The following is a 60,948-nucleotide window of genomic DNA, read 5'->3' on the forward strand; positions in this document are numbered from 1 at the left end:
AGGTAAGCATACTTAGAAGTGTAGGTGTAAGTAGACTGCATTACTAATAGAGTAGAGGGAAGTCTTCAAGATGGTAGAAAATTACTCTTGGGGAATGTGGAGCTGTTTTTTGTCAGTAGTTTAAAAGATGAGAGAAGGAGTGCAGGAAAGAAAACTCTTCATTATTCTACCAGGCTCATTCAACAAGAGGCAATTTCATCTGTCATGTCCAATGTATCAGCTGCAGGCTGAACACATCATAGATGTTATTATTTAATCAAGTGCTAGTAAAGAGTGAGGGAGAGAGAGAGAGAGCGAGAGAGAGAGAAAGAGAGAGAGAGAGAGAGAGGAGGAAGTAAGATATGTAATTGAAAAAAAAAGAATAGAATATTTGCGCAACGTAGTCCACTGTGCATTTCACTACTTTCAGACATTTCTTCTTTGACGTCTTGGCCCTGGAGTAAACTACAGAAACATGCTTTCTGAAGGCCGACCGCTTCTTTGCTCTTTTATCAGCTGGTCAGTTTTCTTGCTGCAGGAGAAAAGCTCCCGAGCTGGTTGCTCACATTGTGGTTATATATATGTGGTTTAAATCCTAAGATATATATATATATATATATAGGATTTAAATTGAACTTAACTGCCCTATCCAATCAATATCTTTGGGATGAGTGGAGTGCCAGAATGTACCACCCTCACTTCTGTTTATGTGGCCTTCAGATTTTCCAACATGTAATCTGGTGAGTAGAAGTCGTTACTGCAAATTACTAACCATAGATTGCTACTTTTGATTTCAGAAGAAATGTTGGGTGAGCAGGTTTATAAAAACATTAGATTCCAGTCTCTGTGTGTGCGTGTGTGTGGTGGGGTTCTTGGTTAGTTGGGATAAGTCAGACAAAGTGCTGTAAGGCAAAAAATGAAATTCAACATCTGTCCAAACTCATCTAACATTTTAAGTTCAACAGATTCAGTAGAAGGGCACTGTGTGTCTGTGTTGACTGTCCACTCCCATGTCCATTTCTAAAGTTGACGTTTCTGCTGGGGACTTGATGCATCTTTACCATCTGACTCAGGCTGTAGCTGAACAGAAATGGAAAGGGAGTTGGATGGAAAGAAAAAGAGAGAGGGAGAAAGAAAAATGGGCAGATGGAGAGGAAGGGACAGACAAAAAAAAGATGAATATATGGAGGCAGAGGCATCTTTGACTGGGTCTGCTGGAGTATAAATAAAGGATAAAAATTTCATTTTTTTGGCTATGCTACAAGATGTTTAATAAGTAAACCACATAAATATCACACCGAGCTGCAGTCTCTGAAGACAAACAATGATTTTCTTTACTCTGTCAAACAAGGAGTAGACTCCTAGCTCCAGGAATCCAGCATCTGAACCCTTTCTCTTTGACTGTGTATGAAGTTGTTTTTGTGGAGGACACCAAGCACAAATGACAGAACGTTCATTCTGCATTTCAAAAACAGTTTTATGTCAACAATACATTGGTTACACTTTGTTCATTCCTTTAAGAACAACTAACAACACTGTTTTCAGCACTCACGCTGAAGCAGAACAACTTAAAGGGACACAAGCGACTGGTTTCAGAAACGGAAGATTTACAGGAATATTTACCTCACACAACGAATGAGGAGGTTAAACTGCAGATATCTCTGATGAAACTGATAATGTTATATTTGTAGCAGCTTATAAAAGTGACACATAAAAAATGTAAGCCGGTTGTCAAAGGCTGGCCTGAAACCTTAGCAAACGTGTAAACTTAAACATTGCTGCAGTAGAGAAGCAAGTTTGAAGTCTATTCTAGAAAAAAAATGTACCACTAGTTAGTTTTGTTTGTGCTTCTCTGTTCACATAAAACATAGCAAAACTGGTCTGTTATAGTACCTTCAAGCTTGTCTCTGGTTTTGTTTACAGAAATGAAGGGCTAGATTTACAAAAGGTTTCCTACGTAAAAACTTACGAAATTATCTTAAACTTAAAATAAGAATGTTCTTAAATGCAATTCTCCCAAGAAAATATTATTCTCTTATTGTAAATACTGTCTTAGGAAAGTCTTAATTATTTACTTAAGGGTCACTCTTCACTTTTTTTTCTTCTGTGGGCAATTTGAAATGAAGCTTTCTTGCTGCATTGTAGTTTATAAATGTCTGTCTTAGATACATTGTATTTTAATCCATGCAGCAGACTGCAAAATGAAAGAAAAACAGATAAAAAAATAAGCACTCAAAATATTTTAGTAAACAAATATTTGAAGTGAGAGAATTTGTGGATCCAACAGGTAAAAAACAAAAATTAAAGATTGACATTATTCTCCTTATGAAGAAACTAACAGTACTAACAACAATTTTAGAGGCTTACCCGAACTCATGCTCAACTCTAAGGCTTTCATTATTTTAAGGTTAAGAAAATAATTAAGAACATACATTTTTAAAGAGCATTGATTGTTTTTAGAATTGTTTTAATAGAAAATTAAAAGCTAAATAATTAGATCTTAGAATTTATCTTAACATTTATTTCTTAAGTTTGAAATTAAAAATAAAAATTATATTTAAGTATTTCTTTATTTAGACACTTTTGTGAATACAGCCCCAGAGTATCTTGGATATCTCCTAAACTCAACAACAGAACTCCAGCTTATTTTTAAAACCTTTGGAACCCCCAGAGATCTGCAGTCTCAGAACATTTTCCTATGTTCTACCATCAGGCACCTTTGTACAATATGTTCAGTATCCTTGATTCTTTGTTCAGGATTATTTAAAAAAATGCAGAACAGTTACTGCTTTGGAATCTTACATGAGCACGAGCAGTTCCAGGCATCCTTTCTTTTTTTTTCAATATTTGCTTCATATTATCACCTGAAAATCATAGGCTGTTTAAGGCATTTAGAAGCCCATGTTTTCACCATACCCAGCTTAAGGTCAGGAACTATGGGTCCAACAGATGTTCTTTTAAAAGATAAATACTCTGGAAGAAAGATCTCAACAAAATATCATTTGAGGTCTATTTTTCTTCCATCTGACCAGTGCTGTCAGTCAACCCACCTCCCCCCTCCCCTCCCCTACTCCTTCTCATCTTCCCTCCGAAAGGCAGCCCTATTACTCTTCATTTGGAGATGGAAGGAAGGTAAATAGGCCCTAAATGGAAGCAGAACACTTTGGCAAGGACTGGAGATCCTCTGAGGCTACAGAGAGTGGTTCAAACACAGCAAGCAGTCCATGACTCGTTTCGCCAACCCCCAGGTGATCCGTCCTTCTAACGCCTCCTTCTTAGTCCCTCGCTTTGCTACTCCATCTGTCAATTGTTCTTGTTCTATTATATACTCTCCTAGCTGTCTATCAAATCCTAGCTATTAATTTTGGTCTCGTTCTTTCCTTGCACGCCCACCCTCCCACCCTCCCCGGGCTCAATTGACTGAAATTAAATGGATCTGCAGTCTCCTCTTCTTTATTTTCCATGCGGCTCAGAAAGCAATATTTTCTCTCTGCATGTAATTGGTGCAATCAGGATATTTAAGGCTTCCCCTCCACTCTTTCTGTACATAAAGAGCAGACCTTGATACATTATTTCCACTGTGCTTGTGTGAGATGTGGTAGAATGATGTGAATATAAGCTGTTGATTCTCAAAGTTTTCATATCTGTCTTTCATGAATTGCCTAGCATTGGATTTACATAGGCACACTCTCCATGAAGACCCAGATCAGCCACTAGGCTATTTGGCCATAGATTGTTTCCTCAGCCATTAGGGTTCAGCTGACAGTGCTGGTAGTCTGTAATGGACATATAAACAATTCCAGGCTTTGATCCCTTCTCTATATTTGTTTCATAGTATGTACTGAAAAAGACACAGTTACATGACGGAACTGGAATCTGAACCAGGACAGATCAAAATCAGGAATCATAAAGATTAGATGCATGAATGACTTAAAAATCTATCTGGGAAATAATCTAGATCAAGAAGGATCCAGATTAGACATGGAGTTTATCAGGATAAGACCAGGGAATTATCAAGATAAATCCCAAGAATGATAAGACTCTGACCTGGTGATGATTAATGTCAGCAACGGCAACAATTATACCAAGGAACATTCAAGAATAATTACAAAAAACAAAAAACAAAAAAAAAACCAACTAAATCTAGTCAGGAACAAACTAATAATAATCTCAGGAATTTTGGAATTCAGACCCCGGTACATCTCCATCATACTTCACTGCTTGATTGGATGTTTTGCAACAAAGTGGGGACTTTCAATATGCAGTAGTTTAATTGCTGTTTCAAGACATAAAAATGAAAATGCTCCCAGCTTAATCATGTTCAAAGGCACACTGATCTGCAGTCATACACATAATCAGCAAAGTTCATTTCAACCCAAAAGTCAGTTCCTGCTTTTTGCAGAATTGCTTTTTCACACACTTAATGAAAATTTCAGATTTCAAAGAGATGGATATAATTAACACAACACAGGGTCACATACAAAGTTCTGTACAAAAGCAAGACTCATAAGTATCTGGCAAACACATAAGAAAATACAGTGAACTTTTCTAAATGATTCTGTGGTGTGTCAAACACACCCAGAATCTATGACAGAATCCTTCAAATACACACTACACATTAATGACCATACACATGACTATGTACTTAAAGAATGTAGATGCTGGCTTGCTGCTGCTTGGCAAGTGATCACTAGAAATAAAAGGATGTATCTTGTACTCTACAGTATACAGTTTACAGAATATACTATTTTATAAACATCTCATGATTTTATACTCATCTCATGATGCAAAATATCAAATATAAACATCTCTCCCCTCAACACAAACATCTGTTTACTTTCCAAAGTTACATAAACATGCATACACACATTGATGATCGTTTACAGCTTAAAATTCAGTAATGTTGCATGAAAGCGATCACATTTTTGTCATTTAACTGTTTTAACATGTAGAAGCAATAAGACATAAGCGCATTTGATGAATCAGCTTCAGTGTTGGAAATCTAACTTATTTACCACTGCCTCATTTGAGGATGCATGCCATTATCAGTGCAGATATTGTAGTACTGAGCCAATGAAAAAATGGAACTCTGAGGCTATACTTGACACTAGCTGTACTTTTAAGCGTAACCTGAGATCAAGCAATGTGTGCACTTGTTTCTCCATTGTCTAAAATTCTGTACTGTTCAAATTACAATGAGAAAAAATGGTTTTAAAGACCATGTATGCCAACACCAAATGGTGGTGAGTTAAAAGTAAGTATTTTAGAGTATCGCTCCATAGCCGTGAAGCTGAGCTGGCGAACAAGAACAGCGGAGAAAAAAGATGCACCTAGAATTGTTAAACACAATCACAGAAACCACACAGGCGTAGCAATTTACTGTTGTTTTTTTTTCTTCTTTTTTTTGTTTACAAATCAGAAAGCAGATAACGCTCTACTGCGCCATAACTCATTCAAAATAATGTATGCGAACAGAAAATGAACCAGTTCCCCGTTGGGTGAAAAAGTCCAGGCACAGCTCTGTCTTGTAACCGCTGGTGTTGTTGCTAGGTTACATGTATTTTGCTGAGTGATACCTGAAGAGCTTTGGTCAGAGTGCCATTATAGTGTATTATTGGCACTCCTGGAACGTCTGTCCACAATGGTATTACTAACAATAATATTATATCAATTTAACTGGAAGTTGCATTTGCTCATTATACAATAAGATTTGGGCACAAAATATGAATGAACATTCTGTGCTTTGGGTTCAAACAGAATATTCATAAGCTTTGGGAAAGGTAAAGACACGTCATTTGTCAGACTTGGGTCAGGTTTGGAATCAGAACTAATGACACAAAGTGCTAGACATTCACATTAGGATTCTCTTTTTAAATGTATTTATTTTGATTAAAAAATAATAATCCTTGCTGTCTTTGGGTGAGTTAGCCAATATAAAAGAATTGCCAGTTAGTGTTCTTCTTCTAGCATTTAGAACTTTCCTATAATATTGCCTTGGTAAAATTGGTTGGAATTGTTAGGGGAAAAACAGTGTTCAAAATGTCTTTGTTGTCAGTAGTGGACATCAGCGAAGGTAGAGGTCATCAAACATTAGCTGTAAAGTCCATGTCTGACCCACTGCACTGGCACAGAATCAAAGCTGCACTCGCATCTAATGATGAGCCATACCAGCTGGACACTTGGAGTCACTTTCACACACACACACACACACACACTTTCACACACATGCTCTTCGTCAATATATACACCAAGGCTACATGATAAATTGATCACTGTAATTTGCCATTGTCCAATAAGAAAGAAGTATCTCCAAATGGTAAGTTTAACAGAGTACATAATATGTTCCTAAGTTTTATTACTAGTAAATGTTTTGTAAATCTTTATTTTAGTCACTTTGTATGAAACTGTAAAATTTACACAAGACCAGCTGAATTGTTCAAATGATGAAAACTAAAGTCAGGGAAAAAGGTCTTCAATGGACAGTGACAGATAAATAGTGGTTAGATAGTGGTTTCTGGGATAAACACATCATTAAATGCTGCAATGACAGATTCTGACATGACTATATCCCAATGAAAGAATTTAAATATGATTTATATTGTAGTTCTATGTGAAGCATTTGTTGTCACTGTCATAACAAGCTTGCATCATTATAAAGGGCTTCTGAAGAACATAATTATAATATATAGGATATAATAGAATATAAACATATTTATTTGCTCTATAGGCTTAAGTACAAAACATTCTTTAAAACAGATATTCATGATTTTAATAAAACATTTTTACAATTTTTATAAAATTCTGAGGATGTTTCCTAACCATTTGCTGGCTCAAAACTGGTCTAATGTGTTCGCAAAGTCCTATTGTCTGTTTTGAATTACATAAGGTGGAATGCTTTTACATTCAGGAGATAATTTGTCTGAAGACAAACCAGAGAACAGTGCTTCCCTACGATCATAGATGCCCCTTTAAGAAAACATTACTGTTTCTCTGGCACATCTGTAATAAGCAGCTATATGTATTCGTTGTGTGAATTGTGGTTTTGTTATTTTTTGTTTTTGCTTAAAGTAGGGGAGAATATATACCTTTTTAAAATCTTTTTATTACTTCTCATAATGGTCCTGTGATATTTAACAGCTTTAGGTTAATATGAACCCAAACAAAGCTATGAATTTATACAGAATAAACAGCTCCTGGACACACACAGGACAGTGTCACAACTAGCATGACACATGACAATCTGAAAAGAATAGACCCTTCTAACAATAGGACATCCCATGGGTATTGTGTTCTTTCTCTAATTACAAATAAACTGAAACACACATGAGCTGAAGCTGCATGTGGAATAAAGCAACCATGAATTGAGATGTGAAGAATGTGTGTGCGTGTGTATGTCTGTGTGTGTGTGTGCGTGTGTGTGTGCATATGCCCAGCTGTTGTCCTGTCCACTGTGCTGTCCTCTCTTGGGTAATTATTCTGATTGGAGGGAGATGAAGCTGATTAGAGTATCCACTGTGCCACCACACACACACAGACACAAATCACCACCCTCCCAGCAACAGTTTATTATTTCAGACATGTGATAAGTTGGATTCCTCTCCCACTTAGTGAATGTTTCCAGGGAGTCTGACTCACCTGTCTTATTCCCCTTCTCATCTCCCCAAGATCAAACATTCTACCTCTTCCAATTCCACAGCAGGAGGCTCTACATGTTATAGGCTACATAGCCAAAAGGTTGTGGACACCTGCTCATCCAACATTTGTTCTAAAATGGAGGTTTTGCTAATTTGTCCCCATTTGCTGCAATAATAACTTCAAACTCTTTAATGAGGATTTGATTGCATTCAGCAGCATAAACATAACTGAGATCAGAACATTTGTTGTATGATTACTTCTGGCATGTTAACTCAAAACATGTCTCAAAGGTTTTGAGTGAATCTCCAATTCTATGTGTGTCTGCATGTCAGCCTATGCAGATTATACCAGATGTGTGTCCATGATGGTGGCACTTTAAAGTAGTTTACTCTTTAATTTTAAGGGGGTGGCAAAATGCTGGTGTCAGTGTGTATGACATTAAGGAGGTTAAAGCCAAAATGTGTAGGTGTATTTCATGAGATTAATGTGTATCATAACAAAGGCCGCCTGACAGATACAATTTCATATCTCAGGCTCCCAAAATGGCTAATATTTGGCCATACATTTATACTTTTAAAAACTTTTTAACTATTTGTGCGTTTTTGATGTAACTATGGCAACATTAAATGAATTATTGTACAAGCTGCAGAACAATACATATTCCCTGTAAATGATGCGTGAACTTATAAACTTATAACACAGAGGTGTGAATACATTTGTGTGTTTGTATGTGTGTAGGCATACGATGTGGGAGTGTTAAAATGCGTGTTTGTGGCAGGAATACCAGTTCAGAAGTGTATTAAATGTGTGTCTGATCTATTACTGGAACAGACACACACACACACACACACACACGTTAATTACAAGGCTGTCAAAAAAGATGAAAGATAAAAGCTTAAATCTAAACATTTATAATATTTATAATGAACGTTTTTGGAAATCCCCTGAGGCATGTCCCCGACTGTTTTGGAATTATTAGTAAACTGTGGGCCATCTCTGTGATTATCACAAAACTTTAATCTCTCTGTTCTGGGTACCTTTGAAGTTTAGGACACTAGTCTGGCAGCTCCAGAAATTGGTCAATCATATTTTTTATTTAAGCTCAAAAGAAACACCCCCCACCCCCACCCCCACCCCCGATAAGCAGTGGAGACATCAATGACAGCATGAGTCATTGGACAACAGTGGGATAAGGACCAAACAAATTAAGCTTCACAAACTGCAGAGACAAGGCTTTCAGCATTACTAGATTTTCCTATCTACTATCCTATCCATTTCACTCAAACAAAAACACACGGATATTGGATTGGAACTATATTCTGCTGTATTTACAATATTAAGTGTTGTCAAGTTGGTCCGCCACATGTATAGTGATTGTTGGTTTTTTTCTGCATATGACTTGCTTCACATTTAACTGTTCCAGGAAATTATAAGTTTGGGTTGATGACTGAAGCGGTTGATAGACTGTCTACTGGTGTCAGAATGACAGCTTTAAACAGGTTTTGAAAATGGGGAAAAAACACCAATCTAGAATTCTTCTTACTAGAATTCTAACCTCAAGGCAATTTGGTAAATATGGGTTGAAAAGCAGCAAGAGAAATATATATATATATATATATTTTGTTTTTTGTTTTTTTAATCTAATAGCCTTTATAAAATGAACCATAGAGTATCTCCCTTGGAAATCCCCATGCTTTCAAGAATAATTGCCTTTTTTACTAAAATCTAAAGACTGAAAACTGATCATAGTTCACATTTACTTTGAGAAAGCTATAACATTCTGAATCCATTAAAAGCCAAAGCACTGTGCCTATTATCCCAATCAATAGAGGTTTTAATGTAGCGGCCACTAACTCAGCAGTGAGGCAACATTAAATGGTGGAGGCTTTAATGGCTTTAATAGCATTCTTATGGTTCAGTCAATATCTTCCATGCTAAGGGTCAGCAATACAAGTCAAGGGCGCAGTGATGAGGAATCCAGTTTATTATAACTGCTGGAGTTTCATTTCATCCATAAGTAAATGTATTGCTCTTCTGGAATTTTATTTGGGAGGATTAAATAATGGTTTGTTGGGATTAAATAAACTTCAAGAATCCCAGAGCCCAATAATTGTGGACAATGAAAGCATCCTAATTTCAACCAGATTAAAACTTTTAAAGGTTTGATTTGAATCCTGGTTACCTAGCTCAAGAGTTGGAAGGCATTAAGCCAGCCAATTTCTAATCATCCCCTTTAACATTAAGTTATTTAGAATATATGTCCATAATTAAGTTCTTGTTTTTCACCGAAGTTTCAGCAAAACTTCGTCAATCATATGATTGACATATCATTTGACCGAAAAATCTGGTCTCTGATGTTTCAACTCAGGGGGCAAAATAGAGTACAACTCAGTATCTCAAAAAATGCAAGGTTCTTATTCTTGCAGGAAATATAAACTGAAAAAAAGCCCTGAAAACTAACTATCACTTATTGCAAAGGGGTTATTTATTTTACCATACGCAGGTACACCACTGTCTACATACTGTTCATGTCATTTGAAGATGAAATTATGTATGAACTATAATTGTATCTTTACATAATTGGCAATGTCAAGATTTCTGAGAAACTCAGCCAGTTCTTTTTTTGTATTTCAAAACCAATGCATTTCATTTCTTTACTAGACATTGGCATTACCGAAAGAATATTAAACATTATAGTAAATAAACTTTTATTTGGGGAACTTGGAATTAATAAAAAAAAGTAATTATTATTAATAATAATAATAATAATAATAATAATAATAATAAAGAAAGAAAGAAATAAACCACAAATAAACAGCTAGGGTCTTCCGTGGGTGGCTTGAATTTATCCATCAGCTTTTCGGGGATTTTTAAGACTTAGTAGGCCTCTATTTTGGACATTGTCCTAATCCTTGGAGATGTGTCTTTGCTGAAACTAGGGAAAGCAGCAGGTTCAGCAGATGACAAATAGACACCATGCTGCTCCTAGTTAGCAATGGGTTTTAAAGGCAAAGATATCCTGGAGTTACTAATAGCATGTCCACGTCTATCAGCAGAAAGTGTGCAAACCTGCTGAGTGTTCAGGCACATGAAAAACAATGAAGGTGTAGTGAATTAAAAAATTCTGCACATAACCTTAGTCTTGTGTTCATTTGGCATTCTTGTAGAAAATTTAGACACAAGGCCAGACCAGAGTTTTCTGGAAGGTCTAATTCCCCTGACCTTCAGCCTGGTTTCCTCACACAAGCTGTTTTTCAAAAAACTTGTCAAGGAACTAAATATAGCAAGGACCAAAGACCACACAGTGGTAGAGTGAGTTACTTGTCTTTTCCACTTGGCTGAAAGAACTGTGAACATTTATGTAAATCAAAGATTATTTCAAATTCATTTCACTTCACCGAAGCCAAGGAGACAACAAAAAAAATCATGACGGAGTGTTTGTGCATGAGTATTTTATGTTGTACCAACACAACGTCTGAAACATCTTGCTGATTGGGGCCCTGTTGGTTAAACAGTTGATTTTATTTTATTTAAACAAATTATATATTGGTATGGTACACTAAAATGTGCCATAAGTGCCTTCCCTGTGAACTGCCTTACAATCAAAAGTCACATTTTTGTAGCATTGGTTTAGCATACAAGTCAATTTCCAAAAAAGTTGCTTATGGTGATGCAAGTTTATTGTGACAGTGAATACTGCTTCACAGCCTTTACACATAACAATGAGAATGAGAATAAACCTCAATTTTGACTGCAAACTAGTACTTAGGAATAGAATGCAAGTGTTCTTTTTGTGGCTGTTTGGACAAACAGCATATATTGATGAAAGCCCTTGAGAAAACATTCTGTATATTGAATTCATGAAAGTTTAGAAAAGTTTCAACAGAACACAGAAAGCCGAAATATTATAAACTTTCTAATTATGATCTTGAATGGGGCGGCAAGGTGGCACAGCACGTAGTGTCGCTGTCATACAGCTCCAGCTCCTGACTGTCTGTGAGGAGTTTGGTGTGTTCTCCTAGTGTCCGTGTGGGTTTCCTCCGGGTGCTCCGGTTTCCTCCCACGGTCCAAAACACATGTTGGTAAGTGGATTGGCGACTCAAATGTGTTCATAGGTGTGAGTGTGTGCATAAATGTGTGAGGGTGTGTCATCCTGCGAAAGACTGGCGCACCGACCAGGGTGTGTCCCCGCCTTGCACCCAGTGATTCCGGGTAGGCACTGGACCCACCTCGACCCTGAACTGGATAAGCAGTTTTAGACAATGAATGAATGATCATGAATGTTACTGTGGCAATGTACACAGCTTTGAGACAGCAAAGATATATATTTTTTTACTTTTGACTTTGAATTTCACAGATCTTTAGGGTTTACTGGTGTTTTGATCGAGTTACTAACCCATATATAAATACACAACATAATGTTGCACTCAGGAAGAAACAGGATTATGCTGCCATACATGTACGAACCTACTGATAAGGAGCTTGAAGATAATTCACTCAGTGCAGGCCTCAGAATGACTGTGAGCTATGGAGTCAGTGTGGGCAGCAAAATGTGTGCCGGTTTTACTCAGTTTGAGGTTTGTGTTAGCAGTGGACTAGGCGCTGAGTTTACTCAGTGTGAGTCTTAAAGTGAGTGCTGGTTTTAGTCAGCGCGAGCCTTGTGTGAGCAGCACAGCAGGCACTGGTTTTGCTTAGCATGACCTTATGTGAGCTGCAGATTATGTGCTGGTTTTGCTAATTGTGAGCCTTTCCTTGATACATGCACTGGTTTTACTCTGTGCAGTCTTGTGTGAAGCTAAGTATAACTGCCAGCTCAAACGCGACTGCTCAGACATAAAGAGAGTGTGGAGTCATGTTAGCATTGTGCTTAGTCAGAGTAAAGCTTACTCTACCTATTTTAGGACAGCCCATTCTACGTTGAGAGTAGAGCAATACTGGTGAAATACATCACACATTTATTAGACTTGGGCCAGATATTCATAAGAAATTATTTGTTCATTTACACTGGGGCTATCATACCATCATCGCTCTCTCTCTTTCTCTGACTCTGCACTACAACTCCCAAGAATCCACAGAGGATCACATGGACATGGACCTGCTCTCCAACCAATGGCAAAAGGTGAGCGCTAGGTCCCTCTTCAGAGTACTGACTGGGATCACCTGTGACTGGGACCTCAATAAAGCACTCCTGTGCTTAGTATTGCCACTGTTTTCTATAACTTTTCTAAGTGTTATTTTATTGAGTTTTTCATGTATATTGACTGTTTGCTTTTGATTCATTGACTCTTCTTTTGTCTAGCTGGTTTTTTGACATCTTTACTCCTTTGTTTGTTTGTTTGTCTGCTTTTTTGTCTGTTTTTTATATTAAACAAAAATAGCTCTCTGCGATTGTCTGCTTTTTCTCATTCAGCTTTACAGAGTTTCTGAAAAGTTAAAGATTAATTTAGAAGTAAAATTTGGATTTAGGTTCCCAGGTGTTTTAAGCAAAATGCAGCAAATGTATTACAAATAAAATTGCTAGATGATTCTAAAAGTATGTTCCAATGAGGTCATTTCAGAATGAAATATATTCAGTCACTGTAGCGCTTAAAAATATGTACATTAGCTAGTTACAGAATTACCTGTTAACAACTTTCTGTACATAAGCTCTACTCATAGGGTTCCCTTTACCATAGAAAATAGCTACATAAATGGGGCCTCTATGATTGTGGGAAAACACAGTTCTATCTGGTTTGTTTATGTTTAGAAGCTCATCTTTTAAGTGCAACTGTATGTTTGGGGGGAAAAAAACTACTCTTGTTTGTACACGGCTGAAGTTGTCTTTATGTTTTCTTCACTGTTTAAACTACCACAGAAACTCATTTGAAATCAATGTTGTTCAGTTTTGCAGGACTTTTGGTCAGTTAGCCATCTTTTTGAAATTTTGAGAATTGTCCCACCTTATGTAATCCAAAACAGCAAACATAGAGGACATCCTAATCTCAGTTTGTGCTTTTGAATGTTTGGAATTCTCTATTTTTTTTTTTAATTACAGTTGCGATTTTTCTACCATACCAGGCTAAGACCATTTGTCATTTTATCCATTTACTAACATCAGGGCTTTGTAAACACATTAGATTGGTTTCTAGCACACAAACAGACTGAAGAGCAGTAAATGGTGAAAAAAACAGATCCTGATAAAGTCATGGTGGGAAAACCCTATACATGAACTGAAAGACATCTCTCTGTTCAGTGTTTTTGAGAAATGACAAGCAAATGGACCATCAGAACTGTTAAATCTGGTCAGATTTGCCCTGGCAAGGATGACTGAAATCAGTCTTGTGGAGATTTACAATGTATTCAATGTGTTCTCAGTCGAAGGTCTCAATCAAGCTGCATTACTGCAATGTCCAGAGATCATCACAGGGCATAGACACTTGGATTCTGCAGTCTACAGAAAGCTTCGCAGAGAAATGCATTCCCTCTGTCAGCCTTGGTGACCATTAAATTATTCAATAAAGGTTATCATGAATATAAAATGTTTTTTTTTTTTCTGTGTGCATGGAACTTTTCCCAAAACTGTGCTTATGCATACATATGCACACTTAAAGAATCCAATGAATATGTACCTAGAGAAGACCATACTGGCAACACACCGAGAAGTATATTTCAAATGTCTGAAACCATTTAAATGTTACAAGTAAACTGATACAAATGTTTAAAACCATATTAGATTACTAGGTTTAATTATTATACACTCTCAGAAAAAAAGGTACAGTAGAGGTACATTATTGATCACAGGTACAACACTGGTGTTAAAGTCCAGTTGTGTTTCCTAAATGTATATTACATTCTCTTCACCACTACGGGCTGCACCACCATGCCGCCTATGTATGAAATCAACACAACTTTAAAATCTATATTTATAATAGAATAAGGTACAATTATGTTCCCTAACTAAAGGTACTGCATATATACTTTTGAGGGTACCAGAACAGTGAGGGTACCAGAAAACTGTCAGTTTTTCTGACAGTGTATATATTTTCACTCTTGTCTGCTAATCTTAATCTCATTGTTTCCATAGTAAATTATGATTAATCAATGTTTTATCTGCTGAGATTTTCATGTCCATATAAAAAACAACATATTTGAATATAATTTAACTTGAATATATTTATGATCTTTAATAATTCAACATCAACCCAAATACCATAATACAATATGGCGTGATGCAATTTCTAATTTCATATCTATGCAAGCAGTGGTTGCATATATCAGCTCTGTGACAGGTGGAAACAATATTATCTTGTTTCAAGGGAATCTGCAAAATCTTTCAATATGCTATTGCTTTGGTTAATTGATAATCCATTGTTTTCCTGTGAACACCAGAACATAAGTTAACAAATTCCTTCAGTTCTGTTACCTACATCTTGCCCTGTTTCTCTCCTGTACTTGTGTTTTTTGGTATTATTTTGGTCCTTCCTTCCTTTACCCTTGTTATCTGAGGAAAATAAGAGTGTTCTTTTTCTATGGTTATCAACTGTTACATGACATTGCTTGCTCTCCTGCTGTGTATTTTAACCCTTTTGTCTTTGTCTGTATGCATGGTTCTATGTTCCTGCTCTTCAATTATTAATTCAATTCACAAAAACTATTTACACAAAAGGTTGGGAAGCTGTGCAAAATGTAAATAAAATCAATGCAATGATATGCAAACTATTTAAAACCAATATTTAACTGAAAACTGTACAAAAACAGCATTTCATGTCTTAAAACTAAATACACATTTTGTATTTGATGCCAGCAAAAAAATAAAATAGTAGAGTTGTGTAATGCAACAAAAATAAATTAGGTTAATTGGCAACAGGTCAGTGATACGTGGCTTTCAGAGAGGCCAGGTTTTTCAGTGTCAATAACAGTCAAATAGCAGAGATATCTTTATGCAAGGGAAAAGGCTTAAAAACCAGTATTAGCTGGCTGTGATCTACAGGAGCTCAAGTGGCAGTGAATTAACAACAGACAGAATTCTGTAGTGGAAATCATATCCCAATCAAACTCTCTGTGTTCATCACTGCATCCACAAATGCAAGTTAAAACTGTCATGCAAAGAAGAATCATATATAAACATGATCCTCAGAAAAAACTTCTCTGAGGCAAAGTGGAAGTGTCTTGTGGTCAACGAATCAAAATGTGCATTCTTTTTGGAAATCTTGGATGATGAATCCTCTCTTTTTTTGGTGGGGGGGGGGCATACAGGTTTTGGATCAATGTGCTGTCATCCAGACCATGTCTATTTCAGGGAAGGCCTTGCTTATTCCAGTAGGACAAGAACTATCAATATTCTGCACAAATTACAACACCATTGTCCTGTAATAAAGGGGAGGTGACACCCAATAAAAACATGTGGCACATTAAGAAATGAAAAATACTATAACAGAGACCCTGAGCTGTTGAGAATCTGAAATCCAACAGCAAGCAATGGGAAAAATTTATTCATTCATTATCTGTAACTGCTTATCCAATTCAGGGTCGCGGTGGGTCCAGAGCCTACCTGGAATAATTGGGCACAAGGCGGGAATACACCCTGGAGGGGGCGCCAGTCCTTCACAGGGCAACACGGACACATACACGGACACTTTTGATTCGCCAATCCACCTACCAACGTGTGTTTTTTGGACTGTGGGAGGAAACCAGAGCACCCGGAGGAAACCCACGCGGACACGGGGAGACCACACCAACTCCTCACAGACAGTCACCTGGAGCAGGAATCGAACCCACAACCTCCAGGTCCCTGAAGCTGTGTGACTGTGACACTACCTGCTACGCCACCGTGCCGCCCAATGGGACAAATTTCACTTTCAAAACTACAGCACTTGGTCTCCTCAGTTCCCAAACATTTACAGAATGTTGTTAAAAGAGGTGAAACAACAAAATGGAAAACTTTCCTCTGTACAAACATTTTTATAACATGGTTCAAGCATCAAATTAAAAATGGGCAAATATTTGAAAAACATAATAATACATTTTCAACATTTGAAAATGGTCTTGTTTTGCGTTTTCCATTAAATACAGTTTAAATGATTTGCATTCTGTTTTTCTTTTACATTTTGAACAGCATCCCACATTGCTTTTTATTTCTTTAGTCTTGTGTTTTAAACTGTTTAAGTTAATAAAGACAACTCACACTTGCATCCTGCCTCCTAGACTGTTATATTTTACATGCTACAGACATTATCAGCATTAGCAGTGTGTTTTGCTTGTAAATAATACTTCAAACTCATACATATTAAGTCTAAGTAGTAGCTCAAATAACAAAGTTGTGTTAGAAACATTAAAAGATTTAACTGCATTAGTAATTTATAGTGTTAATGTGATATTAATGGGTACTGTGCCCACTCATGTAATGTACTTGAGGTTTAGACACCACTTTCTCAGAATTTTCAGTCATCTACACATCTGTAAAAGCTGTACACTTAAGAAATATAGTACTTTCTTACACTTTTAAATATTAAAAAAAAAAAACTTGTAAAGTTGCACAAACCTGCCTACTTTTTATTATTGACAAATGATTGATTGTATAATTTAATGATGTGTTTCACATTCAAATACACATGGAAAGAAGCACAATTCATGACTTGGTCAGTATGTGTGAATAGTGTCCAATGTGCCAGCATGTCTCAAGTGGACCAGGACAGCTTGATCCCTTAGAACAGAAAACTGACACCACTGTCGCATACCGGCTGTCTGTAATCTAAAGTAACAGGTGCTGTACCCATCTCTTTTTAAAACCCCTCAGCCCTCCCTCAACATTTTATCCTTCACTGCCAACTCCACCCAACAACAACAACTAAACCTTCCCCACCATGGGGGGGGCAAAACAAACTCAGCAGGGGGTCAGCTGACTCCGGAGCTAAATTTAACAGTGTCTGAATGCTCGCTCTGAGAATGGGCGCATGGGGGCTACAGGGAGGTGGCAATGAGTTCAAAAAGCAAATTGAGTCAGAATGACAAACACAGCTATTCACAACATTTGAGGGACTGAAGTAGCAACAACAAAAGCCAAAGCCACAAGCCTTTGCCATTCTTATATATGAGCTGTTAGTGTTTCTCAGCCACTGAAGTTCATTATCGTAGTTTGGCACCAGAATCCTGCTAGGCATCCAAATGTTTCATCACTGACTATTTAGATTTCCAGGCACATCTTGAAAAGCCTTTGATAACTCCTCCTTTCTTGGCATCTGAATAGTCTGAATTTGTGGCAGTGGTACTGGGGATTTGGAGCAATGACTTCCTGAAAAATCCTTTCATATTGTTTTTTATTTTGTATGTCATTTTGAACCAAATTCTGAGAGGAATACCTTAATAAATATTGTGTTCAATTTCACTGATTTGCCACTGAAACTACCATGGAAATGATGTTAGAATCACAGATTCTAAACTTTTATACTACATCTGTGTTGTAATTGTGACATTTAATTGAGATATGAATCAGTTAAAAAGTGAGTTTGCTTTCATATTTTATGGAATGAAAAAAACATTTATACATACATTTGGAGTAGAGATTTGGACCTATAGGTACAAAAATATAAAAAAGAAACAACGTAAGTAATTATGTAACTTATTAAATGATTATATATGTTTTCTTTTTAGTAGATCAACAAAGTTAAAGTAACTGAATGTCACAGCTTTAAAGTTTAGATGCTTTTTTTGGTGAAATGTTCATGCAATGTTGTTTTCTAATGAAGAAAAAAAATACAAACTGACAGCTGATATGATCTCTGCTAAACGGTAGAGGAAACCTTTTGTGATACTGCCATTTGCCATGCTACAAAAGAAACACATTCACCCACATACACACATTTACACAGAGGGGAGAGGCTGTGTGTTTACATACGGCATGGTATACACATTCCTCACATGCAAATAAATGTAAACTGTACTACATTGTGGCAGGTCCCCCAAGTTTTGACCAAATCTGTATCTTTACAATACTCATATCACTGGCTCGTTTTTCAAGGTCTTGGGTCATATCTGGTACCATAGGGACTTCCATTGTCAGTCGTTTCAAGGCTGGACTGTGACTATGGTGAGGAAAAATTGGTCAGTCTTCTCGGGATATGTCTGAATAAGGCTTTCGGAGAATGGTGAAGGACACTAGCCTCATGAGAATGCAGTTGTGATCACACACTCTCAGACATACAAGCACAAATAATGGTCCTCGCCAGAGATTATACAATGATAACAAGTGCGTAGAGATGAAAAGATCCAAGAATTCTACCAATACATGTTGACATAGTACTCCATCTTCTGTTTCTCCAGCTTTATCTTCTAGGCAGGCAGGTGGTTACTGCAGTAGAAGCTTGAGGTCTCAGACACGGTCTTGGACATGCTTCTTGATGAGGAGCCATTGGATGTGAGCTCCACTGAGGGACTGTGAATGGGTGAGCTCCTCCTGGTGCTGGCCTTGGCACCATCCTCAGCAGGGGGCAAAATGGCCGAGACGGATGTCTCCATGCGGCTGGCTTTGTAGACGCTGGTCTGAGTCTGCAGGTAGCGAGTGGACTTCAGCTCCAGGCCTTCATATGAGTTGACAGTCACACAGGGGCACCAGCGAAAAGCTTGCTTGAACCCAGCACGAAATCTATGAAAAAGATTTATACATTTTTGAAGGAAAAAGTAACTTAACACTATGTGTAAGTATAGGTCAATACTTTTGTTATTTGTACAATCTGAAAATGCCAGCTGTCTTTCAGATTGTCTAAATTGGACCAACCACTTCTTTTCCCCAATCTCATGCTATTTACCAAGGCTCTTGGTATCAAATCATGGAGGGTGTGTTTCCAGCACTTTTTGTGATCTCCCTGTTCAAACACTCCCACTAATTCTGGCAATAAAGACAGGTTGAATCAGGTGTGTTTGAGCAAGGAAATCAACAAACTGAGCTGAATCTTGCCATACACCATTCATTCATTCATTCATTATCTGCAACCACCTATCCAGTTCAGGGTCCAGAGTCTACCTAGAATCATAGGGCACAAGGCCCCCCCGCCTAGGGGGCACCAGTCCTTCACAGGGCAACACACACACACACATTCACACCTATGGACACTTTTGAGTCGCCAATCCAATGTGTGTTTTTGGATTGTAGGAGGAAACCGGAGCACCCGGAGGAAACCCACACAGACACAGGGCGAACACACCAAACTCCTCACAGACAGTCACCCGGAGCAGGACTTGAACCCAAAACCTCCAGGTCCTTGGAGCTGTGTGATAGTGACTCTACCTGCTGCGCCACCGTGATGCCCTTGCCATACACCAGTGGTTCCCAAACTTTTTCTGCAGTGCCCCTTTTGTAGATGAGAACATTCTTGACCCAGCTCTACTCTGACACACACGTACAGACTTGCAATATATACAGAACTCCCTTACTGAATGTAACAAAATAAAGGACTAATCACATTTACCGTGGAATTATTACAAGTGACACAGATTATGTATCTCATATATTTGCCTTGCTTTGACATCCTGCAATGGCTCCATCTCCCCAACTGGGACCTGCCACCCACTTAAGGAACCACTGCCACACACCATATTATTGTCAGTAATTAACAACAACTCTAGGCTCCTGAGAGCTCCAAATGTGCTACACCCATTCAAGATCATCAAGCTTGCTTGCCCACTTTATTATCTCACATCACTAGCATAGCATAATGCAAGTTGTATGTTCTCCTTCAAGCATGATGAGCTCATGTGGCATAAACCTGTATTAAATATCTATATGGCTGATTCCAACAAGCATAGCCTTAGCACTTTCTATGGTAAAAATGATTAAAGATGTCTTTATAATAACTGCTGCTTATTGGAATAACGATAAAGTATAGTACGTTTATATATGTTATAAGATTATGTAGTTGGAATTGATCTTCATGAAGGAAGACCTAGATTAAAGACAAATGATGAATGACTGCTTTCAGATTCTGCTGGCATTTCACTTGCAATGCCAAAGAGTTTGGAATTGTGTGTGTGTGTGTGTTTTTTAATAATAATAATAATAATAATAATAATAATAATAATACATCTACAAATTAAAGGATTAAAAACAGATAGTGACCGTATTTTTTCTTGTCTAAAGATAGTTTTCCTGAGATATAAGTGATGATATGAAGGACAGATGTGCCTGATGAAAAGTGGAGGTGAGGAAAAAAGTGTGAAAGAGTGTGTGAGAGAGATGAGAGGCTGTTTGAGAGTTTTGGAGTGTGCAGGGAAAAAGAGCTGATGACAATGAGTGTTAAACCCTACATGAAAAGTGGAGGTAGAGAGAGAGAGAGATAGATAGGAAAAGGAAAAAAGGCAGAGAACACACTGTTTTCTGTCCTTTTTTTCTGCTGAGCAGGTTTTCTACAGCTACCTTTATTTCTGTGCTGCAGTAACAGACTCTTATCTTTTGGGAAGGCTTTACTATACCTGTTGGAACATGTCAGTGAGGATTTGATGGCAGCCACAAGAGCATTACTAAGGTCATGTAATGTTGCATGATTAGTTCTTGCACTCTAACTCATTCCAAATATATTCGCCACAGCGCCATTCCTCGGAAGAAAGCAGCTTGGCCCCACTGGCCAGCTGCTGGCTTGAGGGTTAGGTGTCTTGCTTAAGCAGTGGATGTTCCTGTTGGTTATGGGGAATGAGCCTGCAACCTTCCAGTCCTAATGTTTTTTACATTGAACTCCATTGAAAGTTAAAGGTTTTTTCCTTCTCCTATAAAGTTACTATTTAGGAGATTAATTGGACAGCAAAGATATGTTCTTCCTGAAGTACCATGTACTTGCAAACCATTTCAACTGGTAAAATACTTTACTAAGGGTGGTCTTTGACAGGTTATCTGTATTTGCTTGCAGTGTGTGCTTATACCTGTCATTGAGGCAGCAGTAGATGATGGGATTGTACATGGTGGAGCTCATGGCAAGCCACATGACGGCCAGGTACACTTGCTGGATGAAGGGCTTTTCAAAGAGCGTGGGGAAGAACTCATGGAGAAGAAAGTAGACGTGGTACGGCAGCCAGCAGAATGCAAATGTGCAGACCACCACAATCATCATCTTCACCACCTACACAACAGGGAAAAGAGGGTCAGAACCTCTGAGAGTCAGACTTCTGATGCTCACGATATAGTGCACTGTTATAGGAAAGTGAATTCTAGCTGGCAGTAAACGATCATTTGTGTTTACAGCTGTGCTTCCTTTGTGTTCCTGCCTTCTTGTTATCTTTCCCATGTGTTCCTTGTCTGTGGTCATATGTGTATATAACCCCTTGTTTAATGTGTTACTTTGTCTGGTCTTGTATGTGTCAATGTTTGTTTCTACCCACACTGGTTCATGGTTGTTTTCTATTTGTTTTTGTCCAGTTTTGTGAACTTTTAGTTTGTTTGTTTTGTGTCCTGCTCTTGTTTATTTTTTATTGTTTATTTGATTGTGTTGTTTCTGGTTTTATTTGTTTTAAATTAATTTATTTGTGCATATGTCCTCAACACTACAAAAAACTGAAATCCCAAAATAGTGGTGAAGGCTCTTTAGGGAAACAAAAGAGATTTATCATATTTATCCTTTTTTCTTGTCTGGTCTATCTAACTTAGCACCGGGCCTTTTTTCTCCTTTTGGAGTTTAAGAGATCATAATTATATCTCTCCTTGAACAGACAGTATGTTCCTTCTCCACCATCATCTGTTAGCCAATGAAATAGAATGGGGCCATTAGTGTCCTCCAACCATTTTGAGCTCCTATCGCATAGCATTAGCAGGGGTTTAAAAAGTGTTTATTGTCATCACATATCTCAAAAAAGCATTTGCCAGCCTTAATCCTCACTAGTTTGTTAGAATTCTCTGAGGATGTCTGATTTAACAGTGCATACCAAAAAAAAAAAAAAAAGTAAAAGAACACAGACTTCTATGCTTGATAGATGCTGAACTTCTGAATGAATTTATGTGAGTATATTACAAAGATTTTGACACACAAAAAGGGAGACTGCTCTCAAAGAAGAGATTTATCAAAGAGAGAGAGAGAGAAAGTGTTTCTTAGGAAATATTTCATCACTTGGAATTCCAGATTTTTATTTTTTAAATTCTGACCCTGACCCTGTGGGCCTGTCATTACAGTGTTTAAGGCTTAGACTGGGCCTGGAATGAGAATAATCAGTATCCCTGTGCATGGAATAAAATGGGTTAATCCAGAGACTACACTACAAATGATTATTCATCTCATGTGATTTGCACTTCATAGAAAACAAAATGTAAAAAATATTATATGGATTCTTTAAGAACACATTTTGTAATACAGTTATGTCACCAGAGGCCAGTTAATGAGACTGAGCCATTACTGTGTTTTAAGCAACCTCTATAAAAATCTTAAAAGAGCACAAGGGAAAAAAGGAAGCAAAGGAATAAACAGTCATTTTAGTTTGATGTGTAGCAAGAGAAGCAACGAGACATCCTTCTCAAAACCCCCCCAAAACCTACACCTCTCAGTACCCACCAGATCCAAACACACACACACACACACACACACACACACATAACATACCCAACACGCCGACCCCCAGACAACAACATTAAACCCCCTAAAATATACCCTAAAACAATCAAAATAGTGGTTTACCCCCAGTGCTCTCCAGCTCCCCCCTTACTTCACCACTGTACCTTTGATATTTCAATGTACATATATGAACCCAATCAATTCAGATTATTTTTTTTCCTATGTGATTACCATGAACAGTATCATGTTTGTGCATGTGTGTGCATGTACTACAGACCTTGCGTTTAGCGGCAAGCTGCTCCTGGTAGCGTCCAGACGAGTCTCCAGGGATTTCACCAGCCCAGAGATTGAGGCCCACAACAAGATATGCCCAACCCATCACCATCAGAGGCAGGAAATAGATCAGAATCACCACACATACATAGTAACTACAGAGAGAGAGAGAGAGAGAGAGAGAGAGAGAGAGAGAGAGAGAGAGAGAGAGAGAGAGAGTGAGAGAGAGAGAGTATATAAAACAAAGATTGGCGTATAAATATTTAGCCACTTCTTGTCTCTGTTTAAAGTAATCCTACCCTGAATTGAAGAAATGTATGTATGTAAGTGAAGCATAATTTATTATTTGAAAAATCCAATATTACAAAATAGGAAACCAGCTTTCAGAATCCATTAGGATGCCTAGATTTCCCTCACTTTGAATGATTGCAATACATCTGCTCTGCTTTTGTTTTGTTCCACACTTTTTCCAGTGGACAGCACGGTGGTGCAGCAGGTAGGTGTCGCAGTCACACAGCTCCAGGGACCTGGAGGCTGTGGGTTCGAGTCATGCTCCAGGTGACTGTCTGTGAGCAGTTTGGTGTGTTCTCCCGAGCTGGTTTGTTTTGTTACTCATTTACAGACACTGGGGCTTCGTAAAAACTTATTAGACCAGTTTCTAGCATGCAAACAGACTGGAAAGCTAGCAAATGGTGAGAAAAACCTCATTTGCATTTTATAAAAAGAAGTGTTTTTTTATTACAATCATGAACTTCGCCCTTTAACTGACTACTTAACACACTTTGGTTTCAGACTTTCTCCAATCTTTTACCCTCCCTCAAACAATATCCTTGTTCTTGAATGTATTTGCCTTCTGTAACTGACCAGCTAATTTGTTTGCTTGAATGAATCAGTGTCATTGTAAAGCCTCAGTGCTCTAGAAAATACTTTTGAAATGACCATCTTCTGCGATGGCTGAAAAGATCAGCTCTCTTGCCTTTATCTGAATAACCTGCTCTCACAGAGTTTCAATCACCTTGGAGTAGTTCACCTTTTTACAAACTCCAGGGTCAGATTAGCACCAAACAACTGTGATATATCTCACAGCTCTATCCCAGCTCTTATCAAATTTAATATTTTCATTTTTGTTTATTGTAATATAGAATTATGTAATACATATCATCGTCCATCTGTTAATGTCAGAATAACTTTAAAAGGGAATATTTTGTAATTTAGGAAATTTATCTCTAATATATTTTAAAGTTTTTATTCAGCTTTCATTTATCATGTAGTTGAATTTTGTACCTGTACAATTACAGACAGTAGTCCATCTTTTGTTCTGCATATTTTGTAACAACCCCTTTCACCCTGCTATTCTCTGATCACAGCCAAAAGGTGGTGCAGCAGGTAGTGTCGCAGTCACACAGCTCCAGGGACCTGGAGGTTGTGGGTTCGATTCCTGCTCTGTGAGGAGTTGGTGTGTTCTCCCCGTGTCCGCGTGGGTTTCTTCCAGGTGCTCCTGTTTCCTCCCACAATCCAAAAACACACGTTGGTAGGTGGATTGGCGACTCAAAAAGTGTCTGTAGGTGTGTGTGAGTCTGTGTTGCCCTGTGAAGGACTGGTGCCCCCTCCAGGGTGTATTCCTGCCTTGCGCCCAATGATTCCAGGCAGGCTCTGGACCCACCGAGACCCTGAATTGGATAAGCGCTTACAGATAATCAATGAATGGATCGATCACCATGCTGCAGTAACACTGAAGTGGTGATGGTGTGATAGTTTGTGTTTTGCTGACATGAATGGATCAGACACAGCAGTATTATTGGAGTTTTTAACCTCTCGGTGTCACTGCTGGACTGAGAATAGTCAACCAACCAAAAATATCCAGCCAGTTACAATATTAGAGTTAGAGGACAACCAACAAAGCTGCAGCAACAGATGCGCAACTGTCCCTGACTTTATATTTTCATCTTTCTTTATTTCCTTTCAAAACAGTTAATACATTTTTATAAATATATCAAAAGATGCAGAGAACCTAGAACCAGAACAAGACCTAGTGTTAAATGTGAATGTGAATCTGTGAGAATCAGAATCATGAGAAACAGAAAAGGCAACCAAAAAAACTTAACATTAGGGGAGTCTCTGCAGATATCATTCAAAAATCGGAAAGAACTTTCTGTATAAGAGCTGAAGTTGAGATAAAGTAAATACTATGTGTATTGTGTATATAAATGTGTATTAAATATATATGATTTTCCAAACTCATGACACTGAAACGAATGACTTCCAATTAATTCCTCTGGAAATTAAAATAATATGGGGGGTCTCTGAGTTCGGCAAATTACAACTGTAGATTATTTTATTTAATTGAAATTTTAACTAAATTCAAGTCATTATGAAATGTATGTACATGCTCTTCTACTCACACTGAGAAGCCTTGAGTCAATGTGACATCAATACATTTTCAATTTATCTTAAAAGTAAAGTTTCATTATTTCTTGCAATTAATCTAAAGGGACATCAATACAACTTCAATTTCAACAACATCTCCACATCTTCAGCTGAAACTCCAGTACTTTGCTGAGAACTGAGTCTGAAAGACTGGAAATTCATTCTTCCGTTACATTCCTGCCCATTAAAACCCACTAAACCCTCTTTGAAAACACTACTGTTGTTGTTAGTCTCTGTGGAGTGAATCCTGTCTGCTCTGCATTGATGGAGACCCCCACTGTCAAGTGAAGAGACTCCTCTCACAGCTGTCGAGACTCTAGGTCCAAACCAAGACCACACACTCAAAGGCCAAAACTCACACACTGATTAACCGACTACACTGGCCCTCTTTTCCAAAACAAACCCAGATCCTGTATTGCTGAGTCTGTGGAATCTACACCATGTAGATCTAGACAGAGATTGGGCTAAAAACTGAGACCATGCATAACTGGATTTTTTACTGAAGCGAATTTTCACAACTATGGCTGACTGGCAACATTACAACTGAGATAGGAAACAATATATACATCTGTCCAGTTTAAAGAATGTATCTCCATTTTTGTGGATTTTTAGTTTATATTTGTGGTTGTGGTGAAGTGACTGATCAATGAACCATTGAAATGATCAATGATCAAAGAAACAATGGAAATGCTCCAAAATTACTTGGAATAAAATCTTTTAATATTTATTTTGGGACGTACATGTCTTTAATTGGACAGTGACGATATGCATATGAAGCAAAGTAGCTGACCTGCCATAATTAGACCTACATGCTGCAGCAAGCCAGTGGGCAGGAAAATGTTGTTTGACACCAGTCCAGTTGTTGAACATTTTGTGTGGGTGAAGACTAATACATTAAAACAAATCATAATCTGTGGTGACTTATTATGTTTAACTAATTAATGGTGCGTGTATAAAAGCAATATCACACAAAAGGTCCTGCTGTTAAACTGAATATGCAGGCAGAGTGCCAAAGATAATCACAGTAGTGCTGATATTGGATGTAACAGCACTCTCTCTTATGTGACATTGCTTAATTATATTCATGAATATGTATGTATGTGTTGTCTTGTAATCTTTAAATGCTCAATGAAAAACTGCCCCTCAGGGACATAATAAGAAGAATTAATTCAATTCAGCTCAGTTCAGTAAAATTTCTCCCCATTTTATTCACTGATGACACATTTTTTCAAAACGTAACTGTGTAGTTAGATAGCTATCAAACAATGGCACTGTGCTGAAAAACGGGATTCAAACACCCAGATATGTGTTTGTGTCATGATCTGATATTCTAAATTCTCCACACCTGTGTCTATCTGGAATTAAACCCATGACCACAGGAAAGTCCTATGATGAGTAGGAAACCAGTGGGTGTCCAATAACAGGTACCATCCGTGGATTCCCTAGTGTGAAGTGGAAAATCTTCAAATGACTTCATGAAACCTCAGCTAATCTCAGTTTGCATGGTGACACAGGTGGTACACAGAGACATTAGGGGCTTATGTGTTCTGTGGAAACGGGAAAGAGATGGCACCCCATCGATATGTTACAAAGGAGCTCTACAGGGAAATGGCTCCCATTTTGTTTGGCCCCATCCAGCTGAGGACTTCCAGTTCATTTCCCCAGCAATTATCTATAATCAGAGACTGAGAACAACTGGGATCAGAAAGAAATCACCTGCTGAGCTGTTGATTAAAACATTGTTGATTAAAGCTAAAAATTGGCAAAACATTAAGCAATCATCTGTCCATCTCTAGGCCAATCACACTCCTGAACTCTCACGCACAAAGAAAACGTTGATAGATTTATCATGCGGGTTTCCAGACAGCCAGTCAAAACAAGCCCTGGGCTTCCAAAACCTGATCTCTTTCACTGGGCTTCTTTACCAAAATATGGCTCTGTAATCAAGGCTAATTGATCTCTCCTTTTACTGGAAGCCACAAGGGTAATTGCGACATGGAATTAAAAAGCCATATGTGCCCACAAATGGTTCAATTCATAGCGCTAGACAGACTCCTCCAGTTACTGAACATCCTGGCCGAGAGGAAGACACGATGAGAGGAAGAGTGGAAAGCCTCCCAGCGGTCAGTGGTGGAAGGCCATCAAATTTCCTGTCTAGTTTCCCCACTTGCAGACTAAACACCCGGCTGCTTTGTTTGAGAAAGCCAGAGCTCTCCAAGTTACTAACCCGCTGCTGTGTTTAGACAGCAGGACGGTGGAGAGCTTTTGCTCTCTTGTGATTGTCAAACACCAGTGAAAATTAATAAGAACAATTATTAGCTTTCAAAGAGGGATAATGCACACTTGCGCAGATAACGCCGGTTGTATAAACAAATACAGGTGACAGCTATGGTAACATTTAAAGTTACAGTACACAGAGACCAAAGACCACCTGGGGTTAGGTTTAGGATCAGACCAAAGCTTTTTGTAAGGCCTAATAATTATGGTCATCCATCTTTTCTTCAGATTACAAGGAGAAGGCCAGAGCTGCAGAAACAGAAATCCATAGTGATCCAGCTCCTCCCTTATTGTGTTTTCATTGGATTAGATTAAACTAGCTCCTCCCAGTACTAACTAACCCTTACCCTAACCTAACCTTCCATAAAGGAAAAAGTTGGACGTGGGCGGAGCTGGATGTGATCTGACTCCACCCAGTGGATTTCTGTCTCTGCAGTGAGGAGTACTTGATTACAAGGGCATCAATAAGGTGTTACTTCCCTCTTTGCAGCAGTTGTAACCTATACTCTTGTGGGAATGCTTAAGATTTAATATGTTGAATGAATGCTGTGAGCATGTGATGGGTGACAAGAGCATTAGTGAGTTGAGGGACTGATGCTGGATGATTTCTTCTGGATCATTTCAGCTCATCCCCAAGGTATTGGATGGTGTCTCACCACTTCAAGAAATGCAGTTCTAATATTCTGCATTCTGACACTGGACCTGCGTGGACATATTTTAATATGATTAAAGGTACAACATACAGGCACCAGGTATATGGTTAAAACACGCTGTTAAAATGTATGCTGTGATCCTGAATCCTTTTTTAGTGCCACTACAAACCCCTACAAACACAACAGTGGTATTATTACTTTGTGATTTATTGATTTGTTATTTAGAACTTGGGATGCCATCCAAAGGCACTTAAGCCCAAGGGTTTTATGGGACTTCTGTCCAATCTTCTTTAGTCGTTCTGGACACAGTCCCACAACCTTTTGTCTTAACGATGTAGGTTATTTAGTGTTATTCAGCCTAACATTTAAAACCTGTTAGCCAATGCTTTCTTTCTCCTGAGAATGTTATCTACCTCATACGGAGGGTAAAGGAAAATGTAGTTATGTGTGTGGAGAAATCATTCATTTGAATAATTTGAATTGATACAGTACAGTAGAGGGTAAGGTAACATACTCACAAAAGCCACAGCAGGGATTTTGCCCACAGGTTTTCTTCTATTTTGAACTATGCATGTTTTGCTGCTGTCACCTTCTCTTGAAAAAATTGCAATGTAGTTTTCCCTTAATCCAAAATGAATGATTTCAGTTTGGGCACTTGTTCTCCTCCTGCAGTAGTAACAGCCTCTACTCCCATGAGGAGTCTTTACTAGACATTGGAACATTGCTGTATGAATCTGATGGTAGCCACATCATCAGTGAGGTCAGGTACAGATGTTGGATGATTAGTTCTAGCACTCCAGATCAAAAGCATCGGATGGAGCTCTGTCAGTCCACAGAACAGTTCCACTAATCCACAAACTAATGCAGGGGACCTAGGCATTGAACATGGTGGCATTAGGCCTAAGTTCAGATACAGAAGAGCATCCTATTTTTATGGAGCTCATACACAGTGTGAATGCACAATTAACTGTCTGTGTCCAGACAATACATTATTATTGTTAAGGGGTGTGTCCACATGTGTGGAGACAGTGTAAATCTGTCATAATAAAGGTGACAAGGGTACTGCAACTTCTCTCATAATTATGTTATAGTGAGAGCTCTTTTCTTCAGATAATGAAATACATTTCTCCTGGTCTTTTATTACATTATGGGAACAAGACAAGGGCTGCACTCTCCAAATAACAGAACTCTTTTCATGAGATTTCAAGATATTTATGCTATTCTCATAAGTTTTGTTCTCCTGAGTAAAAGTTTTGTTTTATATGATGTAATTAATTTTCTCAAGAAAATTAAATAACATATTATGCTTTACATAGACATGACAGAACACTCAAGCAATGACATGGGTTATTGCTGGTAAAAGATATGAAGGGAATGGAAGTGTTCTACTACAGTCTTTTGCTAGGATTTACTGTGTTATGGCCATGAAATATTACAATATGGAATCCCTCATTAGCAGCAGTGCATTTGGTCATGCTGTTAATATAATGGAAATTTACACTGTTACTTCCTTCAATTATATAATTATTGTATCTTAATCCACTTGCATAAAAATGTCACCCATCAGATTAACAACACATAAAGCTCATTGTGGGGTGTTTCTGAGATAATCAAGCTGGACATTACAGATCTGAACAAATCCACAAATATTTATGTTCATCCTTCCACTGTGAGAAGGCAACACTAAATCTGAAAGGATATGGAACTCCCAACCCACTGTAATATGTAGTTAAACTGACTTTTCATTGAACACACACTATATATCTATATTACATATATATCAGTCCATTCAAAACAGTATTACAATATTATATATGTGCTCCATAACTAACTACACACACACCTCTAGTCTCTGTTCCATGTGAGCAGTAGTGTGTGGAAATCGAGTGTGTGAGAGAGAGAATAAGGAAGAAAAAGAAGAAAGGGAAGCATTAAATACAGAGAAAAGGGAGTACAAGAAAAGAAGAGGCAAAGAGCAGAAAATGATGAGAAAGAACAGTGAGTAGACATATGAAGAATTGAAAAGAAAGGTGTGAAACAGCAAGATAGGTGCACAAGAGCAGAGACCGAGAAATAGAGAGGAACAGAGGGGAGAATGAGAGAACACGTAAGTGATAGAGAAGGTGACAGTTACATGGAGTATAAAGACATATGATGAAGATGACAGACACAGAGAGAGAGAGAGAGAGAGAGAGAGAGAGAGAGAGAGAGAGAGAGAGAACAGGTAATAGAGAAGGGAAGAAAAAGACAGGGAACACAGAGAGACAGAAAGATAACAGAGAAAGTAGAAATGAGAGACAATGTGGAAAAGAGAGAGAGAATGCTCAAAGTACACTGAGATCTGCAAAGCTCTCAGTTCTTGCCTGCCATTGCAAGTGAGAGAGTGAGTAAGATTATAACAAACACATACACTTTTGTAATTCAATTTAATCTTACAGGTGTCCCTCTATTATTATTTTTTTTTTGAGGAAGACTGAATAACAAACCAGTATGTGTGCGTGTGTGTGTAGTGACTTCTCAGATTGAGACTGATATGAGGTCACATGCTTCAGTGAAATCGCACACACTGCCCACACTGACCCAAACAAAGAAAAACATGTCTGAACACTGTCTGGCTGAATTTACCGTGTCCATACCTTTGCTTAATAACATAATTTTATTCAAACTTCAAAGATTACAAAACTTCGGTCTTAGGTGTCTGTTTCATTTTGAGATTCTCAAAATTGAACGTCACTTTCAGTGATGCTGAGCAAATGTTCATTTTTTTATCAGTTTCCTTTCCTCAGTGCTACTCAATAACTTCACATCCTGAAGCAAGAGTGGGGCTTGATTTTCTCTTCTCTTTAAAAGGTGCTCTACTTCTTGTATGCTTGCTATGCTTTAATCTATCTCTGTAGGTCCCACCCTCCTCTCTCTCTCTCTTCCCCCATTTGATTGCTGGACACTGTGCCCTGTGCATAATACTGGCCAGCAATCAAAACTTATGAGCTCCAGTCCAGAAACACACACCCTGGGTTTGTGTGTGTGTGTCTGTGTGTCAGACAATGCAAGCTATTATGGGTATTTTTTATGATGATCTATTTATACCCATCATTCAGATTCATATTTGACCAAACCTGTATAAGCACCTGACCTGAGACCTGTAGTACCCACTGCACAGCTGCGCTTTAAATGATTCTCCAAACACACGTCATGCTTGGGAATAATTTAATGAATAATTCTTGTGCTTAGATCAGTTGTGCAGTTGCACTGAGGTCCAGCCATATCCGTGAGGCTACCATGACAACAGTAGATTAAGCTGTCTACAAGAATTTTTAAGTCCACCAGAGCTTCTATTAAAACCTGCAGTTTGTTACTTAGTTGTGTCTTCTATGCTTTCATAGGAGGATGCTAACTTCAATGAGACAATAATCCCAGCTATACTTCAGTGTAAACCAGGAAAATATCCATATATTATGCTCCTCTTTGTGAAAATACTAATGATCTGATGAGACCTGTCAGTTTTACCACGGTCACATAGCATTTGGTTTAAGTAATGTTTTGTTTTTGTCTCTGGATGATAGTGGAGAGTTGAAAACTGAGAGCATTATGGCAAATTTTGTGGGTTCGGGTCAGACTTTGAGCTATGTAACTGCCAGATATTTTCTTCTGTTCTTGTTTCTGTAAGATTTAAAACTTGGTGTTAATGGTTTTGGTCAGCCTTGTGACTGAATATTCTGCAGCTACTGTATTCAGATTTCAACCGAATTTGCAGGCCAGACTAAAGCTGTGTTTTTCATATCCACAAGGAACCCTGGGTCAGATACCCAGATGTGCCAGACTTTATCAGAAAAATAATAAATGTCTGAGTTGTTCTGACGTGATCAGGGTGATTGTGGCTGTGCTGCTGATTGTGGATGAGCTCTGCAGGTGGAATTGTGCTCTGGTTGACCGCAGGCAAGGCTTTCAGATTGTTCAGCACAGACTGTTCTGTTCTTCAGAGACATGGGGTATGAGTAACTTCTCCTGAGGCGTCGATAGCGCTTTGTTCTTTCCGCCTGAGGGTGAACAAACCTCTCTGAAAGGCTGTGGAGAGAGGCGCCACTTTGCTCTGTCTGCTGAACATGTGTACAACCATGTCGGGAAGGGAGTTAGAGCTCAGCGTGAGAAACTGTATGTGATTCACACTGAAGGCACATCCCAAATCTCCTGTAGGAATTACATACTAAACAGAGGTGAGCAAACAACTCTGTTGGGGAAGGTTAATAACAATTAACTTGGCAAAAAATCTCTGCAAATATTCACATCACTCCCTCTGGGTAGGTATGAAGGCTCTCCTTCTCTTCTCATCAGTCAGCATCCTGCTGGCGTAACTGTTATGGGTTAGTGTTCCCCTCCAAGAGTGTTGAGCTGCCCATTGGTGTTCTGATAGTGGCAGTTGGAAAAGAGGCAGAGATTTTTCACATGCCTAGGAGAATGCACGTGTTCCCATGTTGTTGGGAGTCTTATCTAGCAATGAAATGGGTCAGAGGTACACAATTACAGTCCTGAAGTGTCAATGTAAAAGAAATGTTGGTGTCTTACCAAATAGACTCACAATAGTTTCCACCCATTTGTTTATGGTCAGCTTGGTTGGGTACTATTGAACTGCTGGAGATCAGCCATACAAGTCAGTTCTCTAGAAGAAACTCTTCGATTTACCGAAAAAAAACCTTTCAGTGGGTGACTCTTTAAAGAAAAATCAATGAGTAGGAAGAACCAAGTAAAAACCAAGGGTGTCTCCACAAAATGTAATGTTTTTTCTACCAACATGTTTTCTACAGAACCCTGCAGAATATGCACAACCAAATAGGAACTTATATTTTGAAGTTTGAAACCTAGGAGGGTCCTGTGAGTGCAACATTCTGCTGTCTAACTCTCGAGGAATTCATGCAAATGAGTAAAGTCAGATCACAAACCCTAAAATTAAGCCTTAGAGTTAGTAGTAATTGAACACACACTGGGTGGGAGATATAACATTTTCATATGAGAATAATGTTCAATATGTTTAAAAATGTACAAAATATATACTATAAACTGTTCCGTTTACATACATCATTCAACAATAACATCATGACCACCTTCATGTTTCTACACTCACTGTACTTTGTTTCACCCTGTTCTTCAAAGGACACCCACAGGTTCACCACAGCGCAGGTATGATTTGGGTGGTGCATCATTCTCAGCTCTGCAGTGACAGACATCGCAGAGGTGTGTTAGTGGGTGTTGTGCTGTTACAAGTGAATCAGACACAGCAGTGCGGCTGGAGTTTTTAAAGCCCTCACACCGACCAATCCAGCCAACAACATCCTGTTTCCAGTGATGAAGGACTAGAATACAATCAACAAAAACAGTTGACAGATGAGCTATTGTCTCTGTCTTTACATCTACAAGGTGGACCAACAAGGTAGATGTATCTTACTGAGTGGACAGTGAGTGGGCATGAAGTTTAAAAACTCTACAAATTGCAATAGACCTACAAATTGCTCCTGTATGGTCAGTGGACCTCAGAGAATGGACAGTGAGTGTAGAAACAAGGAGGTGGTCATAATGTTTCTATACTCAATGGTTGATCGCTGTACATCTCTTTTTTTCTGATTTAGTGGCACTCCCCAAAACCCAAGAGAAGTTGAGGGTAATGTTTTTGTTTTCCTTTTTTTAATGTAAAAAAATAAAGGAACTCTTATTTTAACAGTTGCTATTAAAAATCAGAGAGTATTGAAGCCCACTCTCTAGCCCTACTTCCCATATCCCTAAGGGCAGAGATTTGGTTGGAGAGTTGGGAGGGAAGATAATGGCTGGTGAGGTCAGGGCAAGGGTCTCCAATTTTGGTGATGAACTGGAGAAGAGCTGTTTGGTGATTTCCCTGACTCATGGTGACTCACTGGGTAATGACCCATTGCAAAAGGTGTGCTAGAACAAACAAATCTCTAAACTGTGCTGGACTGAGGCCCTCTAGCCCCAGAATTAGTGACCCCTGAATTCGGGAGCATCTGAATCACAGGGACAAGACGACACCAGCTGAAAGACTACACTCTACAAAAGCACAGCAGTCGCCGTCTTTTCTGCTGGAGACAGAAGAAGACCTGAACAAAACATGCAGGTCATGGATAGAAAGTCTGAGTTGGATATCAACAAAACTCTCGCATTAACCAAGTAAACGAGGATTATTTTTGAAACCTGACAAGTTGGAAACCCTGTTAGAGCATCAGCACCTTTAGAAGATAATTATAAATAATTCAACATTTGGATGTTTTAAAACATGTTTTAATTTTGATTATTTAAACTTGAAAACAGACCAAATATGTAAATATAAAATTTAGGCTGGGTTGTTAATTACTGGGCTGACATTTATATTTCAGCCTTTTTTTTATTTTTTTAATTGGTGTGGACAGTATAGCTGGGATTTTCAAAAATATCCAGATTTGTGTGGACAAGGCCTGAGGAAAGAATCTGTTTCCTGGTTATTCATAGTGCCTCTTCAACTGCGCTCAAAATGCCTGATTAAATATTTTGTAGAATTTTTGTCAATAAAGGAGACACTACTGTCACACAAGGATTGGTGCATTATGTTTTTTAGCTGTTGTTGGCCACAGTCACACAAAATTTTCACTCTAACAGCATATTCTCAGATTGCTCTCTCCCAGGCATTCAGTGATGTTAAGATCTCACACTGGATAGAGTTCATTTTTCATTCATTTCCAGCAGTTTTTTTCTTTTTTTGTCCATTCCTTTCCTTTATCAGTAAGACTCCTTCATGTATATTCTGAAATATCTGTTGAGCTGGGACCAGTTTCACGTTTCTTCTGCAAACCATGCCCAGCAAACTATCTAGAAGGCTACTAGGATTCAAACAAAAAATGCTAACTGTATAGCTTACCTCAGAGAGGCCCATTTTCAAGGAACTGAAACGGCTATACTCCCATCTGCTAAATAATATTTATGGCAAATTTTGGCCTAATCTAATGGGTTATTAATTAATTGTATTAATTATAATTAATACAAAGAAAGAAGAAAAAATATTTTTAGAGGAAGGAGGAGATGGAAAGAGGAAATGCATGAATAAGAGGAAAGGGATCAAGAGGAGAATCATAAAAAGACGCTGTACCTACAGTGGTATGGACAGTGATTAGTCTCAAAATACTTGACAAATGCATAAATATTAATCCACAAATTAAACACAAGTGACAAATATGTTTCACTATTCACAAATAAATATATCCCAATCGGAGTCTTATAGTCTGCAGTTTGTACATACAGTTAAATTCATAAATACACATTTTTGGTTTTCACAGACATATCATCACTATGTGAAAATAAATACATTTATTTAAAATTACATTACATATATTTGTAAAGTCATAGTCCCTCGAATTTATAAATTGTAGAATCTGCATTTGTGGATCATGTCACTCACCTGTTGTCCATGACGTATTTTTGTTCATTTCTTTATCAGAGAGAACTTGGCATTGTTTAGTGTATGATACCACTACAATATGAATCCACTGTAAACAATGGTTAAACCATGCCATTTATTGACTTGATGCATTTATGTCTGCATCTGTCCTGATTTAAGTTAAATATCCAGTTTGTTGAAAAGAGTAAAAAGGAATAATATATAGGATAATCTTCTTTATCTTAATAAACTGGGATAATCAACTGTACAGAGAGGGCCATTTATATGGATACACCGTAATAAAATGGGAATGGTTGGTGATATTAACTTCCTGATTGTGGCACATTAGTATATGGGAGGGGGGAAACTTTTCAAGATGGGTGGTGACCATGGTGGCCATTTTGGATCCAACTTTTGTTTTTTCAATGTGTGTCATGCAACACATCAAACATATTGGGAATTTCACAAGAAAAACAATGGTGTGCTTGGTTTTAACGTAACTTTATTATTTCATGAGTTATTTACAAGTTTCTGACCACTTATAAAATGTGTTCAAAGTAGTGCCCATTGTGTTGATTTGTCAATGCTACCCTCTTCTCCCACTCTTCACACACTGATAGCAACACCGCAGGAGAAATGCTAGCACAGGCTTCCAGTATTCATAGTTTCAGGTGCCTTGGTCACCATGGTCACCACCCATCTTGAAAAGTTTTCCCCCTCCCATATACTAATGTGCCACAAACAGGAAGTTACCCTGTACTTTTAACCCAAACCGAATTTGGACACTAAAAGCTGTGTTGTGTATAAAGAATGGGCAACTACATAACAGCGTGTTGCGGGTAGGGTTTGCCATTTCTGAGGACAAACTTCATAGCAACAGAACAAAACAATGGACAGAGTATTTTGCAAAATCCATGTAAAGAAATCCCAGTTAAAATTTCTTACTGAACGTGAGCAAAGACTAGAGACAGACATGAGTAATTCAGCAAAAAGGGCAAAGTGGAAACGTGAAAAACAAACTGAGTTCATACCCAGCAAAACACTCCTTAGCCCAGAAGGGCTAAATCTAGAAGCATAGAGAGAACACTGAACTGAAGGTAAATAATGTGGCCAATTTTCATTTCATTAGAGTCCTAAAAGCTTTGTTTAACAACGCTGCGCCTCCTTCACCTACTGATATACAACTGATATAAGTTGAGAGCTGTAAGCACCTGCTTCAAGCGCCACAGTTTTCACCTATTGTCTATTAAAGCACATATTATATCGATCTTTCTTCATGTTGTTTCTTTCAAAATGCTTATTTCCCCAAAATTGTATATGTTCTCATAAATGTATAATTGTGTTTAAAGCGTTTTGTTTAGGCCTGGTTATTTGTATGTTTAGCAATTAATTTAGTATTCATTCATTGTCTGAAACCGCTTATCCGGAGGCTACACTCAATCACTGGGCACAAGGTGGGAACACACTCCGGAGGGGGCGCCAGTCCTTCACAGGGTGACACACACTCACACCTACGGACACTTTTTAGTCACCAATCCACATACCAACATGTGTTTTTGGACCGTGTGAGGAAACCGGAGCACACAGAGGAAACCCACGCAGACACAGGGAGAACACACCACACTCCTCACAGACAGTCACCCACAGTGGGACTTGAACCCTGGAGCTGTTTGACTGTGACACTACCTGCTGTGCCACCCACCGCAAGACATTCATAGGATTCATAGACGGTACTTGGGGGGCTTTGATTTGAAAATAAGTGGTACTTAGTTTAAAAACTTTAAGAACCACTGCCTTATAGGGATAAACAGAATAAGAACACAACAGAGTGTTATTTAGAAAAAATAAAAGTGATTAACGGACTTGATCCATACGAAAATAAAGTGCACAGATGATTTAAACGAGCTACCACAAGTTACATTCCCTGACTTGTTCCATGGTTCCACAATTTTATTTCAAAGCTGGAAAATCGAAAAAAAAAAAACACACTACATTTGCGATAGGTTTTCCACTCGAGACACAGCAACCTTTCACCATTTCACCGATGTTCATGCCGTTTTAGGCTGGATAACATAAACAACACTGCAATGTTTATGTATCCACTCTCCGCCGCTTGTCCTCTTTTCCCAAAATGCCAGAGAAGCCTTGTGTTGCTCACAGCGGTTGACGTCCCATGCCCATTTTTTATTGTTACTGATACGAGAAGCATTGTGTTCCGTATTTTTGAGGTTGGACTGTTAAGAGGGGTGATTTGTTTCAGACAGACAGAACCTGCTCTCCCTCAGCTGGAGGGAGGGACAGAAACGCCACGTAAACAGAAATGCGCTTCTCATTGGTGATTACTCTTATTTAGCCAATCAGCAGCCGGAGTTAGCGGTTATTTATTTACTGCGGCAGCCAATTGAGTCACAGTCCCGCCTACAAGTGTTTTTTTTTTGCAGCGGCCCTGAGAGCAACAGGTCAGTCCTGAAACACTGGTAAAGACAGCAGTGTTACATAGCGGTAGCTTGTTCGCCTACTGGCCACACTTGTGGATGAGGCAACATTTGGGATCAGGCTGCATTTGTGTGTGGATCGGGTGAAATGCGAAAGAAAGTCTCAAAATCCAAAAACCCGCCAGAGGAAATTAACAAAAATATGTCACCAAAACAGGCGAGTAATTTGATCCACAAATGCAGATGCCACAATTTATAAATTCGAGACTATGACTTTACAAATATATGCAATGTAAATTTAAACAAATGTATTTATTTTCACATTAAATGATAACATATCTGTAAAAACCAGAACCTGTATTGACCAATTTGGTCCAGACCGCGAGACACAGATTGGGATATAATTATTTGTGAATAATGACACATCTGTGACTTGTGTTTAATTAGTTGGTAAACATTTACGCATTTGTCAATATTTTGAGACTAATCTCTCTCCATAACATTGAGCCTGCTGAGCAGGACTAAATTCCATTAACTGTCCATACCAATGCTTGTCACAAATAATTTCTTTTAATCTCTCTTCGCAGCTCTACAATCTATGGCGGAGTTCTGACATCTCGATTTGATGGAGTGTGGGTGTTTTTTTTTTTTTGTTTTTTTTTTGCCTGAGGTGGGTTGCAGTGTGAGAAATAGCTCAACGGATCGTCATCCTTTTTTCAAGGTGAACTTTACATCCCACTGCTTCTCTGGAGAATGAGGAAGAACCATGATATTAACTTGTTTCATGTTTCTACTGAACCCAAACATATGGCCTTCCTCTGGGCCTCAGTGTGTTTCCTGATAACGGAGGCACCAACAACAATAAGAAAATTAACCCCCTGGCGAAATTTTTTTATTATTATTATTATTATTATCGTTACACTTATATAGCGCCTTTCTAGACACCCAAGGACGCTTTACAATCTACACTGCTCAGAACGCTCAATTCACACACACACACTGGCGAGAAGCGGCAGCCAAACGCGCACAGCGTACTCTCAACCAGAAACGACCGTCCACCTGGAGGACTGCATCGGGCACTAGGATTTCACCCAGGACAGAGTGCCAATCTATATCTGGGCACACACACATTCACACTCATTAACTCACAAACCAGGACAGTTATTACAGAAGCCAATTCACCTACCCTCCATGTTTTTGGACTGTGGGAGGAAACCGGAGCCCCCGGAGGAAACCCACGCAGACACGGGGAGAACATGGAAACTCCACCCAGATGGGACTTGAACCCAAGATCCCAGTGCTGGGAGGCGAACGTGCTAACCACCAAGCCATGAGATTGGGGAGCTACTCTTTTTTACTCACTTCTGTGTTATATTCTTTCTTTTATATTTGCATTACTATTATATATTTATATGTATATGTATATTTGTATATTTCGTTATAAATCTTTTTATAAATTGTTTTGTTTACAGTTGGTACATTTTTTTTGCACTAAAAAGGAGTAGCTCCCCAATCTCTTTGTACATTCTGTATAATGACAATAAAGATCATCATCATCACATATGTCTTCAAGACTAATACAGTGATTTAAAATATGTAGTTTAACTGAATCCCTGCTTTATGAAAAACAGCAGTATTTTGGGATTGTGCATGTGGGGCTACTCAGTGTTCTGCTTGAGAGAGCAGTAGTCTGGAAATAGGTCCAATGGTCCACTGCCACAAGCTATTGTGTTTAATTTATTAAGACCGGAACAACAGCAAAGCCTGCAAGCCATTACCCCAGACTCCTATATTAATTTAGAAAATACCAAAAAACAAAGAATTTCTCCCTTAAAGCAAATAAATTTGACTACTCATTACATTTGGTGTGTAAAACCCGCTTCCTTAGATTTGTACTGGAGCTAAGCAAATATTGAAGTTTACACAAATAATGGAAGCTTATATTCAGTAATAAATCATCACTGAATGGCTAATTAATTTCAGAAATGTTTATATTCTATAAAGACAAAGAATATACGTGTCTGTGGCTGCACTACACCAGTCTGCACAAAGCAAAAATAATATATTAATACATAGCAGAAAAAGTACACATACAAAAGCAAACAATGACATACAAGAACACACCTAACAACAAATACTAGATTCAAAAATATATGAGTAACCTGCGTTACAGCTACACCTTTATCAAATATAAATTTAAAATCTACATCTTCGTAATTGCTGGTGTACTGATAGTCCACTAGCAAAACACAAATTAAAAGCTCCTTCCAAAACTTTTGGGATGATTTGGAGTGCCAAAAAATAATTATCCCACATCAGAACCTGGCCTTACTAATAATCTCATGGCTGAATGCTACTAAACCTCACAGAAATGTTCCAACATTTAGAATAAAGGCTTTCCACATGAGATATGGTTAATGAATTTTTGAATGAGAGTTTGTTCAAAATCATCTGGTTATATAGTGTAGATTCTTAAGATGCCATACAAGTAACAGCTGCTGAAGATTAAATCAACTCACTGGCTACTGTATGTCCAATCTGGTTTTGTACTCATTGTGCTTCTCCAAACCCGTGTCCAAATAAACTGATCGAGTCAGATACGAAGAAAACTGATCTGAGCTTTTGACCACAGAACAAACTAAACCACAGAAAACAAACAGGAACTGATAGGGGTCTTTAAACCTTTATCCATTTAAACCTTCAGCTAAACAATTTGCCTGAAGGTAGATTGTATTTCCAAGACACAGATTAGCTCTCCTGCAGGGCTAACATTGTTAACTGAGAATTCTCCACTCGAGATATGTAGAGGATACATTTTCTAGTTCAGGATTAAGATGAATGGCCGGCTGTGCAAATGTAGTTGAAAAGGAAGGAACATGAATGAATAATCTCCAGTGATTTAATACTTTTTGAATTACAGTTCTGCAAAAATAAAGACACCATGCAGACCTATTGACAAAGCATTTGTCACACTTGTGTTACTGATATTTCAGAAATGAGGAGACAGTCATTCATGTCATTATACTTATTATTAGATGTCTGTGAGAGTATTTTAGACATGTGCATAATGCCTGGTGTTTCAAAAATGGCAACTGTATGTCTCATGTAACATTTCATATGGCCTTGCTTAATAAAGGTCACAAGTTTTTTTCATAGAGGCTACAATTTTTTACAAAATAAAGCCACAATTTCTACTCAGATAAACAGCAAAATCACTCTTACATTGTTTTGAAGTTCATGAAGGTGTACTCAGGCCAGTCAATGTAACAAACAATACGGCCGGGCAGCTGCTCTGTGTCGGAGTAGTAGTACTGTGGGAAGGCCAGCAGGAGCGCTAACACCCAGATCACACCAATGATCAGCTTGGTCTGAGTGGATGACAGACGCTGTTTCAGGGGATGGATGATGGCCATGTACCTGAGGGGGTGTCAGAAAATATATCAGTTATTATCACCAAACACTTTAAAAAGGAAGTGGAGACATGTCACTGGTTAAAACGGAATAAGAATTCCTGTAACACATAACATAGCGTATTATTATGTTATGTCTCTTTGAGCCATTTCGATTAGATATAGATTTGGATTTGTATGTCTCTATTTAAAGAGATCTAAGCCTGATCTTGTATGAATAGTTGCCTGGGAACTATTTTAAGATGGCTGCTGAGAGGGCATTTCCCATAAAGGTATCTAACCCTTTAGAGCTGAAACAGGTGATTTTGTAGAAATCAATGATTAATCCATATTTTACAAGAATATAACCCAAAAAGTCCCATTCATTACATTCAGCCCTCACTCTAAAGCAGTTCCCCTAAAACACAAATACACATGTGGCACAATGGTACAATGCCTCACCCCAACACAATCCACTTACTTCATGTTTCATTCACGTGTTAAAAAAAAAAAAAAAAAAAAAAAAACAGATTTAAAATTCAGATTTAAAATTCTTGGTTTTATGTCAAGAAACATATAATGAAAAAACATGGTTGTATCTACCTAAATATGACTTACTATATTATATTTACTACAACTGTAGATGGATTCTCAGACAGTCATTTCATTCAATAGACTGTATTTTTCTGCCAATGGAGAATCTCAATTTAGAGTGCTGTGAATGCAGTGTGTTTGGTTTAGGATTCATTTCTGCATAGGAAACTAACTTACAGACATGATTCTTTAGCTAACTAAAAATATCTTAAATACATATTTTCAAAGTGCTGCCATTAGACAGTTCATCACCCAAGGAGAAGAAAAATAACTGGCCATTCTGTTACATTGGTTAGCATGGCACTAAATGATTGACACAAATATAATCTGTTGTCTTTTAATAAAGGAAATATAAAAAGTTCATGATTGTGAATTTAAAAATGCAGGCCTATTTTATATATCCAAGGCCAATTTTTCCCCAAAATTTTTTGCTGCTCCGGATTTCATTCAAAGCCAGAGCCTACCAATGTATTTTTGGGAACATATTAACACTGTGTCATGCTTTTGTTGTAATATATTTATGGATTGTTTTGTCCAAGTTAATTAGGCATGTTACAACTTGTATGGCGTACTTTGGCTAGTTTTTAAAACCCAAACGGACTGATGGGATTAGCTTAGCCTATCTTGTATCCCATCCACCCATCTAAGGGTGTTTCTTGTTCCATCTGGTGCTTTCAATTCATTTCCTCAGATTTTAGTTGTAATGATGGTCCCATTACTGCAAAATGTAGTTTCAGGAATATATTAAAAAACAAAAAGTAAAATCAAAGCTGTCTCCCAGCAGTATAACTATTAAAAATCCATGGATAATCTTCATTAGGTTTTTCAGCCATATTACACCACTGTTGAACATTTTGGAGGTGTTGTGGGTTTAATTCAGTGAAACACAGATGAGCAGAGGTGCCTACCTGATGACCCCTGTGAAGAGCTAGTGATGCAGTGGGTGTTTTGAGCATGGATGTAGTGAATGGGTTGGGCACAATGGAGAAAAAGTTGGCCTCCCGAATTGTGACTCTATAATTTGCACTCTGGAGCCTTTCACTGTGTGAAGACAACTCAAAACAGGGTCTGAAAAGATGTGCCACGCTCAAGAGAAAAGGAAATAGACACAAATTTTGAATCACTTGGATGGCAACAAGCAGAAAATGCAACCAACATCCAATACTAAACTTTTAAAGTGTGGCAGCAGATTTCCTTAAATAAAAGGAAACAAGGCTCCAAAAATTGAAAGCTGTAAATTTAATTTTTAGTTAAATACATGTTTCCTAATACCTATTTTAAATGGACAATAAATAAATGTATGGTGGTCTCTGACTGTATATTTTTTTAACTAAAGGAAAAGATGCATATGTTTATTAATGGAACATTCATGCTGCATTTATGTCTAGTGTGATTTGTTATGAATAATTCATAAATCTGATCTGGTCCAATGTTCCCAGGAAAAAGACTCCAGAAATAATCAATGTGCATATTTATTTGCATGAACAAACATTTGCCAACATGAAAAGAAAGAATGATCAGTGATTGCATGATTTTTTTCACCTGCCAATAAACAACTAATTGAGCAGCTGTGAAAGGTTTTGTAGCAGTTTATCTGGAGTGAATTTAATTATTTTACCAAACAACTTCTTCTTGGAATCTGAAAAGCATGTTAGTGCCTCTCACTCCTGGTGGTGAACATGAATTAATGCTTCAGTCTCTCTTTTCATGAGAGAAAAATTGAGTAAATTATGGTTGTTTTTGACACATGGAGATGTGTAAATGAAGGCAGGTTGCTTTGTGAATTAATTAGGCAACATGTGGCTCACAACTTTATTTCTGAACCACACTCTTCACCTCAACAAACTACACAATTTTCTCTCAGGAATGCTTATAAAAGGGCATTCTCATCTTTCTTTTTTACGCCTTATTTTTTACTAGCAGGGAACAAATGTTGCAAACTTGTAGAATGTGACTAGGGGGCTCCACCTGGAACAAACTGTTGTTCAATGTTCTGTTTGGACAAGACTGTCAAATTCTGGGACCCTCATATCATACGGGTCAAACCATGCCTTTAAGCACTCAATCTTCACAATCCTATAAATTCTTTATATTTTCAATTGCTAGCAGGTCAACAAAATGTCATAACATTCCACACACTGAGAGCCAGCAATGTCTTACTGAATCCAATAACATTGTTACAGTACAAGGGCAAAAGTATTAAGAAACCTACACATTACCCCTAAAGGAGATTTTATGGTGTCCCATTCTAAATCCATAGGCATTAATATGTAGTTGGTCCCCACTTTGCAGCTGTAACATCTTCCACTCTTCTGGGAAGACTTTCTACAAGATCTTTGAGTGTGTCTGGGTTTTTTTCATTCATTCATTCATAAGGTAATTTGTGAGATCAGATTGTAATGTTGGATGAGAGGTCCTGGCCCACAATGTATGGTCTTGTTCATCCCAAGGGTACAGGTCAGGGCTCAGTCAAGTTCTTCCATGTCAAACTCACAGAACCATGCTTTTATGGGCCTTGCTTTATGCACTGGGGCACAGTCATGGTGGAAAAGAAAAGGGAAGCATATAATTTTCTAAAATGTCTTGGCATGTTGAAGCATTAAGATTTCCCTTCACTGGAATTAAGGGACTTAGATCAACTCCTGAAAAACAACCCCATATCATTATCCCTGGCACAGTGGCACAGTGCAGCTAGGCATTTAATGTTCTCCTGGCAAATGCCGAACCCAGACTCATTCATCAGACTGACAGAGAAAGAAGCGTGATTTTTCACTGCACAGAACATGATTACAGTGCTCCAGAGTCCAGTGGCACCATGCTTTACACCACTCCATCAGACACTGGGCATTGTGTTTGGTGATGTAAGGCCTTCATGCAGCTGCTCAGCCATGGAAACACACATGCTATGAAACTCACTGTGCAGTTTTTTTGCTGATGTTAATGACTCAGGACGTTTCAAACTCTGAAGTTATTGACTCAGCAGAGGGTTGGCAACTTACACACTGTGTGCCTCAGCACTTGGCGACCTCATTCTGTAACCTCAAGTTGCTGTGGTCCCTGAAAACTTCCACTATTCAATAATATTACTCACAGATGATTGTGGGATGTCTAGGAGGAATGTTGCATTCTATTACAATAGCATGCTTGAACTCAATGAGAGTTTCTTTCACATGTATGTAAAGGCAGACTGCATGGGTAGGTACTTGATTTTATACACCTGTGGCAATGGCACACAATGGAACACCTGAATTTAATAATTAGTGTCTCAATCATTTTGTCCTTATAGTTTATAATTTATTTATTTTGTTTTATTAATTAAAATGATTCTGGTTGATTTCTTTTCTTTTGCTGAAATGACCACTAGGGGGGCTGCCAAAAGTTTTTTTAACCAGGCTGTCCAATTTTGACCTCTGTTGTTTTGTTGGTCCTGTTAGCCAGATGTTAAGATGTCCAATTGAATCTCATCCTAAATACATTTTTATTTGTTGAAGGAAATGACTCATGGAGGTCTGTAAATGAAGGTAGGTCATGCACACTTCCGTCACACTCTGCCGCCACTTGGCAGATTAATTAGGCAACTCACAAGTTTATTTCTGAACTGTAATTTCCCCCGCCAACAGTCTGCCAACATCCTCACAAGCTTCTGCCAGGCACACACACAAACTTACAAAGGCATTGAAATGTATCTTGTATCTTGCAGAAATACAAATCCAATGAGCATGGACAGACCAGGCATATTCAAAATAATCAATTAATGGGCTAGTCAGGCCTGACTAAATCACCTAATGTCCACAGAATTCTCAGTTCCTGTCAAGTAATCCTCATTTGAACCTCTTGAATTAGCTCCTTCTGTCCATTAAAGCATCTGAACAAGTGAGAGTTTGAAAATCATGATCTTAACATTAGCACTACATCTCTGGATTTTCCTCCAGAGTCTGAAAAATACTTGTCAAGTTCTTAAAGGCACAGTAGACAATTTTGGCAAACTTCTGTTTTCACAGCAAAACACACCTCTGAAACTTTAAAGGTGGAACGGTATGTTTGAGTAGGAAACCAACTGTAGCTTATTCTTGGTTTAAGTTTACTATGTCTGTACGTTTTATTCACTGTTTCAATTACCACAGAAACCCACATGTAAATTGATCTGTTTAGTTTTGTTGCAATTTTTGCACTTTTCAACATGCAGAGATCTCTCCACCATTCAAATGCCTCTTTTTTAAAGCTCTCTGAAACTCTACTGAAGTTATGGAACACAGTTTTTTATCAAAACATTTAGACACACAGTTTATTTTTGTCCACATCTCTGTAGACCAGAGCCTATGGGTTTTAAAATGCTGAACTCTGAGCTTACTGAACTTCTGAACTCATATGACAAAAAGTGCGCAGAGGAAATATTTAATATTTACATTAATTTGCTCGGTACAAAGCACCCCACCAAGGGTGTGTTCTCACATCCCAGCCCTCACCGTACCCAGTGATTCAGGGTTGGCCCCGGACCTGCAATGACCCTGAACTGAATAAGTGGTTATAGACAATGAATGAATGAATGCTCCTTTCAAAAGTTATGGTATATTTATATTTGTTTTACTGTACCCAGTACAGTAAAAAAAAAAAAAAAATATATATATATATATATATATATATAGTGATAGTGTGTGTGTGAGAAAATGTCTACTAAAAATAAGAAACACAATATGATATCAAAATTATGAAAAAAGTTCAGTACATTATGATTTTTCATGTTTGTTCCCTGTAAAGCATGAGATAACTATTTTATAACAATTTGTTAAATATTTGTATATAAATATTCTCTGTTGTTTTCTTCCTGAATTACTATATATAATATAATTACCTATATTAATCTTCCCTTAAAAGGAGCAACTGCTAAGCCAGATTCCTTATAAGTGACCTCTTACTTGGCCAGTAGAACCAGATTTGGATTTGGATTCCTTAAGTCTGGTCTTGGATTGGATTTACAAAGGAGAATTACAGCAGAGGATGGAGTCTCGTCCAGATTTGGGACCTGAGAAATCACTCAGCATTTTTGTGGAAAGACTGAGAAAGGGGCTATCAGTTATCCACCACATTGCGCTGTGGACAGCCACTGTCCAGAGTCTGAGTGACTCAACTCCTTTACCAGATCAGCTGTTAATGTCATTTCAGGAAAATGAATGAGTTGTGGTAAGTGCAAAATGGTGCAGAATCTGTGTCTGCTCTTAGATTTATAATCAGAGAGACCATATCTCCAGGGTATTTGCAATTATTTATACACACTCAATGTCCACTTTATTAAAAATGTCTACCCTGCCATTTATCACATTGTCCACTTTTTGGACTTGTTTGAGGGCACTTTGCCTTGAAATTTGTGAAGGTCTGATTATCCAGATACTTTCTAGTTCTGTAAGAAAAAACTTTAGCATAAAAATACAGTTTATGTGTTCCAAACCTTTATTACACCTTGACACACTCTGTGTCTACCTCTTTAATTACTGGTCAGATTCTGACCACAGGATCACTGTTTTTAAAACATTATTGGTGTGATGGACCTTTCTCCGGTGATACAGTTAGTATCACTGCTGGGAACAAAGTTGAAGATGGCATTTTTGACAGGCCATGTTTTATTTGCCAAACCTATTCAAACAGCTCTACATTGTAGGAGTTTTCATAAACTAAATGTAAAATACCTGAAATACATATACAAGAGTAAATACATATTAGAATGTGGATAATAAAGGAAAACACATCTGACCAAAACACTCAAACACACACACACACTTTTTGTCCAGCTGGGGTCATTTTCTCCACTATGTTCTGTCCAGTGTCTCCGGTCAGGCTGGTTTAAAGTGATTTGCTGAAGCCCAAAGGCAATTACACATGATCAGGATCACATGCGGAGATACAAGGAAAGTTCAAAAGGTCATGCAGATCCACACCACATATTAATGTGCTTCACATATTACATTATTATTCATTTAATTCATCCTGTAAAAGTTTTGTAAATCAAACACCACATGGTATTAATCTTGTTTCATATATTCAATATATATATATATATATATATATATATATATATATATATATATATATATATATATTACATGTTTTATTAATTTTTTTCCCCCTGGACTTAATGTTGGATATTACTTTTATTATGAGGTCATTCTACATATTAAATACTTAACTAAAAAGCTAGGAATGTTTGTTGATTATTTTGAGAAAAATGTAATTATGCATCAATCATAATCAAATAAATCATAAAATAAATAAAATAAGGTTAAACAAGTGAAATAAAAATAATATAATGAATAATAATTAATTATCTTCGATATATTAGTCATTATTTTGACATATGTAGTGAATATTTTGAACAAATGAGATGTTATTTCAATAGTTTGAGGCTGAACTTTTTTTCTGTAGAAAATCATCCTTTAGCTCTTCGACACAGGCAGAGAAAATTCCAGTTAGTGGCCAGTGTCAAGAAAAGGCTAAATAAATGCTTCTTCATAACCGGAGATTATTATATTTGCTTTTCTGCCCTGGGATTGTCTGGCCATTTCCCCTTTGGCCAATAGTAGCTCTAAATGCATACTTAAAGAACATTAAGGACCACTTTTTTCCTCTATATAACATACACACAAGGGTTTTTATATTACAAACTCCATTTCCAGAAAACGCATTTTTACTGCAAAATGTGAAAGAAACAAAATGCAATGATCTGCAAATCATATAAACCCTACATTTAATTGACGTTTCAAATGATCAAAGTGAGAAAATCTATTGTTTTTGAAAAATATTTGCCTCTTTTTAATCTGATGCCAGGAACAGGTTACAAAATGTGGGGACAGGGGCATGTTTACTACTCTGTTTCTTCATCTCTTCTTTTAACAACACTCTGTAAATGACTGGGAACTGAGGAGAGCAATTGCTGTAGTTCTAAAAATGAAATGTTTTCCTGTTTTTACTTCATATAATATTTCATCTGCTCAACAGAACAGGGGTCTCTATTGTAGTATTTTTAACTTCATAATGCACAGATGTTTTCAATGAGTCTGACCTGAGGGGTCTGATGCTGTTATAATCCTTGCAGAAAATGGATTGACACTGTCTTGATAAAATAAGCAAGGTCTTCCCTGAAATTAGCAATTTCTGGGTGGAAGTATGTTGCTCCAAAACATGTATATATTGTTTAGAGTTAATAATGCCTTGACAGATGTGCATGCCTTGTTCACTAATGCACCCCATACCATCACGGATAATAGCTTTTGAACTTTGTGCTTATAATCTGCTTGAAGGTCCCTGTCCACTTTAGCCTAGACAGCACCCATGGTTTAAAAAAAATCAAATTTTTATTGTCAGCCCAGAGAACACCTTTCCACTTCAAACGAGTCCATTTTTAATGATGTCATGCCCAAAGAAAGTGGTGCCATTTCTGGATTCTGGTTATTTATCGTTTCCTCGTTGTATTATAGAGTTTTAACTTGAACTTATTGAGGCAGTGATGAACTGTGTTCACAGACTATGATTTTCAAATGGGATTCTAAGCCCATGCAGTGATTTCCACTACAGAATTGTGTTTGCTTGTAAATCAGTGCCACCTGAGCAAGTGCCACAGCAAGCCAATACTTGTTTCTGGCCCTGTCCTTTACATAAAGAGATACATTTGAATTCCCTAAATCTTTTAATGATATTTTGTACTGTAGATGAAGATATTGTCTTCTTTGTCATTTTATGGTGAAAAATAAAATAATAAAAGGCAAGGCCAATTCAGTCATTATTATTTGATAATGAAAATAAAATGAAATATATTTCAGAAAATAAATCAGTATTTAAGGATTATCACTATTATGATATATAATCAAATTTTAATAAAGTATGTCAACATACTTTTGAAATACTGCAGGCGAATGAGTGTTAAAAAAAACCACAAAAAGTCTTACTAATGGAAGAAATTGGCTTCTGTATCCACATGAAGTTAATTTCTTCACATGGTTAAAGGTAAATAAGTTTTTCCATCATAAGTTGCCCATTTCTAAATGTTCTCCACAATAAATGCTACTCATGTCAGCCTCTATCTGCTGAGATCTTCTTCCCTTTTGGTTTTCTTGATTTTTTTCATACAGTGCCACACACCAGGAGTTAACTTCATAGGCAGCTCCTACAGAGCCAAAGGACTGCTACAAATAAGAACAAGCTGCATCCTGGTGTTAAATACATACAAAATACACTGAAATAAACATGACATATAACTGGTTAAAATCGTTATTTTTATTAATGTTATTATAGCCTAAAGCTGTTTTAGTTTTCTGACTCTTCCCACACCTGTTACCTTGTTTTGCATGTAAACATACCCAGAAAGTCTTTTTCTTGTTGGAACATCCCTTTATAGATACCTCTCACCTTAAGTTTGTGTTGGCCATAGACTGTTGTTTTTTCCATTTTTGCTGTGATCAATTATAGGATTCTTTCATCTGTGTGTTCCTAGTATATTTCCTTATATATTTCCTAAGATATGTATTGTCTCTCCAATATTTAGTTTTATGTTTGTTATTTTTGTTCTGTTTTTCAAAACCTTCTTGCGCTAGCATCCTGCCTCTTGGCCACTGTTACAACAAAGTAAATAATAGTATTGCAATAAATTATATTATATATAATTTATTTTATTAAAAAAAATAATATTATATTAAGTCCCCTTTTTAAAAATATCAGAAAATCCACATTATTTACATTATTTACTGTTGATTGTGTTAGGTTGCTTTTCAATGATGTATGCAGAGCTGGACCGCCCTATACGCTCACTACACACACTACGTAGGGCCCCGCAAATGAACAAAAGCCCTCTTATCTCACCCTTTGCGTAAAGTTAGCGGGATTTAGAGTATCATCAGAAGATGAAGCAAAACTATCCTCCAGGATATGAAAAGAGGGGGAAAAAAAGACTCCACAAGACTGAGCTGTGGGAACAGCAGTCAGTTAAACCTGTGGAGGTTGGATTGTTAATAAATAATAGTCTACTAACATAGCCGTGGTAATATATTTAGAGGTGGCATGCACTGCACAGCTGTTCTCCACGACCTTAAAAGCCTTGCAGCATCTCAGTATCATGAACCAAAGTTTGTGAAAAGTGAATATATACTGATATTTTTAAACTGTCTAGTACTCGTTTAAACTTCCCAAACACACCAGTACACTCTTAAATTTCCTTACAATTTCATTCAACCTTAAAAATGATATAGTTACTTCCAAGTACTAAGTTGACTTAGAAGTTTCAGCTCCACCTTAAATGCTGCCATGATATTCACACAATCACACTAACACCAGCATATTTGACGTCTTTGTTACACCTTAAACAGTGAGGCAGTTACAGGTGCCTCGACAAAACTACTGCATCATTTAGGGTTACACAAGGCTGCAAGCTGGAGAATAAACATCTATGTTTGCTTCTTTTTCTTCTATTCCACCTTAAGTGCTGCAGCTGTTTATTTATATATTCATTCATTTATTCATTGCCTGTAAGCGCTTATCCAGTTCAGGGTCACAGTGGGTCTGGAGCCTACCCGGAATCACTGGGCGCATGGCAGGAACACACCCTGGAGGGGGCGCCAGTCCTTCACAGGGCAACACACACTCCCACATTCACTCACACACTCACACCTACGGACAATCTGAGTCACCAATCCACATACCAACGATGCTTTTAGACTGCGGGAGGAAACCGGAGCACCCGGAGGAAACCAGTGTGAATATGGGGAGAACACATCAAACTCCTCACAGACCGTTTTTATATTGTTTTTTTTTTTTTAGAAATATTGTTTGTTTACATCTCATTTTGTTCTGTATATGGATGTTTAAGACAAAAAAACGAAGGGAAAATAAAAGTAAATAGTCAGGTGCAACTGTCAAAAAATGGTCACAATTTGGCTTCAGAGTTCAGGTAGGAGGGCCCCTTATCAAAATTTTGCTTAGGGCCCCAGGAAAGCCTGGACTGGCTCTGGATGTATGCACAAAGGTTTGCAGTAATCCTTTATTATGAGTGAATGCATCACATCAATTGTGGACATAGATATTCAGTTGTACATATAGTGTACATATAGTGGTGTTGAATATCACCATGCCCAATGCCACTTGTTGTCTAGAAGGCAAACCTACATTCTCAGGAACATAAAAGCACCATCTAGTATCTTGGGATAAGAATCAGAACTAATCGTGAATTTATCATTGCTCTATGCCATCAAATGCTCATAGCAATGTTCTAAAATCTAAAGTAAAGCCTTTCTAAAGTGTAGAGGCTGTCACGGGAAATGGGGTCAAAATACAAATGGATACAATTAATTTAAGAAAAATGATGAGCCACAAATGTTTGTACATATAGTGGTGTTTACAGAAATAAGACTGTTACAGGAGGCTGTATCTTCTGTGGCTTTTTGGTTGAAAGCTGAAATGAATATCTGCAACAAATTACATGCTCTCTTGAGGCGTGGTGAAAGAAAAAAGGTGAAAAAAAGAGAGAAACTCCAGGAGTGTGAACATGTAAACACGTCTCTGACTGATTTCCTAATATAGAACCACAGAGTTCTCCTGCAGTACTCTCTCAGAATGCCTCCACAGAGGGAAAGGAACAAAAGAATCTCCTCTGACTTTGGAGAGATCTGAGTAAATTAGAAATCAACAAAGCATCCCCTTCACCTATGGAGGTCCGAAAACACACAGTGTCCTGGACATTCTACACTTCCCTCTTTCTTTTTTGTTCTTTACCCTCTTGATCTTTCTTTACTATCCCTCTCTTTATTTCCTCTATCTCTGTTCTTCCTATTGTTGTGCTTTATCCCGATCTCTGCTTTCCATGATCCCTGTTTATTAGTTCTTTCCTCAATTTAATCTCTATCTTTCTTTTAATTTCTCTCTCTCTCTCTCTCTCTCTCTCTCTCTCTCTCTCTCTCTCTCTATCTATCTCTCCCCCTGTCTCTGTGTCTCCCTTTCTTTTTTCTTTCTCGATATGCATTCTCTTTCTTGCTTCTCTCTCTCTGTCGCTCTTTCTCTCTGGTGGGTAATTGAATGTTAAACGCAGATTAAAGGGCAGGTTTACAGCACTCAATGCTGAAAGGCAAGAGATAAGCAGCGGAACTGAAGGATTGCAGACACTTGAATGTAACTGGAGCTCAAGTGGAGGATTAGATGCATAGGAAAGTGTTCAGTACTGTGAAACATGTTGATACAAACATATAGGAGATCAGTACAATATCTGAACATAAACAACAATTTTTAATAAATAGCCTATGAGAAAACCCATAAAGATAGACATCTAAGCATGTCAATCAGAGCAAACTGGGTGGGGTTTATTTTAACAAAATAAAATGATTGTTGAAGGGGTTTGGGTATATCATACCATAGCAGTATGAACTAAATGAGTGGGGCGACCGTGAACAAGCACAGAGAATAAGTCAGATTATAAATATTAATGAGACCAAGACCAGACTGATTGTAAATACTAAGGAGTTCAAGACCAGCCTGCATGCCATCAGAGAATGACCACTTTCAACACGGCTACTCTACCCAGCATGATGGTTAAGAGTGCCCACTTTCACTGACGCTACAAACACAAAGCAGCTGCTCACCACATTTGTATTGCTGTTAGCTGCTCCTGTTTTCCCCTGGACTTATTTATTCTCTGCTGGTTCTTTGACCCTGTGTCTGTCTTTTGATGTTCTGTGTTCTGATGACTGGATTTTTGGTTCTTGAAAAGTGCTGAATAAATACAATATAATACTACTATTGGTATTATTATTAGTAGTAGTAGTAGTAGTTGTAATCATAATCTTAGTATAATTACTAGCAAGTCTTAGCCAAGCCTAAATACTTATGATTTCAAGAAGTCTGTGTACAAATAAAGTTCAGGAGTAGTCTGAAAAATACTAATACTAATAGGTTTAAAACTATGGTCTATAAGGAATAGCCTGCAAATGAATAACAGAGTCCAAGACTAGTCTGAGTATAAATGCTAACAAGCTTATTTCTGAGTTATTCACTGAAAATTTACACTTTGAATTTACTTTTTTTTTATGTCAAAGGGGCGAATATCATTAAATCATCTACATCAAGATGTACAGTTAGAGAATGAGCGCATGGTGTTAAAATTATATCTCTGGATGTAGATGATTTAATCTCAGTTAACCCTTTATTATTAAGTAAACTCAAATGTATTTATTTATTTATTTATTTATTTTTCCCAATTTGGTTCCAAGACAAGTGTGTGTTCAGGTCAAGTATGAGTGTAAATATAACAATTCTAAAACAAGTACAGTTAGTCAGATAAAAGGCTCACATATTGTGATATGTCATGTGGTGTATGAGATTTGGGGAGAAACAGACACTTGTTTATGGATCAGTTGAAGCTCCAGAATACATACAAAAAAAAATTAATTAATAAAAAAAATTAAAAATAGTTTATGGAATACGTTTAGCAACTGTGGAAAAGGAACTCAGAAAGTAAACAGTGTTTTTGAAATTCTATTCAGAACAATATACGTCTTTGTACATTTTACCATATATTTTCCAATTAATTTCCAAATCCATGTATTAGTTATATATTTCTATGCTGATAGACAATGATATACCTCAGTGTCCATGAACGTCAGATGTATATTTTCATGTCCACTTTCACCCATATATAGTCCTCTGTATATCCATGCCCATGTATTCTAACACTTTATTCTATAATTCTATGCCCATGTGCTTTCCCCCTGGTATGTTCTCATTAAATTTATCCCATATTTCCACATATGTGTCCATGCCATATTCCCATATTTAAAATTAACCTATCACGCCTAAACCATCCTCATGCATTTTGTCAATATTCCCAAGCATATGTATATCATCTCTATTATTTCCCATATTTCCATGCCCATGTGCTATTCCCCTGGTATTTTCCCATGCGCAGCCCCACCATAAATTCCCAAATATTTCAATGTCCCTAAACTTTCCCATGTTGATGCATTTTTTTCGCATTTATCCCCATTTCTACTTATTTTACTTAATATTTTCCCCGTTGATTTTCATGACCACGAACTTCTCCATACACTTTCCATTTCACCATTCATGACACATATTTCCATGTACTTTCCCATTGGTTTCTTTGACCAGTGCATTTCCACACGTATCTGCGCGTGTCCTTGTATATGCTTTTCTTCAAGAGTATTAGTAAACCGAGGGAAATCTGCGCGCGCTCACCTGTCCACGGCGATGGCGGTCATGGAGCAGATGCTGGCGAACACGGCGGCTATGGGGAAGAAGTTGTGGAAGCGGCAGTACACGAGGCCGAAGTACCACTCGTTGTGCGCGGCGTACACGAAGTTGACCACGGTGTTGAAGGCGGACATGCTGGCCTCCGCGAACGCCAGGTTCACGAGAAAGAAGTTGGTGACTGTCCGCATGCGCCGGTGCGCCACGATGATCCACACCACAGTCACGTTTCCCACAACGGAGACCACCACTACCGCCGAGTACGCTACGGCCCACAGCGCGATGCGCCACGCGGGCTGCACGAACTGGTTCCAGTAGGCGTCTGAGTCCGTGCTGTTCATCTCCAGAGCGCTCCCGTTCCCCGGCCAAGCCTCTGTGGACGTGTAGAGGGGGTCCATCTCAAGCTCAGCTCCAAGACACAACTGAGGGGGTAAGAAAGTTCCGAAAAAAAAAACGTCGAAAAGTCGCTTTCGGATTGGGTTTAATCGACCATGTTCGTGTCGATTATTCTACTGAAAATGCTGGAGTACGCTTTTTTTTGGAGACTGGGAGTTCTCCTTGGCGAAGCGCGAGCGCAGAGTGAAGCGAGAGCGCAGCGTGGCAGCTTCTCCAGCGCGCGCCCGCAGACAAATGACACATACACACACGTCCCCGCCCCCTTTCAGCGCGTGCTTCGCGCCTCTCATGTTTTTGCTGCCTAATTTTAGCTCCTGAACTCGCGAGTCCCCTCACACTGTCAGCACTCCGCGTTAGAAAAAAAGACGTCTCTTTGATAAAATGGTAATTCTTCAGTACAATAAAAGCAGTAACGAGAACCTGTAGACACTGAGGAGTTCAACCTGCACAGCCCAACCTGCCTCTGGAAACACATCTGTCGATCTTCCTTTGATTTCTCTTCAGTGGGAGTCTAACACTTACATTTCACAAAGTCACATGATATTTACATTATCTTATTATCTCTTAGATCCACAAAGGCCTTTAATTTATAGCTAAGAAAAAAATCTAATTTGCGTAACCGTAGGTGCAGTCGAGTGGCCAAGACATGTTTGGAGTCGTTGGAGAAGCAAACAAATAAATAAATAAATAAATAAATAAAATGTAACCCCTTCTTGGTCTCCTGAACTATTTTCAGCTTTTTAAACATGGCAGGGAATATTTTATAAATTATTCAAGTTACAGTGTTTTGAAACATTTCACATAGGGGGCATCAACAAACTTGCAGGCAAAGATGGGTTGAGGTTCATCTCTTTGTGCCAAAATCTGTGAGAGATTTGTCAACAAGTTCAATAAATAAATAAAATAAAATAAAATAAAATCAGTGCAAGACTGCAAAGAATGGAGGACTTTTACCATATATCATACAAAACATTGTAAACCTTCAGAAAATCCAAATCAATCCTAGTCTGTGTATGTCATACAGCAAGGTCCGAAACCACTATTGAATATGCATGTCCTTTGAGCCCTCAGACAGAAGTGTATGACAAACTGTCTACTGCTACTGTGATAAATATAACCGCATAGGCTCAGAAAATGAAACCTGAAGCTCTGTTACAAAAAGAGAAAGACATACAGCAATTCTAAGAACTTCACTGGGCCCAAGCTCATCTCTGATGTTCCAAAAGACACTTCAAATGTATGCTGTGGTCAAATGAGTCCATGTTTCTGCTCGGGTTCATGAACAATATAAAATATCTAGTTTTCAAAGACAAAAAGAGAGCGTCTAGACTGTTATCAGTGACATGTGCAAAAGCCGACACATCTAATGAGATGAGGTGCATCAGTGATTATAGCATTGGTGACTGTTATATGGGAGATGGTACTATTGATGTAGAGGCATATATTGGGAGTTTAGAGAGACATATGCTGCCATCAAGGGGAGACCTTTACCCAGGCCTCTTTCTGCTTGTGGTTTCGTAGACACAGACCTTCCTGCTGTTCAGAACGGTCTCCTCTGGCACATCATGAAGAGAAGTAACCCACAATTGAAACATCTGACTGTACTTGGCCAGTTACGTATAGTTTCAGGTAAATAAACAAATCAAACATTCATGATTTTATTGTTTTTACATAATGTCCCAACTTTCTTGGAAATGCGGTTGTTACCAAACAATCAGGAAAACACAAAACAACATCACTGACTATTGGACACTACCAAGAACCAACAGGAACATAATTCATGGCTTAATAAAATTAAAATGTATCTATCTGTGTAGCATAACAGTTTCACAGAAAGCGTGAAATGAAATGGAAAACTCTAAAGCAGATTCATATTTATCTAAGGTCATTATTCCTAATGTCAATAGTCAGTTAGAGGGGTGTAAGCCCCCTAATCATTGAGCTGTGGAGAAGTGGAAGTGTGTTTTCTGGTGATGGAGCTCCTTTCTATTCTTCTGAAAAGAGTTGGAGTGACAGAACTAATCATCCAGCACATGACCTCTCTAATGTTCTATTGACTGCCATTACACCCTCACAGAAATAATCAAACATCTAGTGAAAATCCTTCCCAGAAGATTAGAAGTTCTTACTGAGTCCTGTTTACTATGTCATATTCTTCATATATGTGTGCAGGTACACAGTAACGTCAGCAGTGTTAAATCAACACTGTTAGTGTTAACACCGAGGGCATTAAATTATTACACTAACAGTGTTAATTTAACACTAATAGTGATGATTTAACACTGGTGAATTTACTGTGTATACTTTAGGAGTATTTCTGTGACACCACTTCACTTATTATAAATAATGTACGCAACATGTTTTTTTTACAGTGACACTGCACTTTCCTTTGGGAGTAATTAATTTTCTGTATTTGCTTCATCCAATTAGGGTCATGGTTTGTCTGGAACCTAATCAGAATCACTGGGTCTAAGGCAGGGACACACTCTGTATGGGGTGCCTGCCCATCACAGAGCACCATAAATTCATTAATTTAGTCACTTACTCACACCTGCCACACAGAAAATACATATAATCTCATCTTATCCTAATAGCCTACATTTTAGGAAAAGAAATTAGATGAGAAGGCTTTCACAAGCTTGAAAAAAAACCTGATATATTTGAATGGACAGGTACAGGTGTAAATTATTTCACTAAATCTAATGAATAATCTTCCCTCAGCTGTCTTTTTTGTTGGTGAGCATGGCATCAGCCCCTCAATGTCCATTTAACCAAGTGAGAGCAGCTGGAAATATTATGCCTGTTCAACGTGATCTTAATACTGAGCTATTGAGCAAAAACCTGTTGTCCCAAACTTAGGTCTTAATAGCAGCCTATTAATATAATGTCTGTCTGACAATTTAGTTTTTAACAAAAATGATCAGATGATGAACAGAGTTACACAGGAAACTTTTAAGTTCCACATAGTAAACTGGATCATCCAACGTTGTTATAGTAAAATATAATTCTGTCTTGTGTGTACTATTTAAAAAATCATCACTCCTGTACACAGCTAAAACAGCTTCAGGAACTGCCTTAAAGTTAATTATTTTAATCAAAAAATAATTTTGTTATAAAATTCAGTTCATTTTTCTTCATCATTTGCTCTCCAGTCTATTTGTGTGCTGCAAACCAGTTTAATGTGTTTACTATGCCCAAGTGTCAGTAAAGAGTTAAAAAAACAAAGGGGCACAATCTGATATGCTAGGCTTTTTCTCTTTTTGCTCAGGTCTCTGAAATGGCTGAGAGAGAATTCCAAATGTTAAAAAAACATGAAAAACTGTGAGTTTTTTTCTATTCCTTCTCCATATGTGAGTAATACTGACTCATTTTTCCTGTTTCAGATTACTAAAAGTGGATTCATGCCAAATTCACGAGACCACATGAAAGTACACACAGACCATAAGTGCTATAAAGAGAAACCTGCTGAGTAACAAATGAGTTTCTGTGGTAATTCAAACAATGAATAAAAACTTACCGATAAGTTAATCTTCAGCCACATACAAACAGCAGTTGTTGTTTTTTTCAAACATCTTTCCATCTTAAAAGGTGCTGAGCTTCTGAACATATGAGAAAAGCAGTTCCCCACTACCTCTGACTCTCCCTTTAATGAAATTATGGCCATTGTTGGAGCTCTGAGATGGATTGTGCCCTAAATGCACACATATACACTCTCAGAAAAACCATCACTGTGGTGAAATCCTCAGTGTTACACCTCAGTAACATTTTCTTCTGAGGGTGTATAATTCTTACACTTTTGTTTTATTATGCTTTTAGTATTTAAATAAAAGTTAGCATTTAGCATGAGGTGAGTGCTGTGTATATTTTCACTGACAAGTTGAAGCGGCTCAATCTGCTTATTTTATTTCTGCTGTCAGAATTCGTATTTCGAATATCAGAAAAAAACATGTCATTCACCCAGCAATTTTGCACACAGCTAATAAATGTTTAATTAAAGCTGATTCAATGCATTTTCCCACTTTTTTTTTCATTAACTCCCAGATGTAATACCTGCCCCTTTACTACTCTCCTCTGTAATCATAAGTGTTAATAAAGACATGTATACTTCATGTTATGAAACGAAAGAAACACTGACAAATAGTGGCCTTGACATGTCAGATTCTGTACTAAATCCTATTGTAAACATGGCTGCCCCATGTGGACAACCCACTCTATGTAGCATGTACTGGTTCATTCATGGATTCCAAAACAGAAAAATATCAAAATTATAAACAATCACATTGATATATATTCTTTGCGCTTTCTTCATGGTAAAAACAACTGAGTGCTTCTTTCATTTATAACACTGCGCTACTGTCAATCACCCGTGCATCTCATGTTTAAGAAAGCCTTTCTCACTGGCTCCCTCTAGAGGTGCTCTCCAACCACCTTTTTCCACCATCCAATATTGGAGCAAACCTGTCAGCAGTATCACAGAGGTCTTTGTTGCCATGATTCAGACTCAATCCTACCCTTATCCTATTAGTTCAGCCAGCTTTAATTCATGTAGTATTTATTGTCAAAACACCCAGTAAGATTTTCTTTTGTCAGAAAAAAAAACCTACCCATAAAACATATAGTAAATTTTTAAATTTCCGTGGAAACACAATATTTTGTTATGAATGTATGGTATAATTTACCACTGTTCTTTTTAGGAGACTTAATAGTGTGATTTCCTCAGAAATGCACACTATATAT

The 60,948-nt window shown here is 37.8% G+C and overlaps 1 protein-coding gene across 1 annotated transcript; it reads right to left on the reverse strand.

Moving 5' to 3' along the window:
• Positions 1-18,684: 18,684 nt before the first annotated feature.
• On the reverse strand, positions 18,685-56,213 carry tacr1a (tachykinin receptor 1a). Its single transcript, XM_066657354.1, has 5 exons — positions 55,804-56,213; positions 41,819-42,013; positions 23,395-23,545; positions 21,502-21,698; positions 18,685-19,234 (listed from the first exon to the last, which is right to left on the reverse strand). The coding sequence occupies exons 1-5, from the start codon at positions 56,211-56,213 to the stop codon at positions 18,922-18,924; spliced, it is 1,266 nt and encodes a 421-aa protein (XP_066513451.1). The 3' UTR covers positions 18,685-18,921.
• Positions 56,214-60,948: the final 4,735 nt, after the last annotated feature.

Source organism: Hoplias malabaricus, chromosome Y, assembly GCF_029633855.1.
Source record: "Hoplias malabaricus isolate fHopMal1 chromosome Y, fHopMal1.hap1, whole genome shotgun sequence".
Taxonomy (NCBI): Eukaryota; Metazoa; Chordata; class Actinopteri; order Characiformes; family Erythrinidae; genus Hoplias; species Hoplias malabaricus.

What these genes read in the sequence shown, in the direction of transcription:
- tacr1a (XM_066657354.1), bottom strand. Translation starts at nt 56,213, where the DNA reads ATGGACCCCCTCTACACGTCCACAGAGGCTTGGCCGGGGAACGGGAGC. An exon ending in ACCGCCATCGCCGTGGACAG is followed by an intron (nt 42,014 to 55,803) that starts GTGAGCGCGCGC and finishes ACACCCCCTCAG; the next exon opens with GTACATGGCCATCATCCATC. An exon ending in TACTGCTGCCTCAATGACAG is followed by an intron (nt 19,235 to 21,501) that starts GTATAAGCACAC and finishes TCTTTTTCATAG; the next exon opens with ATTTCGTGCTGGGTTCAAGC.